Genomic DNA, 72,089 nt, shown 5'->3' on the forward strand with positions numbered 1-72,089 from the left:
TATAGGAAACCAACATCAGGTAACAGCTTACTACATGCCAATAGCAGCCACCCATATGCGCTTGGTTATCCAGAAAGTGTTCCTTACTGGGCAAAATATGTGCTTAAGAGGATCTTGGTTAACCTAAGGAAGATTGTCTGTGTAAATAGTAATTTGTAGTTTGCATGATTCTACACCATTTAGTGCTTAATTTCATATCTGAAATCCTGTACTGGTTTTGTAGAGTAATTAGAACAGCTGGAGGTTTGATGATGTCAGCAGTGAAACTCCTCAGAGCATCTGTGTACTATAGAAATCTGATTCATCATCATAATCAGCAATGTCATTGGTTGTGACATTGATGATATCCATTTGAGATTTCATTATTAATGTCATCAATAATGTAATTGATGTCACATTAGTGATGTGATATGGGAGGTCATAACCAGGACATGGCAGTGCACATTAGTTACCTCAGTAAACTATAAATGGTGACCTTACATTTTTTATTTGCTTTTAAAACATGATGGCATTTTTATCTAACTACAAAATCTTTTTTTTTTTTTTCAGTGAATTCTAGGTTTTTCTTTAACATAAAGTTAGATAATATTACTATACCTGACTATACCATAACTTTAAACTCTCTTTTGAATGTATTTCTGGTTTTGGTTTTCATTTATAGTAACATCTTATTACCATACCTAACTATAACATTATTTAACCTTTGTTTTGAGCAAATAATGCATGTTTTAACCTAAAGTTACACCTTAGTACCATACCCAACGTATGTAGACAGCCAATCGAGTCAGGGTGGTCAACAAACCACAAATTATAGGCATGGTGTGGGAGCTTGCAAGTTGTCAAGCCAGTGGGAGTGGCCAACCACCAATGGCTCCCCCAAATTCTTTCTTTTTTACATTTTTTCTTCAGTGCAGCAGGAGCATTCAGGTTGCTCTGTGGTCTCATGGAGGGCCACAAAAGCAGCCGTGCTAGGTCTCAGGGACCCCTACAGGAGCTGTCAAAATCTCCTGTGAAAGGTCATGTCGATTGGCAGGCTGAAACAAATATTAATATGTTGGCCCAAAGAGCCAATAAGTGTCAGGGTGCCTCTCCTCCTCCTTACTAGCTTATCCCCAAGTTCTATAATAGCAGGCTCAACATTTTCTTTCATATTGCAGCCAGCCAGTGAGATCTCTCGGTTCTGGAGACCGCTGGATCCAGTAGAATCGAACTGGTAGATGGGGGAAAAAAACCTCAAAACCATTCAAAATGCTCTATTTTTTTATTTGCTGTCTCACAGGACCACCCATCTTAATCTACCCACAATGGCTATTTACACCAAATCACAAAAGCACATTTTCTGGGTAAAGGTTTTGCTTTCTGCCAAATTTGGTGTAACTCTGTTCCACCTTTTCATTCTTTAGTGCTGATCAAAATTCCCAATCAAAATTGCACGGGACAATTATAGTTTTAGGACGCCCCTCTTTTTCTGGGACCCGCTTGACAGCTCAACCTGCAACTTTCCAAGTAGGGCCTTTTTTTGATAGTTTTGTGAAGATTTGACAAATGGCACCAAAATTATTAGCAAAATAAAAAAAGATTTTCCAATAGAAGTTCTGATCTAAAAATAACTAACTAGTGGCTTCAACCACTTTTTTAAAATAAGTCCCTTCCGCAGTCTTATTTAGGCTGTGGGATCCCCATCCCCTGGGGCTAAATGTTTTTTTGGAGCAGGGGGCTTGTGGTCTCACCCCCCTAGCCTCGTAGAGGCCCCAGGAACCCCTTCTTCTGAGCCAGAATTTACATTTTGGAGAAGGGGCATGCTGCACCCCACCTGAGGCATAGAGTGGCTCAGAGTATCCCATTCCCAACATCTGACAAGTGCAGTGTTGTGGGAACCTCATCTTCAGGAACACTGCTTTGAGCTGGTGGCCTGTGGCAGGAACCTCTGTCTTTGGGGCCATGGTTTGAATGGGTTAGCAGCCCTTAGAATAAGCAGAACTCTTAGCAGATTACTCTGTTGTCAATGTCAGCTAATTTGGAGATTTCTCTTCCCTTCAGTATTCTCTCTGCTGTGATGTCTTGTGCAGCTGCAGTCAATATTTATGGAAAAAGTAAAAATATGCACAAACATGCCATGGACATCTTCTATCTCTCTTCCTAGAAAATGGCTTTTAAAAGTTGAATCAAAAAATTGAAACACACATCAGCTAATTAAAATGGTGATAGATACTAGCTCATTCACTACAGGGCAAAGGGGGAGGCATGGAAAACAAAGACAAAATAGCTACCTCACACATTCACTGGCTACACAAAATGGTGGTCGCCACATGGCCAGCAAACAAGGAGAACAAAGAAAAAATATTAGCCTATAACAAACATACACTGGCTGTACAAAATGGCCACCACTGCATTACCAGCAAGGAAGGAGAAATAGAACAAAAAATTGAGCCCTATCTTGCGTGGTGCACCTTACCCCCCCATTCCCAAAACAATCTTTCAGCATTGTATCGAATGAGTTGCTCAGATGTAGGTTATTCTCTACAACATTCTCAGAAATACACAAGAAATGGAGAAAATGCAACTAACACCACCAGGCCTCCATAGGCCAAAAAATTGCAAACGTTATTCCTTAAAAATATAGGGGCATATTTATACTCCGTTTGCGCCGGAATTGTGTTGTTTTTTTTGACGCAATTTCGACGCAAAACTAACTCCATATTTATACTTTGGCGTTAGACGCGTCTAGCGCCAAAGTCCATGGAGTTAGTGCCATTTTTTTGCGTGGACACCTACTTTGCGTTAATAATATGCAAGGTAGGCGTTCCTGTCTAAAAAATCGACTCCGAGGCTTGTCCGTCGGATTTATACTCCCGGGCAAAATTCACGCCCGGGAGTGGGCGGGTCAAAAAAAATGACGTACGGCCGCTTTTGCGCCGTTTTTTAGCACCTGCAAAAGGCAGGCGTTAAGGGACCTGTGGGCTCTGAAGGAGCCCAGAGGTGCCCTCCCATGCCCCCAGGGACACCCCCTGTCACCCTTGCCCACCCCAGGAGGACACCCAAGGCTGGAGGGACCCATCCCAGGGACATTAAGGTAAGTTCAGGTAACTGTTTTTTTTCATTTTTTTTTGTGGCATAGGGGGGCCTGATTTGTGCCCCCCTACATGCCACTATGCCCAATGACCATGCCCAGGGGACAGAAGTCCCCTGGGCATGGCCATTGGGCAAGGGGGCATGACTCCTGTCTTTGCTAATACAGGAGTTATTTCTATGGGGGTTGGGAGTGAAAAAAAATGGCGCAAATCGGGTTGAGGTGAAAAAATTGCCTCATCCTGACTTGCCCCATTTCTTGACGCCCAAGCCCCATATCCCCCTACGCCGGCGCTGCCTGGTGTACGTCGTTTTTTTTAACGCACACCAGACGGTGCCGGCGGCTAACGCCGGCTAACGTCATTCAATAAATACGGCGCCCGCATGGCGCTTCAGAACGGCGTTAGCCGGCGCTAATTTTTTTGACGCAAAACTGCGTTATCGCAGTTTTGCGTCAAAAAGTATAAATATGGGCCATAATCCCACAAGGGCCCACTATTCCTAACTCCAGACTACCAAACAACAAACAAAAAACAAATTAACAAAATTAGTGATGCCTGGCCACCTTAAAAAAAACGTTTTGTAAAGTACTGTGCTGAACTTGCTTGATTTTTCCCAAAAAATAAAACTTTCAAGGGTGTGGATGCAGCAGAGATTTACAAAGCAGAATGGAGAGTCTTCCGGACAAAAAGAGGTCATTCCTACTGTATGTTTAGAACCCTACATGTCTCTGTAGTATTTCTTCCTGTTAAAAAAAAAAAGAAAATGTGTTTTCATGCTCAGACAATTACCACATTTGCCTGTTTAGGTAAAAATTCATCTTGAAAATGTCATTTTGGGTTGATTTTTCTAAGTGCTGACATTCAGAGAAATTACGCGTATGTTCTAATTTGCAGCTTTGCACTCAAAAGTTATCCAAACGGTCCACTCGGGTAAAGAATCAACCCTAAATTTTTTGCTGATTCCCTACATCAAGGAATGTGTGGCTAGCACTAGAAAGATGCTGCTCGTGTTCGTGCCGATTGCGTTGTATTAATGCAACTTGCCTTACGATTTTACCCTGATCAGAAGTAATGGCAGAATCTCTGTAAATATGCATGTTTCGTGAACAAAATTACCAAAATTATGCCAAGCACTCCGGTGTAATTACAATTTTGCTCAGGCCCGCTTAAAATTAGGATTTACTCAAATGTGGATTTGTAGAGCACTTTTAATGAGGACATAGGTGCACTTTTGTTTGAGAGTGCTTCATTACACTGTATACTTGACAAGATTATCAGAGCACTGAATAATACTTTATAAAAAGAGCAAAATGTTGATGAACTTTTTCGTTTAAGAAAGTGAAGCAGCATATGCCTTGTGAAAAATCTTCTACTTAAGCCTGGCAAACATGCAAATAAACAAAGTAGATAAACAGATTTCAAAACGAAGTTGTACCTAATCCAGGGAACTTGAAAGAACCTCACTGACACATGATGTCTGATCATATAGTACTTTTCATCATTGCTTGACAACAATCTTCAAAAGGATAACTATGCAGATGTATGCAACTTCCATGATGTTTCCTGTTCGAAACGCACATGTTTTAGGAGCTTATTTGACGCATGCACTTCACATTACTAGAAAGTCATGACTTCCTAGAGCAGCGTGGAACTGAGAAACTACTTTGTGAGGCGGCAGATTAGAAATCGCTTCAAGAATAGAATAGAAGAATTAAGCACTGTCCTTGATGTTTAACAAAAGATTCGTGCACAATTTACTGCTGAAGAAAACATATTAGACCTCAAGGTTGGCCTATTCAGACTGACAACCTATTATGGGATGAACACTTCACGAATACAGCCAAGCTCACAATAAAGCAATGAAGGAAATCACTCGATGGATGAGATTTCTACTGAGTGATGTGAGGTGTACCGATGCTCAAGGGGGCCATTAGAAATAACAATAGAACAAAAGACCGAGGCACTTTTTGATAAATAGCCGTGAAATATATAAATTGAAATGACTTCCTTTTATAACACCAATGTAGATGCCAGGCTGGTGTTATCTATATAAATGGAAGCAATTGTTTTTTGTTGGTGGCTACAAATGGGTTAATATGACGTCGAGGCAATATTTACATAAGTACCATAACATAGAGCAAACTTTTCTTAGTTCACAGAAGATAGTAAACGTTTATAAGCGGCTGGCAGGATTTACCATGAATGGTACCACCTGGACAGCATTATAGGCTCGAGGTGTGGTGGGATGGAAGTAAAAAAGTATGCCTCTGCCCAACTAGAGGGGACGGTGTGGAGGTTATTTTTTACCGTCTCCACATGGTATGGAATGGTGATGATCACAACTGATACTGCAATTCACCTGCCGTCTCCAAGACCTTAGACAGTAACTAAAATGATGCAGGCTCTGTACAGCATTTCAAGACAAAGTAACAGTAGATTTCAGTGTTGTTCTGTAAAAACATATACGTGGATGTGTTTAAAGACAATTATAAATGGCCCTTATGCGTCATAGTTTAAAACGTATTTATTTGGCACACTTCAATGGCATCTCCTCACTGTGAGGTGCATATATAGTGCTACCCACCCTGTAACATCTTTGTTTTAATCCAATAATGATCCTAGCTACCCTCAAAATCAATGCCACTACTCCTCAATGCTGGCACGAACACGTACTTGGATATATGGATAGGCATACACCGTGACACAGGAACAGACACAAATACACAACATGTACATACCTAGTTTCAGAAACATTGGGCTAAATTCATTGTTTTGCAGATGTATATGGACTGTCATAGAGGTCTGTCCATCCGATTTAGAGGATGGCAGATAAACGGACAAAACTCTGTCAAACATCTGCGGACTTCACCACCTTTTTCTTTCTTTATTAATGGAGTTATATTCCAAACAAGACTGTGTAACCCAAGCCATATCTTTTCTGCTTTCGCTTTCCATTGACATAATCATAAAATTGAACCACCACACCTGTGCTGCGGGAAAAAGTATAAATAACCAAATCCTGGCCAAAGTGGCTATTAGAGCAAATCAAACAAGTCCCTTCTCTAAGATGAGGGTCGCTATCTGACACTGCTCCAAAAAGAGCTATGGAATCCCCATAAAATCGAAGGTATTTTTTTGTTTAACTACACCAAAGTTTAATGTCAGTGCTAATAATGCTTATCGGGCCACATGCTTCATATTACGTACCCATACCAAATACTTACCTATGTTCATTGTTACAGCTCACCAAGGGCCAGATGTATCAAAGGTTTTTGCATTCGCAAACAGTGCGAATCGCAAAATTCCTCTGTTTGCGAATGCAAAATCACCTTTCATGATTTATGAAAGAAATTTGCAGTGCAATTTTAAGGAATCGTAAAAATAGCGATTCCTTGAAATTGCGACTCCTATTAGGGAATCACAATTTATGATTCCCTAAATAGGTAATTGCAAATAGGGAATACCTATTTGCGATTACCTATTCACATGTATCATGCATTTCCTAAATGCGAATTTGGCATTTAGGAAATGCAATTACAACAAATTCAAGTTTGGTGGTAAGCATGTGCAATTTATAAAAATGCATTACAAATGCATTTTTTAAAAAGACATGTGGCGCACACATACCACTTTGGCATGTGTGCTCCTTACATGTCCACACCCTGTGGTTTGCATTACCTAATTTGCTTATTACTAACAGGAATTCGCAAATTAGGTAATGCAAAAACATTCGCACCTATGGGCCTACAGGGATGAATGGAGTCCCATTCCCTAACTGCGATTCGGTAAAAACGATTGCGACTTTTAGGAAATCGCTATTACCGAATCGCAATTTTCATACATCCCTATTTGCACTTCTTAAATAGTGATTTCTTAAAAATCTCTATTTAGGAATACAAACGGGGATGATGATACATATGGCCCCATACCTTAAGTAAGTTTGCAAACTAAAATGTGCTTAAAACTCAATGTTCACCATTAAAAAAATGTGCATTTTAAGTATATTTTTACTTTGTGAATGTAGAAAGATGTGAAATATAAAATATTTAGGAATCTTTTGTGTTTAGCGTACAGACCAGAAACCCTGTACTTCAGACAATCTATATGATGTTTTCATGTCTAAACCGGAAAAAAACATAAAACCAAGAAATGCTACAAATGTGAAAGTTAAAAATCCTAAATCATTTTTATTTCTATATTAAAATGACATTAAAACACTGGAAATCCTTTAAGGGCAGCATCATGCATTTTTTCAATATTTTTTTTATTTAATTTAAATAGAGCAAAAAAGCACAAAGCACCACAATTTATGGAAGCGTTACATCTGCACCAGGGCTCCGTTTCAGGCCGACCGCGAAGGAGTCCTTGTCTCATACCCCAAGAGTCTCATTTATACTCAGCTGAACTGTGTAGGATCCAGGGAAAATATGAGGAAAGGTGTGTTCAGGCTGAAAACATTTACCTCATATTTAAACCTTGTATGCAGTTGATGAGAAAGGGTGGTCAAATCTGCCCATAAAATACAGGATTATACAGTGAACAATGAGGAAGAAGTGTTTTAAAAGTGTGTTTATTTATTCTGCATTCTTATCACACTTTTCCTATTACCTCCAATTTATGCTTGTGTGGAGCAGAATCAAGGTGGGGTGAGCCTTTAAAAAAGGCGAAGGTCAGAGAATGGTTTTAGAGATGGTGGCATTTTGAAAATTCTTTTTCCCTTCTCCAGAACTAGGCAGAGGCCTTCCACTTCACTCACCCCATATATTAAGACCGAAGTGAGCAGAAGTACCTAGATATAGACTCTCCACTTGTGGAGCTGGACACAGAAGTATCCATGCATGAGTACTGGCATGCATACTATACATAGCGTTGATTGTGGAGCATTTCTTCAATCTCAGAGCATCCATGTGCAGGACTTAAACCCTCCTGGATCCGGATCCTTTAAAAAATATGTAGGGGCCTATTTACCAAGGTTTTGCATATCGCGTGCACCATGCAAGGGGGTGCAAGGGCGATGCATAACCTAAGTGAGTTTTATCAAGCCACGCAAGGCCTCCTTGCATGGTCCTGTGCAGCTTGATAAATCTAGAGTAACACAAGGCAGCACAAATTGCTGCCTTGCATTACTTTGCAGCAAGGAGATGTTCCATGGGCGGAGCGTGGGTGTTTCCATGCATCTACCCATGGAATCTGGTGCATTTCCAGATTTACCATTAGAGGTAGATCTGGCATCAAAATGCTACACCTCCCTAGGTGAGGCATGAAGAGAAGAAATATTTTTATTTCTCCTTGTTTTCTTCTTTCTTCATTCTATGTATGCTGCTTTCTGCAGCAAACATAGAAAGAGGTAAATGTCTCTCAAGACTCCCTTCCTGCACAAAAACAATCCTGCCTACAACATAGGCATCCTTGCAACATGATGCAATGGTGCCTGCATTGGCACAAGGCTGCATAAAGTGTGCCAGCGCAAGGAAAGGACAGGAATGCACTGTATAATGTTAAATATGGCTGTTAGACCTTACAGCCTTAGGGTGGTCATCCCCAAACATTTACCTACCTCCCTCCACGTTTCTGACATTGTTTTTGCTGGTTTCCACTGCTAACCAGTGCTAAACTGCACTACTCATTCCCAGGGCTTGTAAATTGAATGCTACTAGTGGGCCTGTAGCACTGGTTGTGCCACCCACATAAGTAGCCCCTTAACCATGTCTTAGGCATGCCATTGCAAGGCCTATGTATTCAGTTTCACTGTCACTTTGACTTGGCATTTAAACATAATTGCCAAGCCTTAAACACCCCATTTTCTACATATAAGTCACCCCTAATGTAGGCGCTAGGTAACCCATAGGGCCGAGCTCTATGTAGGTAAAAGTCAGGACATTCCTGGTAGTGAAAAACCCCTAAATTCGTTTTCCAGTACTGTGAGGTCTGCTCCTTTCATAGTATAGCATTAGGGATACCCTCATATTTTGTTTGAGTAGTAGTCTCTGATCAGATAGGAGTAACCAGGTCATATTTAGTATGGCCAGATTGGTAATAGAAAATCCTGCCTATTGGTGAGGTTGGATTTTATATTACTGTTTTAGAAATGCCACTTTTAGAAAGTGAGCATTTCTCTGCACGTAAAATCCATCTGTGCCTTACAGCCTGTCTCCAATCCACATCTGGGCTGGGCTGGTTGACAGCTCCCTTGTGCATTTCACCCAGACAACTACAAACACAGGAAACTCAGTCACACCTGCACTCATCTACATACTGAATGGGTCTTCCTGGGCTGGGAGGGTGGAGGGCCTGACACTTACATTTCAAAGGCTAGTGGTCTGCCCTCACTTAATGGACTGCCAACCCCTCTACTGGGACCCTGGCAGACAGACCTGTACTGAAAGGGGACCTTGTGCACTTCCCCACATCAACAGCATTTTTTCGTATATAAACTGGGTCTCTGACCCCAACAAATCAGACACTTATGGACCTGAATCTTCAACCTGTCAAGATGAACTGCCTGGCTGCCCAAAGGACTTATCTGGACTGCTTTGCTGAGGAGGACTGCTGCCCTGCTGTTGCCCTGCTGCCTTCTGACTTTGCTGAGAAGTGCTCTTCAAGGGCTTGGAATGAGCTTGCCTCCTGTTTTCTGAAGTCTCAGAGTCAAAAAGACTTAATTTCTTCAAGAAACTTCTTGTGCGCCGAAAATCACTGCACAGCCTGCTGGAAACGATGCACAGCCTGCCTTGCGAAGAGAAAATCGCTACACAGCCGAACCGGAATGACACAGCCTGACTTCCCGAGTGAAGAATTGATGCAGCGCCTGCCTTGTGGCCTGAAATTCGACGCACAGCCTACCGGATCAACTCACAGCCGAGCCAGAACAAAGCAACCCAACTTTCCGAGTGAAGAATCGACGGAGCGCCTGCCATGTGACAGAAAATTCGGTGCATTGCCTACCAGATTGACGTAACACCTGTGACTTCGTCCCACACGCCTAGGATTTCCACGCATCATCCCTGGACATCAAAAAGATCCCCGCTTTGCAGTGAGGAACCAAGACTGCATGGCGGAAATCGACGAAAAGCCCCTTGCAGCGCTAAAAGAAACAACGCATCATCTGTGAATGCCGGAAATTCCGACGCACACCCTATTTTTCCATGCATCTCCTCCTCTGCGGTCTCTGTGTGTGTTATTTTTTATGCAAACCAGGCACTTTGAGAAACCGAGAGACAACTGTTGATTTCTAAGATTTAATACTCTTTTTAATCTTGCAGAAGTGATATCTCAATTGTGGGCCCTACTTGGACAAGGGTGTATACCTCTGCCAACTAGAGACCCCATTTCTAACAATGGCGCACTCCTGCTCTTTTCCACAGTGCATCAAGGTGGCTTGCTGCGTTGCACTGTGTGAAAGATTTATGAATATGCCCCTTAGTTGTCTTCAAATCTGGTGTCTGACCATTGTCTGCTCATGCAGAATTGTTAACTTGGCATGTGCAGACAATTGACGAAAAAAATGACAGCATATACAGACAAGAAAAAAATAAGGTTGCAAGAGGATGGGTCTGAGTGAAAGAGTGAAAGTTTAAAATGTGGAATTTTCAAGGTTTTTGGAGCAGCTCCTCTGGGCCACTTGTAATGCTCTTAGGACCTCATGGACAACTCTAATGCATGAGGACATACTCCGGCAGAGATCATCAGCAGGCCAGGTGTAGTTGCAACTGGTAAACTCTCCCTTCAGGAAAAACTATTTTTACTTGTTTTTATGGCCACACACAGGATGTCATTTAACTGACTCTTGGACTCCATTTTTTGTATCGTGGATACCAGAGGAAAAAGATCTATGCCTTCAGGGCTCTTCTAAAGTCATATATATAGCAGTTCCAGTCCTCTTCCGTTCTTTCTTCCTTTGGTCCAGAACATTTTCTGAGGAGATGACCTGGGGTTGCAAATTTCAGCCTGGTTGCAGCTAGCGGTTGAGGGTGACCCCAGTCTGTTCCATACCCAATAATGGAAAAGGTTCCAGGGTAAACCTACTCTCTTTTTAAGTTGTTGTTTGCTTTACCACAAACATTCACTAAATTCCACGTGCTGAGGCATTGCTAGGCCAGTGCCAAGATGGCCAATGTCCATACATGAGGGGTTATGCTAAAGGTGAGCTTTTTCTATACACCTCAGCAGGGATTCAACAATTTTGGCATTGCTCACTATTGGAATATTATTCCTATAATTGAATATTGGAATATTATTCCAATTGTGAGCAATGCCACTATTGTTGAAACCCTACCAAGGTGTACAGAAAAGCTCCCTATAGCGTAATCCCTCATATTGTGTATTTATCTTATGCCCAGGGTCACATAGGGTTAGAAGGACTTCCCCTTCTCTGGGTGAAGATACAATGCATCTTTCAGGCTTTACCCTAAAAATATTGAAGACAGATTCAAAGGCACTTTTTATAGTTGAGAGTCAATAATTCATGAAGATTGAGTTAAATTTCATGATGTTTATAACTTTTCAGAACTGAAGCTGGCAAGAGAATAACCAAAAAAATCTCAATATGAAATTTGTGCTCATTCTTTACGAATGAGTGCCTCTTGTCAGAAGATTACCCAGTAAATCAAACTTTCACAGGCGCAGATGCCTTTTACCTAACTCTCTCCAACAGATGCATGCTCAGACTTTAACTGGTCATCTGAGCCCTGCATCCGCTAGGGGGAAAGGGGAATGGGAATAGAAAAAGAGAGACCACCTCCAGATCCAGTTCTAGCCTTTGTTTACCACTTGAAGATAGGATATTCAGTGTGTGTCTCTGAAAACCTGCACCTTTCTTCTTATTGGGATTTCTTTAAAGGAAGGACCTGCAGTCGGGTGATAAAAGCATAGATAAGTACATTGCTACTGAGCATTCATTTGTTCAGCCATTCACATTCACCCAATTCTATTGTTCTCCTACCCTGGATCTTTTGAAAGACTGGCCTCTCTCTAAGAGAACAATATCAACTTAATATCATCTTTTCTCCAGGAGTCAGAGGTTTCCAAGGTTCTCTGGAGAACAGTTCAAAAGTTCACAAATATACAAACTACTTATGTCTTTTACAGGAAATGAAAACTCCTTCTCAAGGTTCAGTTTTCTCAATCACAGTCTCTAGGAATTAGTCTGAGCACTGAGGTTTGTCTCTAAGACTGACAAGTCTGCAAAGCAAAGAGTTCTTGTATATATATATATATTGGAAAGTCTGTAAATCATCCAAAAGGATTCCTTACTGCAGTTACTTGAAGTTCTGTTAAGCCAAAACAAATTCTCCTCAGAAAGCCGATAACCAGTTGTTGGAAGAAGGAAAAATTCAGCTTCTTCAAAAGGGAAGAAGTAGCTGGTGTGCCCACCGTAACAAGAAAAATAATTAATTACTCAAAACTGAAAGAAATTTCAGCACCTCAGGGACACTGCTCATTCTCCTCAGGATGACAGTTGAAGTGCAGGGCTCCCATAGAGAAACAGATGGAGGGAAGCTTCAGCACAAGACTAAGATAGAAACACTAGAGCGCTGACCTCACAAAGATTTGTGGCCACCATCTCGAGTGTCAGTTAAACCTGAAGAAGCTAGTTCTAAGAACAGCCTCCGCAAAAGCCACTGGGAGTGAGGACACTGCTGCAACCAACGTAGGTACAAGGAAAAGGAAAATAGTTTTTGCTGAGGGAAGAACTTAACTACGCTGGAAATAGTTTTCCTGACACCTCTCACCCGTAAAAAAAGCCTTTGAAACTGTCTTCAAAAGTTTATTTGGGTAAAATCTGTAAAGTGCAAATAACATTTTGAAGACAGATTCAAAGGCTTTTTTATGGGTGAGAGGTGTCAGGAAAACTATTGACAGCGTAGTTAAGTTCTTCCCTCAGCAAACATTTGGGTAAAATCTGTAAAGTGCGAAGATAAGATGCAGATTTTATGAAAATCTTATCAAAAGGCTGTATGGCGGACGCTGAGTGGATGACGGAGAACATGATGGGCGGCAGCATCGCTGCAGCGCGCTGAGTGCTGCGTCTCCTGGGTGAGGGCGAGAGCTCCTTGTCCACGCCGATGTGCCGGTGCGAATTCCAGGAAGTACTGAGGCCGCGTGAGCCGCGAGGTGGCTCGAGCAACGGATTCAGCACTCAGGGGGCTCTGTGGTGGAACAGAGCAGTCCTGGATCTTCGACGCTCTGGAGGGCTGTGGCACAGGCCCCCCTCCGTGGTGAAGCAGGCAGAGGCAGAGCCAGCACAAGTAAAGGCTGATTTAGCCCTGATCTGCTTAAGGCTTCGGCAAGAAGGTGTAAGACGGTGAGGAGGGAGAGTGGAGCACCAGAAGGTCCCAGAAAACTTTCAGGGAGCCAACAAGGACAGCCCCTGTTGTTGAACTCATGGAGTGGGGCTCAATCACAAGGTAGGAGTGTCTCAGACCCTTTATGTTTGGAGACAGCCGGTAATTTCTTTAACCCTGTCAGTTTAAGTGAGGGTGAAGGGCACTGGGGACTCAGGGGTGAAGCTGTTCCTACTTGTGCATTGGGTCATGCATTTAAAAAAACAGACTAGATGTTTGGGCAGTAAAAAAAATAGAAACATTATTCCTAAAATCACCCCCTCTGTGAGAATTTACTTTAAACTTAAACCTGGGGTGGAAGTCTTCCCATCCAAAAAATTGGAAACTTTACAGGAAAGGCATTCTCAAGGCACTGCGGATATGCATGAGCAGACTGACATAAGGGTCCCTGCATTAGGGGGCTCCCTCCAAGTAATGGAGATTCTTTTAAGGGCTGGTGAGGAGCCATCCCAGGGGGATAAAGGGGTCCCCTCTCCACAGGCAGCTGACGTTGAGGCTCCTCCTGCCGGAAACGTACTACAAAGGTCTTTGGGGGGTAGGGTCCCTTGTCAAGACCTGGTTGGTCAGTTGGACCCCTCTCGATGTGCCTTTGGTGATAACCCATCAGTAGAAACAATCCTACTTTCCCTCTCTAAGGATATCGGGAAAGGATTTTCCATATCTGAAAAAAATCAGGTGGAAATAAGAGAGGCCTGCGAGGCTTTGGAAAGGAAGCTTGATCTCTTGTCATTAAGAACTCAGGCTCTGGAAGATACGGTGGGAGCTATAAAAGAGGAAGTAGAAGTTCATAAAGTCGATTTTCAGGCTTTGAAAGACTTTGAACATTTGAACAGGCTCTCCAGAGTAAATTGGAACAATTGGAGGATAGCTCAAAGAGAAATAATTGGAGAGTTCTACGTGATCTGGAAGGAGCGGAAGGAGACGATCTGAAGGCATTTTTAGTATCACTCTTGAAGTCCGTGCTGCTTTTTAGAGGAGAGTAAAGAAGAAATTACGCAGGACATTCAAAGGATACATAGAGACCCTTTCAAGAAAAATCCAAAAGAACAGCAAGCCTCGAAAAATCCTGATTAATTTTCTAACGTACGGTCTGAAGGAAAAAATCTTGTAGAAGGCACTTAAGTTGAGAACCATAAAGGCGCAGGACTTTTCCTTTGAGATCAAATCAGACCTATCCAGGATCACCATCAATAGGCATTGGGAGTTGGGGCAACAGCTTGAGGAATTTAGAATGTTGGGGGCTTCTGCACAACTTAAGTTTCCCGCTACCCTTAGAGTCATGTTTAACAATAAGATGTATAATGTAAGGGATTGAAAGGGTGCAGATGAGCTGCTGGCAGCTTTCAAGTCTGGGGTCAGTGCTACTGGAAAGTAACACCTGTTGTCCTCGCCCGGGAATCACATGCGCTTTAACTGTGGACATACCTTGGTCCACTATTCGAAGGGGGTTCTCCAAGGGAGGGGTGGGAATGGGGATGGAATGGGCCACAGCGTGGGGAGCATGTGGGGGAAAAAATAAAAAAAAGGTTCCTCTTTCACCTCAGTTAATGTGGCACCCAGTGGATAATGGTTGGTGAGAGTAGTAAATGCCGGGACCCCAGGGGTAGTTCTTTCCAGATACTCTCTTGGAATGTTAATGGTCTAAGAACAAAGGGCAGGAGAGATAACATTTTACAATATTTAAAAGATTCCACAGCTCAAATCCTAATTCTAGAGGAGACTCATTTAACCAGAGAAGATGGGATGGAACTCTTTAAAAAGCAAAAATGGCTTCACTCCTATGCTTGTACGGAGCACAATTTTAATACCAGGGGAGTGGCTATTTTAGTCAAGCATGGGATTAAGGCAGGATTATGGGACATACGGTCTGATACAGTGGGTAGATAGATTATAGTTAAATTAGTAATTTATAACAAAAGGTTTACAGTGGCTGGGTTCTATGGCCCGAACTGCGACGATACAGGCCCTTTGGAAAAGTGTTTTTCACAGCTAGTAGATTTTCCCGATCTGGTTATAATCGCTGAAGACTTTAATGTTGTACTAGATAACAAACTAGATAGATCTGAGAAGTGCGGGTTGTTAGGGACTCCAAAATCCCAACGCTTTTTGAGAGGAATGATAAAAGAGTGGGGGTGAACGGGCTTATGGCGGCAGAGAAAGGGGGATCTAAGGGATTTCTCCTTCTATAATAAAAAATACAAGCATGCCTCTCGTATAGATTATTTTCTTATTGACATGAGGCTCAAGGGCGTGGTAGGCAATATTACCTATCTGCCGGCCCACCTCTAAGATCATGCAGCGGTGACACTAGATTTAAGGCTGGTTGGTGGGTCGGGTGGTAGTAGATGGACATTTGACCACACGCTACAACAAGATTTGGAGGTTTTGGATCAGTTACGAACAGAGACAGACATCTTTTTTAAAGCCAATTGGGGATTGGCTTCCTTAGCAATGGTATGGGATACTTTTAAAGCAGTTATGAGAGGCAAAATTATGAGCATAGCCATTTATAAGAATAAGCACTTTGGGGTTGGTACTTTTCAGTTGGAACAGGAAATGCTTAAAATAAGGAGTAATTTATTGGTGAGTACTAAGAAGGAGGAGGTTGAGGTTTTGGAGAATAAGTTAAAGGAGTTGAGATCTCAGTTTGAGGAGGTGTTACAAGCTAGGGTTGTTAAAAGAGTAAAGGCTAATAAGCTAGCTCACTTTGAATATGGTGAGAATGCAGGGAAATTACTAGCCTGGAAATGCAAGCGGGATTTAGTGAGGAAATACATCAAGGAAGTAGAGATAAATCAATTAGGCAAGAGATCATCAAGTAGCGAGGAAATAGAGGTTGCTTTTCAGTCTTTCTTCTTTGATTTATATAAAGAAGAGGTTGAGGTAAGAGAAGAGGATATAGGTAAATGGTTGGCGGATGATATACTCCCAACTATCTCACAAGAGGAGCAAGTTTTTTGAATACCCCGATCTCTGCTGGGGAAATTAGGAAGGTGTTGATTGGTAGTAAGGATGGCAAGGCACCTGGGCGAGATGGTATTCCTATGGAATTTTATAAGACAAAGGCTGAGTTAATAATTCCAGTTTTGGTAGAATTATTTGCGGCAAATTTTGAAGATAGGGCCCCTATTCCGGGTTCATGGAATGAGGTTACGATAGCACTCATTTTTAAATCGGGTAAGAGTCCGCTTAAGTGTGAGTCATATAGGCCTATCTCATTGCTCAATTGTGATTATAAAATATTTGCTAAAATTCTTGCTGACAGACTCAGCAGAGTGGTGGGTCGGTTAATTCATCCAGATCAGAAAGGGTTTATCAAGGGTAGATTTCTACATCAATTGAAGAATAATTTGGTGAGGGCCACAGACATGGCCTCATCTTTTGAAATGCCTCTGGCTGTAATTACCCTTGATGCAATGAAGGCCTTTGATAGAGTGAACTGGAAATATTTAGCTTACATTTTGAGATCAGTTGGTTTAGGAGAAAATCTATGTGGAACAATAGGTCTTATATATAAAGACCCTATTGCAAGAGTCTTAGTAAATGGCAATCTTACAGAGCCTTTGAAGATATCGAGGGGCACTAGGCAGGGATGCCCTCTTTCCCCGCTATTATTTGATTTGTATATAGAGCTATTGGCAAGGAAAATAAGGGGGAACTCAGTTATTGTACCCTTCAATTGTCATGGATGGGTGAAAAAGGTGGCCCTGTATGCTGATGACCTTTTAGTATATACGGAGGATTTAATATCCGCCTTGCCTACGTTGCTGACCTTAGCTGGAGACTTTGGCAAAGTGTTGGGGTATCAGGTGAATACTGAGAAAACGGAGGTTATGGCTTGGAATCATGAGTCGGTGAGACAAGTACAATTGAAGAGAGAAATTAGATATTTAGGGATTTCGTTTACACAAGAAATCGATCAGCTTGTAATGACAAATTTAAAACCAGTGGTAGAGAAAGGGTGCAGATCTCTACAGAGATGGATGTATCTCCCCCTGACATTAGTTGGGAGGGTTAATTTGGTAAAAATGATGATTTTGCCCAAAGTAAATTTTCTGTATAGTTCTATACCTCTATTAATGCGTAAGGAGTATTTGGTAAAGCTTCAACAGGCTATTACTTCCTTCATTTGGGCATCAGAAGGCCCTAGGCTCTCATGGAAAAAATTGAGGAGAAGGAAAGAAAAAGGGGGGTTAGCTCTCCCGGATTTAAATGATTATTCTTGGGCATTCCAACTGAACTCCGCCAAAATGTTGTTCTCTACTCTTGACTCCTCGGCCATTGAATTGATGTTTAAAGCTATGCTGGACACTGTCAATGGAGCCTCTAGGGGGGTATCTTTACAAATTTGGAGATCCAAAATTCTTCCATAAAATAAAATTGGGAGCCCTTTGCGTCCCTGCAGCAAGTGTTATCATTGTTATCATTTGCGGGTTGCGGTGGGAGTTAACTTTTACAGCCTCTATGCCCCGATTTGGGATTCTCCAGGTACTCCTGAATGCTTAAAGGACATCTTAGCACTGCCAATGAAGAAGGGAGGTATAATGACCTGGGGGGATGAATTTAGTGAAGAGGCTATAATCTCCCTGGAAGATCTTGAGGTTAAACTGGGGGGTGCCCTTTCTAGATTGAAATATGCCCAAATAAAGGCTGCTTATTGAAATCTCAAGTATCATTTGGGGCTGCAGACATTTTGGAGGAGCGTCTGTTAGCAGAGTCCCCCAGACTCAAGCGGTCTCAAGTTGGTATTGGGAGATATTAGAAGGATTGGATGGGGAATTTATACTGCTCATCTCCCTTTGGGGGAAGGACATGCCGCAAGGGTAGGTAGTGCAGTGGTGGGAATCATCTATGCTATCTCTGTTTAAGATAGTAAAGACAGCATCTCTGCAGGAGAACCATCTGTTCACTATTCATAGAGGCTATTTATCCCCAGGAAGACCCTCTAAAATAGATAATAACAAGGCAATCAATTGCCCTAAATATGACTTACAGTATGCCTCCGATATACATATGTTTTATGAGTGTCCAGTGGTGGAGCTTTTCGGGAAAGAACTGTGTAACCTCCTCTCTAGTATGTTGAGACAGGAAATTCTGGTAACCCTTCCTCTGATTATTTTCGGGCAGGTACAGGGGGTAGGTGGTGAAAGGCATAACTGACATAAAGCTCATTGAACTTGATTTTCTATTCCATTTTGGTGGCTAGGAGGGAAGTTTGTTGAAAATGGATTGTGAATGCCCCTCCTCTTCTTATGGATTGGCTGCAGGCCCTCTTCTATATTGAAAGAATGGATTTGGAGGTGGGAGGTCCAAGTAAGAGGAAAGAGGAAATGTGGGCTCCCTTGTTTAACTGGGGAAGAGGCCAAGTAAGGCTTCAGTGGAATAGGGAGGGTATAAATTGAGGTCTCACAGACCAATGTCTAATGATTATTTCTCCTCTTCCCCCTCTTTCGTTATACTGGCTGGTATGGTTATTTTATCTACCACTGGACGTCTATATGAGAGGAATGGGGGCTCCTTGGCATGATCAGCTTCACTCTGGAAAGGGTGCAAAGACCAACGATGGGGCTGATATAGGAGTTTTTGTGAGATGTATGAGGAAATAAAATCTGTAAAGTGCTTTGAAAACTCATCTGTTTGATGGCAGATCTATAATCTGGGTTTCCTTCAAGTCTTTTGTCGAGTTATAAATAGATTCCATCATCATATCAGCAAACAATAATAAAAAAAAAAATCTGTGGCAATTAGTGCTTCAAGCTATGTCCCTAAATTAATATGCTTCGATATACAGACTAACAAACATTTATAACACTTATTTTACTATTGTTTTGGATACTATGCACTTTGAATAGGGAGGATGGAGTATGCAAGATGCTTGAGATGGAGTGATCTTTGCCAAAACTCTACAGGTGCTAAATGTAAAGAAAGTTTATTGCTTACATGGATCGTGTTATAGCTCATTACACTTACTCCTTTGTTGTTTCTACATTGCCTTCAGCTCTCTATCCAAGTCAGGGTAGGCCACTACCGGAATACGCAGCATCACAGGGATCAGCAGCTCCCACGTCTGCTTCTTTTGGTTGGGATACTTTCGTAATTTTTTGAAGTGGCAGATCCATTGCTGAAAGTCCTCCCACTTTTTACAACACTGGTTGCTATGGTTCTTATGGACCCTCTGCTGCCTCATATGCTTGGTAATGGCCCTCCAGATCCTCTTCTGTAATGGGGTCCAACCTATAGAGAGTAAATGCAAATGCATATAATCCTCAGGACACAATAAATGAAACATATATTTATTTACAAATCACAAAGTGGCAGTAGTCATGCTGTAGTTATAGGTAGGATTCCCAGGTATGGGAATTCCTTGGAATTTTGTTCGCTAACATCTTTGCCCGATTTCCCAAAACCACATAAAACTTTCCAGACCTGTAGATTTTTCTACATTGGTGGAGGATGGAAAGCTGTGTGGAGACTAGTTCGGGGGGCAATTTTCCACCAATGCATTTTCCACAGACTTTTGTATCTCATATAGTCCAAAAACAACTGAACGGATTTACATTAAATTTGGCTGGATTATACATTATGGTGCACAGATAAGCCTTGTGTGTGCAGGTACGTAGGGTAAGTATTTTTTAATATATAAGGCATTTTGCCTTATTTATATCTGTTGTTTTGGCATGTTCAAGAAATTCCACAGTATTTCAAGGACCGTGGTGCATAGCAATGACAAGGCATTACATGATTGGATAATGACTGCCTCTACAAAAGGAAAAAGGCAGCTATGTTGTTTTTAGGTAAGATTTGGCTGTGTTCCACATTTTGCCTTAGATATAGGTAACTAATAGGTTTGTGTTTTTCCCCACCACAAAGTGGTAATAGGTAGGTGAAAATATTTATAAGTTTCTATATATTTAAAAAAATGTATGGAGCGCTGAGGTACTGCCTCAGTATAAATAAAATAAATAGAAAAATATTTAAAAAATTGAATTCCACTGAACAAAAGTATATTTTACAAATGTAGTGTACTATAGTGTATTTTCTATTTTTAGCATATTAAAATCCTCACAAAATAGTCTACTAAGTACTCTGCAGTAATACCTACAAATTACCATGCTACTTAAAAAACCTTTTAAAAAATGTGCAGTTCTCCCTAAACTGCTGTAAAAAAATACAGAAAATTATAAATACTTTTCTTCACCTACTAACACTTTACTAAGGTGCTAATAGGTAAGGAAGAACAATAAAACATACTACTTAGCTATATCTAAGACCGTAACCCAGAAGACAGCAAAATGCAGAACACAGCCAAACTGTGTTGAAAATGACATGGCTACCTTTTCTGTTTGGTGAACTCATCCATTAGCCAATTACATACTGCTTTAACATGAGCATGTATCATTGTATACTGCAAACGTCTGCAGTATACCACTGACAGAGTATATAACTTAGGGCCTTTTCAGATGCTGGCACCATCAACTTTTTGACTGTAAACCCACGGCTGCAATGGTACACCTGTCGTATTTAGATGTTGGTGGTCCCACAGACAAAAGGCAGCATTAAAATTGCCGTCTACGCCAAGAAACATCAGCCGCATCAACAGCGGGAAAGGGAAAATGGAAGGCCGGCGGGATGGTGGCCAATTTTCCCGCTCGGCAGATTTAGATGTGCCTTACAACCAAGGAAAGAGTGGCGGTCCGACCACCACTCTTTAGTTGCTGGATTGGGTGGAAAGTGGGTGAAAACTCACCTTATTACAACTCCCCCATCTTCAACTGGCCACAACTGGACAACACCTATCCTCTCTGCTGCCACCAACCCACAGAGAAATCATGACCCCCCTGTTGATGGACTACAAGGTTGCGAGGCCTCATTGCCAGGGTATATCGGGTGGGCACTGCGCGGGAGGTGGGGACCACTGGAGACACATTCATGTCACAGTAATTTGTTTAATTGCTGTGACATGCATATGTCGGGAACACAAGTGGGTCAGACATGGGTGAGGACACACGGGTACACAACACATATCGCACACATAGACAACTGTCATTATGGTGCCTGTATTCATTGGCAAATGAATGCTGGCACCACAATGATAGTGCATTCACATCTGTCAACCATGTCCAAGTGTTCACTTTGCCAGGTAACCTGTAAGTGTCATGATGTACTGTGAGTTGCGTGTGTGAGTCAGTACATGTTTGTGTGTATGTGATGCAATTGACAAGGTGAGATGCAGGTGTTTGTGAGTCTGTTTGTGTAGATGAGTGTGTAGTTGTATTATTTGTTGTGGTTGTATGGTGTGTGGGTGCAATGTCTAGTGTGTATATGTTTTATCATGGATGTGTGTCAACATATGTTTTCGGCATGTACCAGTTGTCTTGTGTCAGACTGGCAAAGGGTAAATTTGTATATGTGTTGAGTTGTGTAGTGTGTACTATGGGGGTACATATATGGCTCAGGGAGTGTGTGTGTGTGTCACTTACCTCCCTTCCATAGCTGCTGCCATTGTATGAAGTCCATTGAGGCATGCCACTGCCTTCCACGATCAGTGAACCACAGCCAGTACACTACCTGCAGGACTGTAGCAACTTAATACTGCAGACAGAACACCGCCACCTTGACAGTCTTCTCGAGCCCATTGCCGATGTGGCTTGACGGTAACACCTCCAACATCTATATAAGGGCCCTAAGTATATTAAAACTTATAGCTATCACTACTTACACTATTCACACATACTACCAAAAATTACTATTTACACCCAATATTATATTTTCCAGCCACATTACCTCTACATCCGTCAACACGCTTTCACGCTACATCTGTTTCAATTACCACAATCTACTCTCAGCCACTGTGCTCTGTGCCCCTCCACTCCAATCCACTCTGTGCCACTGTACTCTACACTATTACACTCTATGTCACCCAGCTCTACCTCAATTCACTATATGCCACTCCACTCTAACCCACTCCACTATATGCTACTCTGCTCCACTGTACGCAATTACTCTCTAGGCCACTCCCTTTTATGATATTTCAGTCTATGCCAATACACTGCACATCCCCACTGTACGCTACTCTACTGTATACTGTTCCACTGTACGCAACCCTACTTTACAAAACTACACTGTTCCATTCTACGCCACGCCACTGTATGCCACTTCTGTGTACACAACTGCACTGTATGCTATTAAACGGGACACAACTCCACTCTACCTCACTCCACTATACTCCACTCTACAACTATCCCCCGTATGCTTTTATACTGTACATCACTCCGTTATATGGGACTCCACTTCACGTCACTCCACTCTACACCAATCCACTCTATCATACTACAGTTTATGCTATTCCACTGTGCTAGACTCCACTCTACGCCACTCCATTCTATGCCATTTCACCTATATGCCACTCTAGTCTATGTCACAACATTATATTCTAGTGAGACTCAACATTATTCCACTCAGCACCACTCCACTGTATGTTACTCTACTCCATACCACTCACTCTATGCCACAACACTACAGTATTCCACTACATACCACTCAGCTCAATTTCCTTCCCCTTTATGCCACTCTACTGTAAGCTATTCCACTCTACATCACTCCACTCTATCCCACTTCACTTTATGCCACTCCACTCTACGACACTCCATTCTATGGTACTCCCCTGTACACCACTCCACTTTATGCTATTCCACTATATTCCACTCCACTCTACAGCACATCACTGTATGCTATTCCACTGTACGCCACTAACTCTACACTACTGCAGTCAACACCACTCCACTGTATGTCACCCCACTCTACAACACTGTATTTTACGTTATAGCACTATACATAACTCCACTCTACCCCATTCTACTCTATGCTATTCCACTCTGTGAACAACACCATACTCCACTCAGCAACAGTCTACACCCCCCCCCCCCACTTTACCAAACTATACTCCACTTTGTGGCAGTACACTGTACAGCAATGTACTCCCCTCAAAGTCATTACTCCTTGGCACTTTGCAACACTTTTCTCCACTGTACGACACTCTATGCAACTCCCTCTATGCACATTTATCCCAGTTAATATACTATATCCTATGAGAAACTACTCCACTGTATTCCACTACTGCACTTTATGTCATGACAATGCATGCTACTCTATGCCACACAACTGAACAACAGTCTATTTCAATCCACTCTACCATACTGTTCTGCAGTTTACTCCACACCACTACATTGTATAATATTTAAATCCACTCTGTAACACTTTACTGTACTCCACCTACAACACTTTCTGACATTCTTCAATACAGCAGTCCATTCTACTATACCACACATTACTCCACTCTACAACCCTTTGCTTCACTGTATACTATTCCACTCCACTCTACTCTAGAACACACTATGCCACTCCACTTGACAGCACTATACTTTACTCCACTGCACAACACTGTACCTCACTGTATGGCACTGTACAACACTCCACTACATACCACCCCACTCTACGGCACTTTAATCCACTCTATGCAACTCCATCCTAAAAGACTCCACAAGACACAGAAGGTCAGGCCATTGAAAAAGAAAACATTCCCAACACCATCGCTGGTGTGCATTCTCCAAGAGGTGAATATAATATCTTGGACATGATACAAGCATTTAAAAAATGAATTAATTGACTGTGCTGGACATCCCTCACTTTCTGACCTTGTTACAGTCAATCAATATGGGGTCTCTTTGAGATCCCCTTCCACTGACTAAGCTCAACCCTGGACCCTGATGTGATACAGCTTATAGTAAGACTCTTCAAATCTTTGTTACAAGAGGGACATACTTTTCAGGCATGGAAGAATGCCATGATCCTGCCCCTTTTGAAAAAGCCTGAATTGGATTCCACTGAGTTGGCCAACTTTAGGCTAATTTCAGTGTTATCCATCTTCTCCAAAATCTTGGAGAAACATGTGAACTAGTAGCTACCACCTTTGTGGAAGCTCAAAACTTCCTGCATTCCTCAAATCAGGCTTAACGGCAGAAAACATTACTGAATCTGCCCTTCTAGGAGTCACGGAACAACTGAGACAACTCTGGATGAGGATGTAACGACTGCCCGGATTATGTTCAATTTTAGCGCAATCTTCAATACTGTAGTTCATTCCACTCTCCTGGAAAGACTGGCAATTCTGGTCTCTAGGGGACACTTTATCCTGGTTGACCTCTTTCTTGAAATATCACAATTTCCACATTTTCTCAGATAGCGCCATGTCAGAGCCATGTGCCCTCATGTCTGGAATACCCCAGGGCCCAGCCCTAAGCCAATGCTGTTTAATGTCTCCGTCTGCCCAATCACGGTTGTGGTGAAAAATTGTAGCCTAACCTTGTTCTCTTAGGCAGAGGACACCCAAATCATCTTTTCTTTGGGACACAGATCTGAGGCCCTGAACTCCTGTTTGGATCAGATTGCCACCTGGATGAATGGCAATTTTCTAAAACTTAATGACGATAAAACAAAGGTCATGGTCTTGGGCAAGAATCCTCAGCTCTGGGGTCCACAGCATTGCCTGAGACTCTCGAGGCTCTCCCAAAATTGGATGCCAAAGTAAAGAACCTAGGCTTCTGGCTGGATCATCATCTGTCAATGAAAGCTCAGGTTGCTAAGGTGGCCTTCACCTGCTTTGCAGTGCTGAAGTTGTTAAAAACATATTTGGAAGATTATGCTTTCAGCCCAAAGAACGGTGTTCCAGGCCTTTATACTCTCAAGACTGGACTATGGAAACATACTGTATCTAGGATCAGACAAGGCCTATGTCTCAAGTCTATATATAGTCCAGTACTCTGCGGATATGCTCTTATATCGACTACATAAATAGCCTCCTTATCAAACCTCCTCCATGAACTTCACTAGCTAGCTGTGGAAAAACAAATACTGTTCAAAGCCTTTTGTTACTGCATAAGGCTAGGTCAAGCACAGATCCGCAATATTTACAAGAATTGGTGGTTCCTTAAGTAGGAGGCTGGCCTGGCTTATAGTGGGTACCAATGGTACTTACACCTTGTGCCAGGTCCAGTTATCCCTTATTGGTAGAGTGTAGTAGTGTTCTAGCAGCTTAGGCTGATAGATGTAGCTATAGCAGAGCAGCCAAGGCTGAACTAGGAGACATGCAAAGCTCATGCAATGCCATTTATATCCTATAGGTACTATATCATAAGAAAGACAATACCCATAGTTACTAACATTTTAGTGACAATGTGCCAAAAATATCTCAGAGGATATACTCCCTTAGGAGGTAAGTAACATTCACATAATATATACAACAAACCAAATCAGGTAAGTAAAACAGTCAGAATGTAGTGCAAACACTGTAGAATACTATAGGATGCAATAGGCCTAGGGGCAACACAAACCATATACTAAGAAAGTGGAATGCGAACCACAAATGGACCCCTAGCCTAGTGTAGTGTGTAGAGGATCGCTGGGAGTGTAAGAAAACACCAAGGGTGTGAAAGATACCCGACCCCAAGACCCTGGAAAGTAGGAGTAAAGTACTACTATTTCCCAAGAAACACACTAAAGTCGTGATAAGGGGTTTTGCAAGGACCACAACGGACTGCAAAGCACTGAAGATGGATTCCTGGACCAGAAGACTTGCAAAGGAAGGAGACCAAGTCCAAGAGTCGCTAAAGTGTCCATGGGGCTCAGGAGCCCACTAAACCCCTGATGAAGGTGCAATATGGCTGCCTCCGGTTGGAAGAAGCTGCAGGCTTTGAAACAACAGAAGTGGGTAGGAAGTTCTTCTTCATGCAGAAGATATCCCACGGTGTGCTGGAGGATGCAGAGTTATTTTCTTGGCAAAATACCACAAACAAGCCTTGATAGCTGCAAGAGTCACTTGGAAGAAAAAGGGTGCTGCCTGGGCCCAGGAAGGACCAGGATGTTGCCACTTGGGAGAAGAGACAGAGGAGGCCCTCAGCAACGTATAGAGCCCTCGGACAGGAAGGAAGCACCCACAGAAGTCCTTGTACACAGTTTCAAAAAGTCTGAACAAAGCAGGCATCTCAACACTGCAAAGAGAGGTCCCACGACACCGGAGATCAACTAAAGGAGCTGAGCATCGCAGGATGGAATGCTGGGGACCTAGGCTCAGCTGTGCATGCAGGATTTCTTTGAAATGTGCACAGAAGCCCTTGTAGCTGCATATCACATGGTGCAAAGGATTACTGTGTGGGGAGGGGAGGCAATGACTTACCTCCTCCAAATTTGGACAGTTGGACCACTGAACAGTCTTGGTCACTTGGGTCCACCACATGTGTTTCAGGGGCCACACTTGTCAGGATGAGAGGGGACCCAGAGTACCGGTGAAGCTGACGTTTGGTGCCTGCTGGAGGAGGGGGAAAATTCCTTCGGCCCACTGGAGATTTCACCAGTGCAGGGTGAAGGCAGCCAGCCCCTTGAGCATGCACCACCAGGAAACAGTTGAGAAAGCCAGCAGGATTAGGTGCTACAATGTCGCTGGTAGTCTTCTGGCTACTTTGTCGCAGTTTTGCAGGCGTCCTGGAGTAGTCAGCGGTCGATCCTCGGCAGAAGTCAAAGAAAGAAGTGCAGAGGAGTCCTGCTGGATTCTTGCAAGTCATTATCTGAGGAAAAGCCCACTGGAGAGACCCTAAATAGCCCTCAGAGGAGGATTGGCTACCTCGTCAGGTATGCACCTATCAGGAGGGGTCTCTGACGTCACCTGTTGGCGCTGGCCACTCAGAGCCCTCCAGAGTGCCCTCACTCCTCTGGAAACAAGATGGAAGAGGTCTGGGACACACTGGAGGAGCTCTGGGCACCACCCCTGGGGTGGTGATGGACAGGGGAGTGGTCACTCCCCTTTCCTTTGTCCAGTTTTCCGTCAGAGCAGGGACTGGGGGTTCCCTAAATCGGTGTAGACTGGCTTATGCAAGGAGGGCACCATCTATGCCCTTCAAAGCATTTCCAGAGGCTGGGAGAGGCTACCCCTCCCCAGCCTTTAACACCTAATTCCAAAGAGAGAGGGTGTAACACCCTGCTCTCAGAGGAACTGCTTTGTTCTGCCTTCCTGGGACTGGGCTGCCCAGACCCCAGGAGGGCAGAACCCTGTCTGTGGGGTGGCAGCAGCAGTAGCTGCAGAGAAAACCCCAGAGAACTGGTTTGGCAGCACTGGGTGTCCAAAGTGGAGCCCCTGGGATGCATGGAATTGGCTCCCCAATACCGGATTCGGAATGGAGGGACAATGCCATGATCTTAGACATGTTACATGGCCATATTCGGAGCTACCATTGTGAAGCTACATATAGGTATTGACCTATATGTAGTGCACACGTGTAATGGTGTCCCCACACTCACAAAGTCTGGGGAAATGGTCCTGAACTATGTGGGGGCACCTTTGCCAGTGCAAGGGTGCCCTCACACTTAGTAACTTTGCACCTAACCTTCAGCAATGGAAGGTTAGACATATAGGTGACTTATAAGTTACTTAAGTGCAGTGAAAATGGCTGTGAAATAACGTGTGCGTCATTTCACTCAGGCTGCAATGGCAGTCCTGTGCAAAGGTTTGTCTGAGCTCCCTATGGGTGCAAAAGACATGCTGCAGCCCATAGGGATCTCCTGGAACCCCAATACCCTGGGTACCTAGGTACCATATACTAGGGAATGATAAGGGTGTTCCAGTATGCCAATTGAAATTGGTAAAAGTGGTCACTAGCCTATAGTGACAAATGTAAAGGCAGAGAGAGCGTGAGCACTGAGGTTCTGATTAGCAGAGCCTCAGTGACACAGTTAGGTACTACACAGGTATACACATTCAGGCCACAAACTATGAGCACTGGGGTCCAGGCTAGCAGGATCCCAGTGAGACAGGCAAAAACATACTGACATACATGTAAAATTGGGGGTAACATGCCAAGAAAGATGGTACTTTCCTACACCTTACCTGCCAGCTTGGACGCTCTGACCGCTCAACTTGTCCCTGTGCACGGATCCTATAGTCAGACTGGTTTGTACTGGAGGACAATACTTTGCATATTGGGGCTCTACGTTGTGGAATGCCCTACCTGAGGTTCTGAGAACCTGCACCTCACTGTTAGTCTTTTGCAAGAACCTGAAGATATGGATATTCTAAGTCTGGCAGCCCAGTCTGTCCCTCCCTCTGCCAGGAAACCCTATTTGGGTAAGTGAGCTCTTTACAAGACTTTTGTAATAGTAATGAAGGCTGCCATGGGTTAATAGGGCCTTTAGGGTTAAGGTTCTGATTGGTTAGGTGTAGGTCTATGGTTCCCATTGGCTAAAGATCTCCTGACCTTGGGTTATTTAACCTTATGTCCCAAGGCGTCTCAGCCCAGGCATTGAGGCTAAGACTGGAGAGGACAAAGGGCAGTTGTCTGTTTGGTCCTGTTCGGGACTAGGGCCAGAAATGCTGCCCTTTTTGCAATTTCCCAGCCATCACCTTAACTCATCAAGACCTTCAAACATAATAACTCACTCTCAGGAAATGCACTCAACTCATTTACTACAAACAAACCCTATGCATTTTTCAATGTCTCAAAAACCACTACAATACCCCACAAACAACACCTATATTCCCTTCTATTCTAAGTAGCACGCAATGGCACCTTCACTCTCACACAAAACACCACTCTGTCCTATACCACTAACAAATCCATACATCGCCAACACAAAGCAAAGCCACATTATACATAACTTTAATATATACAGACAGACACTCCTTGTTGATTCAAAACACCAACTCTACCCTCTACTTGATCATAACAGACCCTTTCTGTCACCACCAAACCTATATTCAGTCCCCCATCATATCATCCACCAACACCCTCCTCTTCCCTTTACCAAAACTAAACAACCAACCAATCCTTACACTCTTATCCACCACACATATGACCTCTTCCAGCTACCAAATCAAACACACTCATAACTCTTGTACATCCCCTCTCAAACACCACATACACTCTTTTCCAAAGCACATCACCATTCTCTTTACCATTTAACTTCTACTCACAAAGATCTCCTGTCAATACACACACAAACAAAACATAACACACACTACAGCACTTCAAAATCTCTCTCTCTCTCTCATACACACACAATTTCATAATATATTCTACAACGATTAGAAACATATACACACTCTTATCCCCCTGACTACACTAATAACACAGATCATAAACCATCTTCTCTCCCTAATTTTCTCTCTTTACCAACATCTAAAACAAGTACGCCAACACAACAACTCTTATTCACCCGCACTCGTCAATTGCACAATTTAGAGCCTTAAAACTTGATCCACATGCTCCAACACGACCCCTAACCCATACTCCTTCCACCCTAAACAGACAAAACAAAATAAACAAAATACCACTCTTCACAACTTCACATCAAAATGTCTCTTACAAAATAAGGCTACTCTACAAAAACAACACAGCTCACCAGCTTAATTTCAACCACCATCTCCACCACTTACACACACAGACCCATCAAAATACCTTCTAAGCCTCCTGGATGAGGAATATGATATAGAAAAACATTATTGCTATCCTCACACAGCTAATACCAGCACTAATGACACATCTGCTACAAGTTCAAAAATATTGCTCACTCTTCTACAAAAAAAGTCAGACTACACCCAAAACATAACCTCTAAACTAAATACTAATAAATGCTTATTTACTCTTTAAAAACAAGCATCACATCTACGACCTACTCATTGACATACAACCTGACTTACTCTTCATAACTGAATCATGGTTGGGAGATGACATGGCAAAACTACTGCATGAAACCGTTTTGCCAGGTATCCAAACTATAACACAAAATGGTATAGGCAAAAGAGGAGGTGGACTAGCTGTTATATTCAAGCAAACAATAAATCTCACCAAAACAACATTTCCATATAAGGTTGTGAGGCCTTCATCACCAGATGTAACCCTACACCAACTTACTCCTGTAATTTCCTTCTCCTTTAAAGAACACTACCTAGCAATGGAATATTCCCAGATACATTTCTAGACACAGTTTCAAACCTTATAAACACTCCAAGCTATGCATTGTTAGTGACCAAAACATTTGCTTTGACAAGCTCAATATGCCCCAGTAAAAACCTATGGGGCAGATTTATGAAAAGTGGCACTGCATGTAGTGCAACATCACTTTTCTTGCGCCCCTTAGTGCCCCTCAACGGCACCATGTGTGCACCATATTTAAAATACGGCTCACCATGGTGGTAGTCAGGGGTACTAGCTTCATAATTTTTCACGCTTGTCCGGCGCTTTGCTGAATTAGCGTCAAAAATGTTGACGCTAATCCTGCAAAACACCCAGAGGCCCATTGAAAACAATGAAAGCCTGCTTTTAATGCCTGCTCTGAGCAGGCATTACAAGTGCATGCATTGCACCACTATGTAAATATGGCATCGCGTTTTTGGCCTCACTGGGCCACATTTGTGTAAAAAAATGACCCAAATGTGGCACAAGGAAGTGTTAGGGTCTCTTAAATATTTCCCTATCATCACTGGCCTAATCAAAATGAATCTACATCAGATCCTACACAAACCCACACACATTGCTGGACACATCCTACATGTAATTTTTGGAAATCCAGAACAAGTTACCTTTGAAAGGATTACTCCAGTCACGTGGTCAGAACAGCATTTGCTTGCTTTCAACCATAAAACACCACATATCAACACACCTACGACCACCTTACATGCATCCACCTAATGACGGTGGAAAAACTAATAACACTAAGAACAACAAAATAGGACAAAAGAAAACAAGCACCCCGGAGAAATACAGAACTAAAAAAGATAAAAGAACAAACTAGAAAGCTGCAATGCTCCTTGCACAAAACAGACAGCAATCAAGACAAATTTCAGCTACAGAAACTTAATAGAGTACACAAGTCAACAATTCAGACAAAATTCAAAATGCTAAATGTGCAAATGAAGAATTTTATGAATTCTCACTGAATTTCCTAAAATGAAATGCACAGAAGGAACTCATCCCATTACTCAAGAATTTGCAATGCTGTTCCTACTCAAATAATATGACTGCTTGTTTAGGATGGCAGAGCAGTAAAATGTGAGCAGCTGAGTCCATCCACATCATAAGTATCTGTCGACCTACCTTCTGTCTAGCTCACAGTGCCTCACTCAGACCCCTGAATCTACAGAGGTATAAGGTGATTACGACAACCTGAACTTGACACTCTGAACTTGCAATGCATGCATTCCGCCACTTTGTAACACTTTGCGCTTCATCATGCCTACGCCAGACATGATGTATGCAAAAGGGGCATTCCCTTTCCGTCATTTTTTTCAGCACTTTTGACGCCTGCTCAGAGCACACCATATTTTTGATGCTAGTCCTGCAAATCTCTGAACTATTGTCAAAAATGTTGACGCTAGTTCCCCTAACTACCGCCATGGTGTGCACATGGTGGTGTTAGCGGGACACTAAGAGGTGCAAGGAAAGTAGTGCTGCAATGGGAGCAGTACCGCATTCCTTAAATAAGGCCCTCTGACTCTCCAGGGAAGACATAGAAATAGATCTTACTTTTGTATTATTACTCATGCCTGCCAAGGTAGACACAAATGATGAGAGATGAGTTTTCAATACATTTATTGAAGTGATTGCAATCTGACATATAAAGTGTGAGCTGCAATAATTAGGCAGATGAAACAAAGCAAGGTAATGCTCATTACAAACATGATGAAACAATCTAACCATGGTGTATGTAGTTTTAGATGATCGAGAGGCACATACCTAACACTATACCTACGCTCAGAACATAGCATGTGTACCCTTCTACCTGGTCTGACCTAAGGGATTAGCCACAATCCCATACCTGGAAACAGTCTCAGGAACTGGTCTGTGATGTAAAAGCAATCCTCTCCAGAAGCTGGTAGATCAGCCCCACCCAAGCCGCACGTCACACAGCATGCGTCCCAGTAAAGTCATGGCCAGAATGCCCTCTGCCCACTCTGGGTCAGTGCACCATTTATATAACAAACCATACTGTGTTGGAAGTATAGTTCCTATGCAATGCTCTTTCTAGGTGTTAGAAGATATCTCCTCAATGAGCAACACAACTAGCATATCGTCTACAGTGTTCTTTAGCCTTGGACAGAAAGTACTGATCACATGTTGTGCAAAGGCTAATTAAACAAGCAGCTTGTTTCTCATTTTCGTGCAAAAAAAGCCAGCTGATAAAAATATGTAAAAATCATTTTTAAAAGAAGCCTTACTAAAATGAATGACAAACAAACTATAAACAAAGCTAAAACAGCGGTGGCCAACTTGGGTTGTAAAGCTGCCAAATCATTACACAACCAAAGCAGACATGTTTGACTCCTATTTACAACAAAGGAGCAGCAATCCATTAAAAAAAACTCCTCTTCCCAAGTAGGCTAACCCAGCCTCTGCATTCCTTGAAAGTAGTATCAGAGAGTGAATTTATGGATCTGGTCAAAGCAAGCAGGCCAGCCGACTGCCCTTCTGACACTTGTCCAACACAGATCTTTAAGAACATTCTTCTAACTACCTCTGCTGCCACACCAATTAGAAGAATCATTCATAATTATTTAGCAAAGGGAAGACCTAAGGAAGGCATAGATATGCCCATTATAAAAGAAAACAAATCTGGACCCGCATGACCACAACAACTACATACTGATTACAATGGACCTTTCCTGGAAAAACTGATAGAAAGAGCAGCATTCACCCAAATGTCACAGTTCAGTGAAGATAACTCCATACGTTCAGACTACCAAACAGTATTCTGTACAGGAAGATGCACAGAATCTGCCCTCATCGCCATATGGGATGACCTTAAAACACAGTAGAGCATAACAGGTCACTGAATTATTTCTCTTGGTCCTCTCAGCTGCCTTTGACACAGTTGACCATGTTACTCACATACAAAGACTCTACGAAGACGCCATAGAGAGGACAGCTCTCAACTGGATCACATCCTACCTTCAAAACAGAAAAAATGTCATATATGCATCCCTTTTCACATCCAAACTATACTTCACAAAAACAGTGATCCCTCAAGGCCCTCTGCCATCTCACCCCTGCTTTTCCACATCTACATGAAGTCATTACCAACAATGATCAAAACTTTTTAGCTCACATACTGTAACTATGGACATTACACACCACTACTCCTTAAACTAGAAAGCCCCAAATACATTGAAAACTCAAAAATCTTCAGTTGCCTCAGATCAGTTCATTAGTAGATGACATGGAGTCATCTCAAATGTGAAATACTCACATTTGGCAAATGGAAATATTATGACCCACTCTCTACCTGCCTGGTGATCTGGGACCACCTCCTAAAGTATCTAAGAAAGTAAGAAACCTTGGATTTGCCACGAACTTCAAGTTATCAATGCATGTCTAAGTGAACAAATTAGCAAGATCCAGGGTCATTACTGTGAAACTCTGAAATGCATCTTCCCCCACCAGGGATTATCACAGAAGGACAAAGCTACTATCCCTCTTGTACTGCCTAAACATGATTACGCCATTGGCCTCTACCACTGATCATCTTAGTAAACTATGAATAGACTACAACAGATACAAAACCCTGCTGCCAGACTACTCCTACATGTAAAGCCACAACCCCAAGCCTCTCCTGCCCGAGGGCCCTAATTTGGTTACCAGTTGACAGAAGATCCACCTTCAAGTTGCTTTGTATCACCCACAAAGCAATAAATGACACAGGACCACTTTTCATTAGGAATAAAATCATCAAATACATTCAACAAATGAATCTGCAGTTTAGTTTTGTACCTCACCTCAGAAACCCACTTTACAAAAAAAAAACATAGGTAGTACATCTTTCTGTGTTCAAACAGTCAAAGTATGGAATTCTTTACCCCAACACAAAAGATCCACAGATCCCCATGTTATCTTCAGAAGGCTACTCAAAAGTTGGCTCTTTCCAACATGACCACCATAATCAAACAATAATGTACAGCAGATCCCTGTGTATATAAACATTTATAATTTGATTAAATGTATGCATCTATACATGTGTGTTTCTTTGTACAAATATGGATGATGATTATTGTTTTTAAATTATATAGCTATTCTTTAGGTCTGTGTAACAAATGTACATATTAGAGATATATGTATATACATTAAAAAAACAAAGGTTGCATATATGTTATTGTTACGAAATACAACTTAAAAAACCTTAGAACTTCACTGAAAAAAAACAAAGATTACAGGGATGTTATAGTTAGACTCACATTTCACACATACAAAACCAGAGAAATTTAGAAGTTATAGTTAGTTGACATAACTTTCACTTATGCCCCTCATTGCACTGCTTATGACCTCAATCATTACCTTACTCATGACACAGCAGTGACATCACTGATTTTTTAACCTTTTTTTTCCTAACTATAAGGTCCATGTAACCTTTATTTTTTTCAGTGAATCTCTAAGGTTTTTAAATTCTATTTCCTAACTATAACATGACTGTAATCTTTGTTTTTCAGTGAGTTTATAAGGCTTTTTGATTTGTATTTCCTAACTGTTATGTCACTGCAACTTTTTTTTATGCGTATTTTTAAGATTGTGTTTTCAAAGTTATTACAGTGGCTGTGTGAGTGCCTGTGTAGGTAGGTGAGTGGTTGTGTGAGCAGTAGTATGGGTCTGTCAGTTGGCGTGTAATTGTCCATCTGGAATTTTGTGTGAGAACATGAGAGTGTGACTGAGTCTGTCAGTGAGTGTGTAAGTGTTTTAGTGAGTGTACTAATAGACCTATGTGTGTCATTTAGGTTTGTGAACGGTTTGAGTGTCTGAGTCGGTGAATGACTGGGTGTATGAGTATGTACATGGGTCTGTGAGTGGTTGTATGAGTGAGTGAGAGTGTGAATTGTTTAATGGTGAATAGGTGACTCTATCAGAGTTAGCCAATGGCTATACAGAAGTGAGCGAGTGTATCACTAAATGACATACTGTGTAAAATAATAGTCATTTCCCAAGGAGCAGGATGAATGTGCACATGGTTGATTTACTTCATGTGAATGTAAATAACAGTAGCAGAAATGTTAAGAAAGCAGACACACCTCTATCTGACCCTCCAATACTCAGTTGTGTGAGAAGTAGTTATAGATCCTATAATCTTCTAGAAAATTCTAATTTATGTTACTTTAACAGATGAGAGTTTTTAATTTTTAGGCGTGTACCTTTTTTAATTCATCTGGTATAATTTCTTTACAAAAAAATTGCAAAGCACTCTTCACGATTAATCGCAAATTTGGTCTGTTTCTTAAAGTTCAAAGTATTTATAAACATGTTTCCTACCTAATCTTTACATAAGTATTTCATGGTTTTGCTGTAGAAACAATTAATTCTATGAATAATTCAATTGTGAATATCTTTTTTTGGTTTCTTTTTGTTTAATCATGATGTAATCATTCATAGCATTCCTCACGATAAATCCGAGTTTGGCGTATTTTCTGAAAGCTGGAACTTCATGTAAACATATTTCCTACTTAACCTTTCACCTCAGTACTTTATTGTTGTGGTGTAGAAACTAATATTTGTGTGAGCAATTCAATTGAAAAGTTATTGTTTGTTTTCGTTTCATTTAATGAAGATCTTGTTGTTCATAGCGATCATTGCAATTAATCACGATTTACGTGTGTTTTAGAAAGTTGGAACTACATATGAACAGATTTTGTCCCTAACCTTTCACTTCTGTCACGATCTACACATCTCTTACCACTGTAGACTGAAGAGCTTGAAGCAACACCCAGGTGTTTGCTGGTTCTGGACTGGCCAAGATAGGGACAACTCATTAGTAGCCACGGTGCTGCTGACTGCAAAACACATCAAAGAAGACTGTACCCTCCAGAAGGAGTCCCAGAGGAAAAAACCCCAAAATTGGGAAAAAACTTCTACCAAGCAACTCCTGAAAAAGAGGAAAAAAACAATAAAAAAAAGGAAAAAATATAATGTAATCTTTCAGGTAGAACCAGGAACAAGGAAGAGAGGAACTGCAGTGCTTTTATACCAGGAAACAGGAAGTGGCACAACAGGAAGAAAGTATGACACCATCTTGGATTGGGAAAGACCATATAGAAATGAATAAGAAAAAAGACTAAGTAGAAAAGGAAAAAGGCATGCTAGGAAGAAGAACACCAAAGAAGAAGACAATATGGAGACCAAGAAGAAAGAAGAAACGAAGATAGAAAAAAGAGAAAGAAAAAGGAAGAAAGAAGAAGAAAGACCGAAGGAGGTAAGTAGAGAAAAAATCAGGGGGGCTGTCAGAGGCTGCTGCGCAACCCAGAGCACGAAATGTGTCTCCTGGGCTGCACAGCAGCAAAACGAACACAGAAAAACGTGGTCCGAGAGAGAAACGCCATGTTAGTTTACGGTGTCACAACTTCAGTATTTCATTGTTGTGGTGTAGAAACGATAAATTGTGTGAGTAATTCAATTGTAAAGATGTTATTTGGTTTCTTTTCGTTTAATCACGACGTCGCTGTTCGTCACGATTACGTCGTTGTTCTCGACTGTCACATGATCTTGAAATAAAGGGATTTCATTAGACAAGAAACAATTCACTTATATTGTAGGGAAGACCACACACAGTCTTCCCATTTGGTCTCAACCTGCAATGGGAGAGGAAGCTGTCTTTGGCTTTCCTGACTCTACTCCTGTTTTCAGTAAGTTTTGCTTTGGTTTTTTTGGTTAATAAATTGGCATCTAGTACCGCTCAGCCATTTGAGGAACACCTAGATGAACGATCTCCTTCAGATGAAGAACCTTCTTCAGATGAAGAACCTTCCCAGAAGAAGCAGTCAATTGCTTGGAAATCTTTTGTAATCCCTTCAGGAGAGAAGAAGACAGTGGCCAAACTTGTGAAATGTACACTTTGTGAAAAATACTTTCAGGGGATCAAGCAAAAATTACTCATACCCAGCAACAAGCCTGCTATACCACGTGAAGGCGTACCACAGCAAGCAGTATGTAACAGCTTTGAGGGAGCAAAGAGCTGGAGAAACATCACCTTCCAGTTGACCAAGACCAACTGTAGGAGAAGTTGTGCCACCAGAGTTAGATACTTAGGGGCATATTTATACTCCGTTTGCGCCAGAATTGCGTCGTTTTTTTTGACGCAATTTCGACACAAAACTAACTCCATATTTATACTTTGGCGTTAGACGCGTCTAGCGCCAATGTCCATGGAGTTAGCGTCATTTTTTAGCGTGGACACCTACTTTGCGTTAATTATATGCAAGGTAGGCGTTCCCGTCTAAAAAATCGACTCCGAGGCATGTGCGTCGGATTTATACTCCTGGGCAAAATTCACGCCCGGGAGTGGGCGGGTCAAAAAAAATGACGTACGGCCGCTTTTGCGCCGTTTTTTAGCGCCTGCAAAAGGCAGGCGTTAAGGGACCTGTGGGCTCTGAAGGAGCCCAGAGGTGCCCTCCCATGCCCCCAGGGACACCCCCTGTCACCCTTGCCCACCCCAGGAGGACACCCAAGGCTGGAGGGACCCATCCCAGGGACATTAAGGTAAGTTCAGGTAAGTGTTTTTTTTCATATTTTTTTTGTGGCATAGGGGGGCCTGATTTGTGCCCCCTACATGCCACTATGCCCAATGACCATGCCCAGGGGACAGAAGTCCCCTGGGCATGGCCATTGGGCAAGGGGGCATGACTCCTGTCTTTGCTAAGGCAGGAGTTATTTCTATGGGGGTTGGGAGTGAAAGAAAATGGCGCAAATCGGGTTGAGGCGAAAAAATTGCCTCAACCTGACTTGCCCCATTTCTTGACGCCCATGCCCCATATCCCCCTACGCCGGCGCTGCGTGGTGTACGTCGTTTTTTTTAACGCACACCAGACGGCGCCGGCGGCTAACTCCGGCTAACGTCATTCAATAAATACGGCGCCCGCATGGCGCTTCAGAATGGCGTTAGCCGGCGCTAATTTTTTTGACGCAAAACTGCGTTAGCGCAGTTTTGCGTCAAAAAGTATAAATATGGGCCTTAGCTTGCAGAAATTGCTCCAGAATTTAGTGGGGAGTTTCGGCCTTGATTGTAAAAAATGCTAACTATAGGTGAGTAGTTGGTCACTCTGATGAAGAATGCTGCAAAAAATCAGACATGCAAATTTTTCTTTTTTTTGGTATCTTCATTTTGATTTACAGTTTTTGGAAGTCTTAAAGATCTTGCTATGGTCTAGTTGCCATTTTAGGTAAAACAAATACCAAAAAATTTACAAACGTTTTTGAAAATCACAATTTGAAAAAAAAGTTCCAGAAACAAAACAAAAAAACAGTTCTCTTTAAAACCACCATTCTTGGCTAAAGAAAGATGAGCTATATGTATGTATGTGTGTGTGTGTATGACAAAATGATTCTATGAATGTAAAATAGCATTAGTTATTAGGTGTTTAATTGAGTATATGACATACAAAGTGACTGAGTGCCTATGTAAGTGTATGTATGGATAATTGAGTAAGTGCATGGGTGCATGCATGAGTGAGTAAGTGATTTTGTCAGTGGTGTATGGCTGATTGACTGAGTGCATAAGTACATTCATGGGTAAGTGAGTGCATTAATGGGTGAGTGAGTGGGTGCATGAATGGCTCTATAGTTAACAGAGTGAATGCATGAGTACAAGTATGGGTGAGTAAGTGAGTGGGTGGGTGGTGCATGGGTGACTCAAGTAGTGTCTGAGTGTGTGAAAGCATGAGTGACTGAGTGCATGAATGGATGTATTGGAGAGTGAGTGCATTAGTTGTGTATGTGTGACTGACTGAGTGTATAAGTATTGTGTGGGTGATTGCCTGAGTATATGAATGCATGTAGGTGTGACTGAATGAGTTCATATATGGGTGAGTAAGTGGGTGCTTAAATGGCTTGATAGGTAAGTCTGTGAGTACATGAGTGCATGTACAGTATTGATGAGTGAGTGAGTGCCTGAGTGGTGTATGAGTGATTGACTAAGTGTATGAGTGCATGTATGGGTGAGTAAATGAATGTTTGTGTGGTGTATCGGTGATTGTGTGAGTGCATGAATCTATATATGAGTAAGTGAGTGAGTGCATGAGTGCATGTATGGGTAATTGACTGGGTGCATAAGTGCATGTATAGGTCAGTTAGTGAGTGCATGAGTTCATGTATGGGTTAGTGTAGGTGTGCGTGAATGGCTGAATAGCTGAGTGAGTGGGTCCATGAGTGGCAGTATGATGGGATGAGGGAGAGTGTGGGTGGTGCTAGGGTGACTTAAAGAGTGTCTGAGTGTGTGTATTTGTATAGGGGAGTTACTGAGTGCAAAAGTGCATGTATGAGTAAGTGAGTGTATCAGTAGTGTGTGGGTGAGTTAATTGCTGTGTGACAGTTTCTTTGAGCTATTAGTTAAATAATTCATTAAAGTGTTGTGTACTTACCTGAAAGATGCTTGAATTAAACTCGATGTTTTAGTATGTAATGGGCAAAAAAAACAGAAAGCTATAGCGTGATCATGTGTATGCTTAAAAACAGTCGCCAAGATATCTGTCAGCAATATGTATGTCCTTCAAAACTCTTTTCAAACATAATGTTCAACTGCAAAAACTATTAGGAAAAAACAAAAGTTAAACATATGTTAGAATTTAATTTCCACAGTTACACAAATACTATAATGCTGACTACATTAATGTTCTCAAGTTTTATACTTCTTCACAGTATAACAGTGGTTTGTATAAAACATCATCTTCGAACAGTGGGGACAAAAAACAATCAATGGAATATATATAAAAAAAAACTAATCTGCAGAGTACATCACTGCAAAAAAGTGACACTATCCATTACACTCACTTTATTTCTTTAATTCATGGCTTTCTGTCTAGTTACTAAAGTAATATAAGCAAACAGATTGTAATATCTTTTCTTGAACAATTATATCTGGTATAATATCAGAAATAAAAGTGAAGTAGTTTTGTATTTTAGAAGTGTTTCTGGAAAACATCATCTTTGGTAGGCCAAATGATGTCTAAGGTGTTCATAATCCATAGATACAAAACATCACTCCACAGCTTTTTTTCCCTCTATTAGGATGTAGGAGATTCATTGGAGAAACAAAAGGGGACTTTTTCAGTTTTGAAGAAATTTTATTGTTTCAAGTTCGAGCTGCTGTAATTGGAGTATGTTCTTACATTTTTACAGTTTAATTAGGGAGCTTTCCTTAGATTTGATATATTACCTCCGTCATAGAATATTAAAAAGACTCTTGACCATTACCCTTAATAAGCCAAATAATGTATAAATAGATGAATCGTGAAGAGGAAACACTGTGAGATACTTTTTTAACCATAATTTCACTTTCAAAATTTGTTTGAAGAAAAAGAGGATTTGTGTTTGGTAGTTTGAAACAAGTTTTTGTTTTTATTTTAGGATGAGGTCATTGAATGCTGTCCATTCACTTTTAGTTTTTAAATATACAGTGTAGTGTCCAGAAGGTGTAGTAACTCCTGCATGAAAAATGATAGCTAAAGTAGTAAAAGTTCTTCCCGAAAGTGATATTTGTTCAGCTTTGAAGTTTGTAATTTGAGTTTTTAATTTGGAACCATCTGGTCTGCAGCATTGTAGCATTACTATAATGTATTTTCCTATTCTTTGCAGAAACAGTGTTAGGAGAAGATCAGATCTGCAGTTTGGGCATGTCATACTTTGATTAGCATTTCTATACAATTTGTCAAAGGTACACTTTTACTTTCTGGTAATGTTAAGTAGAGAAATCATTCAGAGTGAATTTCAGTTCTAGATGTAAAAGAGCAGTCTTCGAAGTCATGGATCCAGGCGTAACTGGGTCAAAAAATATCATAAAAACTTAGGGCCTCATTACGAACACGGCGGGAATTCCCACCATCTTCAGGCTGGCAGTCTTTCCATCGACCGCCAGCCTCCTGGAAAACCTGCTGGCTGTAAAATGAACTCCCCAGCAGGCCGGCGGGCGGAGACAGTGTCTCCGCCCGCCGGCCTGGCGGGGCACACGGCCACAACATTGAGGGCGGTTCCATAAGGAGCCGCCGCCAATGTTGTTGTGCGGTGGGTGCAGCAGCACTCGTCGCGCATGTCACTGCCCGTAAATCGGGCAGTGATATGCACGACGGGTGCCTGCACTGGGGCCCCTGCGCTGCCCATGCAAAGAGCAGGGGCACCCCCTCCGGCAGCCTTTTCCTGGTGGGATATCCCGCCAGGAAAAGGCTGGCGGCATTGGCAACATTAGCTGCAGGGTAGTGCAGCCTGAGGGCGGGAGCATGGCAGTGGGTGACGGCTGCCGCTGACGGCTGTCACCATGTTCTTTCTATGGCGGTTCGGCCTGCCATGCCGGCTGTCAGCTTTAGCCGCCACTGCCGGCATGGCGGGCCACACCGCCAAGTTCCAAATGAGGACCTTAATTCTTCTAAGACTCCAAACATGATCATAAGGGATTCCTTTGCATCTTGTTGAGTGTTGAGTGATCATTATCGATCCAGTACATATATCTAAAACATAGCAGATGCCTGAAGCAGAAGGTATTACAGTTCTGTCATTCATTAAAAGTTGCAGCAAAATATTTAGTGCCGAAGGCATTCTCTTATCTAACTTTTGTTCAATTTGGTTCTCTACATGAGGTTAATGGAATAGTACGCTGAGAATGAAATTTGCATAGCAATTGCCACCTGTACTGTTCTCCAACTGGTAACCTACAATTTCATTATCTTTTCCAGTTTTCTCATCTTAGCACTCAGTGTTGTCCTTCTGTCCTTTCTTTTCTTGGGGCTCTTTAGATTGGTATGTAATCTTCCACTTTGGGCAGAGTATCCATTTCTCATAAACAGGGTACTGGCCTAAATGAGGAGCGTATAGGCTTCTAATTCAAATATACTCCCGTACACAGTTCATGTTAGAAGTAACTTTCCTCTCATCAAAGTCAATTAAAAACAAGTCAAACAAAGTTCTAATTCATGACCGTGCTACATATCACATTCCTTCTTTGAATACAGAACTTTCAAACATTTGATTTGTGGATGTTCCTGCATATGCTAAGGAGACAGGAAACTGTTGTCGTTGGATGGGTGTCTTTTACAAGCAAAGACCATAAACACACTGGGCAATCTTTTTGACATCATCTAACCAAACATATTTTATAGCCAAATACTCTATTCTCTATTTAGAACACTAATATAATCTATAACTTTACCCCATGCACCATTTACTAAGCTTTCCTTAACATTTAAATTACATTGTAAAATAACAACAGTTTTTGAAGACACGTAAATGCTCTTCTAATCATGCTGTTTTTGATAACGATTTCTCCAAAGAATCGATTTTTGTTTGAAGTTTATCTTTCAGTAATATTGGGACTCCTTCATGTTCCATTTTATCAATAGCTGTAATTTCTACAGTGTCTTCTTTCTCTATTTGTAGTAATTTTTCATTAAAGTTTGAGCACTCTTGAAGTGCTGGCAATAAACAAACTATAGATTTCTCTTTGTAGATTAAATTGAACATTATTTATGTTGCTGTTATGTCAGATGGGAATAGACTTGTGATTAGGCAACTTTGCAAAGCATGTTTCCCCGCTTTTTGCAAAAACTCCTATTCTAATATCTTTCAGTATCTCTCCAGATTTCCGAGGGAAATCCTTGCTTCATTATGCAGAAGAGTTTTTAAAATCAGTTGTAATTTTACAGGGGTAAGTTGGAGTAGATCACCAAAGGCAATTAAATGTTTTCTTCCAAATAGTACATCATGGCTTGTTCTTAAAACTTGCTGCACCTTAAGTGTATGGAAGCAAGCATTATATTTGATACCATGCTTACTTCATCAATGGTGAGAAGAGTCATCTTTTTCAGTACTCTGGATACTGCCTGCCTAGCATCACCAGATAACCTCTGGTACTCCAGTTTATTGGCATGTTCAACAGGTAGCATTGGTAGTCGATGCATAGCAATTTATTTAATGTTATGAGCAGTTAATCCTGTTGGTGCTATCACACATGAAACATTTGAATCAGTAGTAATTTGTTGGTAACTAGTGAGAACTTTTATTTATGAAGCTTTTGACAGTACCAGCCTGTCCACTGATATACAATAATATTGGTTTACATGTAGGGCATGCACATATTTTATTGTCATGTAGAAACCAGTGTTCTATTTTACTTTTAACTTCATTGTAAATGTCTCTGTGTTCATTGTTCAGATGCTCCACTAACTGTTAGAAATCCACGGTTTCCTCTCATTAGTAGATCAGCTTCATTTTGAATTACTCGTTCTCGAAGAGGATCTTGACTGGCTAGTTCAGAACTTTTGCTAGTTTGTAAACTCACCCTGGCTATTTCAGCAGCAATAGACTCTTCTTGTTGAACCTCATCTTTCAACATCTGTAATTATGTTGGAAAGACAGAACACTGAATGTGTCTTTTGCAGCATTGAATGAATCTTCATAACAGTTACAGTGTCCAAGTAGATCTGATTCAGTTTGTCATGGTTTGAACTGTTGCAAAAGGGCCATGTAAAAAAAAATCTCTTCTGTCTGGAATTTGGCAGCTAAGTTTCCTGTGAATAATTATATTCCCTTTGTTGTGTCTTCCCAAACAACCATCACATCCAGTAGCTGCAAATCTTCCTTCTTCAATGTTTTCAGTGACATTAGTACTAACTGTGTAATGCTGACGTACTTCATACATACACATGTTTTCAAGATAGCCACTTCTTCTTGGGCAGTATATATTCAGCATGTTAGCCTTTAGAATATCTGTACTCTCTGGATCAACTTCTGCAAGATAAAGACATTTCACAACTGTTTGCATGGGCTAAGCTTATCCACACAATTCCTCTAGACTTGGAGAATAAACTTGCAGAGCACAACCTATCTGCACATTCATACGATCCAATTTCCCTGAGCGAAAGCATTTTCCAGTTAAACTGTACAATTGTTTCGTGAGATTCTTTTCTGCTGAAATTTCTTCCCACATCTCTTTCATTTCTGTCTTGTCTGTGTTTGTCAGGTAAGAAGTGGAGTAGAAAGCTACAGCAATAGCATTGTCTGCAACAAATTGTATATCCATATTTGACTTCCACATCTTTAGAATAACAGGGTTGCAATCATTGATTTATTTTGAAGCTTCTGTTCTTCTGGGGTTACACATGTTTTGGGGTGATCTGTGTCAGCGTGCATCTCACTGCAGACAAAAAGCTATTTACTCTTCCTTCTGAGATAACAGGACGTGGAAATCCAAAACAACATTGTTTTTATTAAATATTGCTTTTGATCTATATTTTTTATGACAGTATTTACCACACCTGTGAGTTTGAAATCACAGCACTTATTTCAGTCCCTTCTCAGAAGTTTCTTTTGGGATGGCACATGTTACATACTGTTCTATAAAAGACAAGACAGACCCATCACTACTTGTTCCAAACTTTGGTGCATCTTTTACCCATAATTGCATGTGAATATATGGAGCACCTCTAGATTGGCACTCTTTCCGCCAAAAGAAATCAGTGACTTCACCAAGAGGTGGATTTATGTGGTTACAGATTAAAGCCATTGTTGCTTGAAATTGGTGGTTAAACTATCTGTAAACATTTGTAGGATCCAATGAGCAAGGGTGTTTTCAGATTGATATCTTTTATATTGGAGTTTGCTTCTCATAAGAAATCAAGGAGATCATCCCATTCATACTCAGCACAAATGAGTCTCACAAACCAAGCAGCAGATCCTAGGTTCCTCAACATGAATTTCAGTTCACATTGACGACAATACTAATATTTGTTTACATCACGTTGACATGCTATTAAATTGATTAAGTTGTATTCAAGGTGTTCATCTTTTCCATGAACTTTATCAACAAATTCCCTTGTTGTCAAGTTCTGAAGATTTACTCCTGCTTTTAGAAGGTAATTTACTGCATAGGACAACATAGACAAGCCACTCTCAAATAGTAGATGACAAATATAAGGAATACAATGTCAAAATGTAGGGTCCTTTGAATATAGTCTAGTATATCTGCTGCTGGTATTTATACAGGCTGGTCATCATACCTACCACCTACTCCAGTAGGAAAAAGATGTGGGAAACAATGAGCTTCTAAGCTTTTCTCCCACACACTTAATGGAGCTGATCTTCCTTCTTTTATTTAAAACAGTGTAGGAAAGTACCCTCTTTCTTGGCATGGTTACCCTTTTTCCACCTGATGTCAGTGTGGTTGACTATGTTCACTGGGATCCTGCTAACCAGGACTGCAGTGATTATTCTCTCTCTCCCAAAACTCTGTTTTTCACCCACAATTGGCACACTGGTGCCCCATTATAAGTCCCTGGCATATGGTAACTAGCTACCCAGGGCATTGGAGTCCCAGGGCATCCCTATGGGCTGCAGCATATATTTGCCACCCACAGGGAGACTATGCAAAGGCTTCTGCAGGACTGCCATTGCAGCCTGTGTGAACAGGTGCAATCACCCTTTAACCGCCATGCCATTTTGCACTACACCAGATCACTTATAAGTCACCCCTATGTCAGGCCTTCTAGCCTAGAGAGCAGGGGGCAGTGTACCTGTGTGTGAAGGCACCCCTGCACTAGCAGAGGTGCCCCCACAAAATCAAGGCCCATTTTCCTCAGCTTCGTGAGTTTGGGGACTCCATTTTAGCATGTACTGGACATAGGTCACTACTTACGTCCAGCTACCTAATGGTAACTCCGAATATAGGCATGTTTGGTATCAAACATGTTGGAATCATCATTGTAAGCATTGGTTGTATGATTCCATGCACTTTGGGGGCTCCTTTGAGGACACCAGTATTGCCATTTCAGCCTTCTGAGGGTTTCCAGGCAGTCCAAGCTGCTGCCACCTCCCAGACAGGTTTCTGCCCTCCTGTTGCTTGAAAAGCTCGAGTCCAGGAAGGCAGAACAAAGGATTTCCTTTCGGAGAGTGGTGTTACACCCTCTCCCTTTGGAAATAGGTGTTACAGGCTTGGGAGAGGTAGCCTCCCCAAGCATCTCTCAATGCTTTGAAGGGCACATTTGGTGCACCTCCTTGCATAAACCAGTCTACACCAGTTCAGGGACCCCCAGTCTCTGCTCTAACACAAAACTGGACAAAGGAAAGGGGAGTGACCACTCCCCTGTCCATCATCACCCCAGGGGTGGTACTCAGAGCTCCTCTAGCGGGTCCATGGGTTTTGCCATCTTGGATTCAAGGTTTGCAGGGATCTCTGGGAGCATCTGAGTGGCCAGAGCCAGCAGGTGACGTTAAAGCCCCTCATGATAGGTGATCACCCAGCTAGGTGACCAATCCCTGTTTCAGGGCTATTTAGGGTCTCTCTCTTGGGTGGTTCCTTGGTTCCTCAGATTCAGACTGCAAGACTCCAGCAGGAATCCTCTGCAACCTCCAATTTGACATCTGACCAAAGAAACTGCATCTGGACTCTTCAGGACATTACAAGCTGCAACAAAGAAGCAAGGCGTCTTCTGCAACATTGTATCTCTGGCTCCTTCCAGCAACTGCAACATTTCCCCAGTCATGCATCTTCTGAGGACAGCCTGTCTTCAGCCTGCATCAGAAGGAAGAAGGAATCTCCCTTGGGGTGAAGGAGTCACTTCCCTGCTTCCTCAGGCACCGACTGCGATGACAACCGGCTGCGTGGATCCCCTCTCCTGCTGAGCTGCATGGATTCTACATCCTGGGTAGTAGACTGAAGTGGTCCTGATGGTCCTCTCTTCCAATTGTCCAACTTGGATGAAGGTAAGCCCTTGCCTGCCCACGCAGGACAGTACCCCGTGCACCAGATCACTTGCAGCTGCCAAGGCTTGTTGGCATCTTTCCTCCAAGATCTTTGTGTATCTTGCATGCTCCAGGAACCTGACTTTGTCTTCTTGGGTGCAGTGCTGACTCTTCTTCACCAGTGGTTTACTTCTTGCACCTTCATCCTGGTGGGTAGGGGCTCCTGCCCTTCCTGGGCTCTGCTGTGCTTCTTGTACTTGGTCCCCTTTTTCCACACGTCTTCTTGTCCAGGAATCCACTGTTGGTGTCTTGCAGTCTCTTCTGGGCTTTGCATAATTCTTCTTCTCTTCTCTGTGTGTGATCAGGGAAATTTACAGTGATTTGCTCTTTCTTTCCTGGTCGCTGGGGGGGGGGATGTGGTACTTACCTTTGGGCTTTCATAGTACTCCCAGCTCCCCTCTACACATTACACTTACCTAGGTGGGGGACCAACTTTCGCATTCCACTTTCTTAGTATATAGTATGTGCTCCCCCTAGGCCTATTTCTAACTATTGTGATTTTCACTTATTACACTGTTTTCTAACAGTTGTTATGCCTATTTCTGCATACTAGTGTATATAATTTGTATATTACTTACCTCCTAAGGGAGTATAGTGTCTATGGTATATTTGGTATTTCTGTCACCAAAATAAAGTACCTTTATTTTTGTAACACTGAGGCCCTCATTACAACCCTGGCTGTAAATCCTGCTTTCCGCTACAGGTATTACGACCCACATCTTGGAATCCTCCACAATACAGACACCCACACAAGTTCGCCACACCAAAGGTCAGTGATAAACTGGCGATACCAAAACCTACACCGTCACGCCAACAAGAATCCGCCCACACTATCATGACCCACAAACCAATGCAGCGGTCTTACAACTGCGGTAATCCATTGGCGGTACACACCGCCGAGCTCAAAATACACACACATTTACAAAACACAACCACATTGGACAATTCAAAATACACACACCTGATACACATACACACACCACACCCACACACCACTATAAAACACACACCTACATTACCCACAAACCCTTCAATTACATTTTTTTAAAAAGCTGAGAGAGAGAGAATAGCAATCACAACACCAGCATCCACAAGCACACAACACCATCACTCATACAACATCCACGCACCTCAAACAACACACACCAACACAACAAATCACACAGCACAATAAAGAGCACCTCACACATCACCCACACAACATTATGGCACCTCAAAGACACCCCAGGTTTTTAGAGAAGGAGCTCAGGGTCATGGTGGAGGAAATCATTCGGGTAGAGCCACAGCTTTTCAGATCACAGGTGCAGCACACCTCCATTGCTAGGAAGATGGAGCTATGGCGGAGAATCATCGACAGGGTCAACGCAGTGGGACAGCATCCAGGAACACGGGATGACATCAGGAAGAGGTGGAATGACCTACGGGGGAAGGTAGGTTCAGTGGTATCCAGACACCAGAGTGCTGTACAGAGGACTGGCGGTGGACCCCCACCTCCTCCCCCACAACTAACAACATGGGAGGAGCAAGACTTGGCAATACTGCATCCTGAGGGCCTCACAGGAGTAGCGGGAGGACTGGACTCTGATAAGTCATATCTTATTTACCATACCCCCCACCCCACCTGCATGCCATCACATACCCCCACCCTCACCCCATCACTCCAACACCTCACATATGCCCCACTATCACAACCCACACATCCCAATACCAAGGCCCTGCATGCAACACCTATGCATGGACCTCCATCACCAAAGCATGACCAGTACCGATACCCACACAGACCCCAAACCAACTATCACAAAAGTGCAAACACAATAATGCAAGCACAGGAGTAGAGGGTACCACACCCAATGCACAAGATGGCACACACAGATACTAAAACTATGCATTTATGCCCCAACAGGACCCATACCCAACGTCACCGGACAGGAAGTGCCAGACATATCCATTACCCCCACAGAAGAGGCCCACAGTGATGACATCAGTTCTGCACGCCTGCATCAAGATTACCAGCCCGGCCCATCAGGGACCTCTGGACAGTCGGTACCCCTGCCACTGTCACAAGCCACCACAGACCCTCCCCCCTCAGGAAACAGCACCCACCCAGCGGGCCCATCCCTCTGTCCCCAGGACACGTCAATCAGCAGTGTGTCTACCACTACAGGGACCCCAGGCAAACCCACCAACCCAAGACAATCAGGGACCTGGGGCCAGTGGCAGTGGGCACACGGTTCAGGGGACAGAGGCACAGGATAACAGGGAAGCTGGGAGGACTGCTGTGCGACAGGGGGAGGACTGGCCCAGGGAACTGACCCTCCATGAGGCACTCTCCAACATCATGGGAGCATACCACCATTCCCAGGAGACCATGGGCACAGTACTGGCCAAGTTTCAGGAGACTCAGAGGCTGCAGGAGGAACACTACCTTGGCATCAGGGAGGACTTGAAGTCCATTAACACCACCCTGGTCACGAATGCAGAGGTGCTGGCAGACCTTGTCAACACCATGAGGGACACAGTGGCACACAAACAGGCCCCTGACACTATCCTGGATGATGAACAGCCCTCCACCTCCGCCGGCGCTAGTGGACAGGAGGCACTGCCACATGAACAACAGGCCACCAGCACCCCACCCCCTGCAGAAGGAGAACCACCCCGCAAATGGTCCCTGAGATCCAGGAACAAGACAGAGAACATTGCCAAGACCCCCGCCAGGAAATAAGACCCTCCTGAATGTCACCCTTCTGTCCCACTTTGTCACCCTGTCCACCTTAAACTGCCATTGCTCCACTTCCTATGCCCCACTGGACAATGCACCTGTGAGACCAAGAGACTGGACTCAACCATGGACATTCCTCCACCATCACCCCAGCCCCTTGCCCTGTGCTTTCACAAATGTGTAATTGCAACCTCTCTGAAATATAGCAATGTCAATGTACTTGTTCACATACCAATGTTACATAGTTGTTGGCCAGCAGTAAACACAGCAAAGGGCACAAAGTGGGACCCAGATCTGTGAAATGGAAAGCCAAAGTGACAAGTCAGGGTCCATACACAGAGGTAAATAGGCAGATTTTTGCTAGGTCCTACAATAGTTTGAGATGTAGGAAACAGTGCAATCCTCTTACCTTAGCCACCAAATCATCCAGCACAGTGGTCTCAGCAAGTCCGGTCACATCGCGGGCGGCACCAATCAGGGCTGCCAGTGTGCCACCTAGCGAGGCCAGGAGCAGGCCATTCCGCCACCTGCCAAGATGAAGAAGGTGCCCACATGCCGGAGGGAGAAGCCGCACCGACCACCAAGCAAGGACACCTCCAAGTCAAAAGGCGCCAGTGCCAAGGGATCAGCAGCGACATCAAAGGTGGGGAAGGGACACAAGGTGAAGAGCAAGTCAGGACAGGGCACGGAGGCTCCGGCTGAGGGACCAGAGTCACCCCTTCTGTCAATCAGAACATCCACCTGTACGGAGGTGGACACCGCCACCTGCACCGCCACCTGCAAGTCTGCTGCCTCAGCAACAGTCCCCAGCATCATCCCCAGTGGGCAGCCGTCCGAGGCTGCAGGAGTCATCCTGCTGTGACCCTCCACAGGTGCTTACACATGCACCACTGCCAGCACCTCTGCCACAGACACCGCCGCAACCACTGCCAACAGCCCCGCAACGTGCACAGACAGTGCCACTACAGCTGACATGGCTGTCATCCCCAGTGGGCAGCCGTCTGAGGCTGCAGGAGACGTCCTGGATCCTGCACAGCGTACATGAGGCACGACACCCAGCACTGTTTGTACCTGCATGTGGTAGGCGAAGTCACAGCAGGGTTGAGTGTGTCTCTGCATCGATGGAGTATCATGCTACCTGTTCCCAGGCAATTTTGTGGCACACACACCCAGGTGAGGGAATGGGACCTGCCACACTGCATGTGAAGCACTCTGGGCACAATGCCCCCTCCAGAACCAGTGGAGAATCACATCCTCCACTTCTGTCCTTGGCAGGATGAAGCACTCTGGGCACAATGCCCCCTCTTGAACCAGTGGAGAATCACATCCACTCACCTAATCCTTGCAGGATGAAGCACTCTGGGCACAATGCCCCCTCCAGAACCACCAGTGGAGAATCACATCGACTACCTCTGTCCTTGGCAGGATGAAGCACTCTGGGCACAATGCCCCCTCCAGAACCAGTGGAGAATCACATCCACTCACCTACTCCTTGGCAGGATGAAGCACTCTGGGCACAATGCCCCCTCCTGAACCAGTGGAGAATCACATCCACTCACCTAATCCTTGGCAGGATGAAGCACTCTGGGCACAATGCCCCCTCCAGAACCACCAGTGGAGAATGACATCCACTACCTCTGTCCTTGGCAGGATGAAGCACTCTGGGCACAATGCCCCCTCCAGAACCAGTGGAGAATCACATCCACTCACCTACTCCTTGGCAGGATGAAGCACTCTGGGCACAATGCCCCCTCCAGAACCAGTGGAGAATCACATCCACTCACCTAATCCTTGGCAGGATGAAGCACTCTGGGTACAATGCCCACTCCAGAACCAGTGGAGAATCACATCCACTTGAGAGACTGTGGCTTTGCACTCGCCAGGATAAAGCAGTGGGCAAACCACCCACTGGAGAGACTTGAGAGACTGTGGCTTTGCACTCCCCCGGACCAAACTGTGGGCATGGAGCCCCCTCGTGGAGCAGTGGCATCGTCCATTCATCCGGCTGAGGTGCCCCACCTCCCCCTCCCCCTTAGGTGCCTGTTTCTTTTCCATCTGATGCCCCTGGAGTGTTCTCTCCATTTCGAGTCAGATATCTTGTGTGGGCTTCGCCCATGCATTTTGGGACACTGATCCACGGACAATGATGTCATTCATATCTGGACTTGTGTAGTTTGTGTACATATTTGTATATACTGATATTTTAATTTGGCCTATCTGATTTTTCAATGATTACACTTGTTACAATCATTTCCTTTTGTCCTTGCATTCTTCCAGAGGGTGACGGGGTGTATATGTAATGTTGCTGCAAGTATTTGTGTGTATGGTGTTTTGGTGAGGGTGGGGGTGTTGCATGTTGTGTGTGTGTGTCACTCTCTTTTCCCTCCCCCCTCCCCGTGTGCTAGGTGCAGGACTCACCATGGTCGTCGCCGGCGTCTTTTGCTCCTGATACAAGAGGAGGTAAAGCAACATGGGCAAGACCTGTAACTCGGGCTCCATGGCATCCTGGGTCCTCGTTGGGTGTTGAAAGGTGAGTGCTTTCCGTTCCACAGACTGTTGCCGCTGTGCTTTTGATGTCGTTGATACCGCCCCGGAAAAGGTGGCGGATAGGCCTCTTGTAATACAGTGGGCGGAACCTTGTCTTCCACCTGTCTGTTGGTGGTTACCGCCGCAGTGTTTGTTTCTACCGCTGTGGCGGTCGGAGTGTTAAAGTGGCTGTCTATGTTGGTGGTTTCCGCCATGGTCGTGATCTCATTTTTTTTTACCGCCGGCCTGTTGGCGGTATTACCGCCGCTTTAACACCAACCGCCAGGGTTATAATGAGGGCCTGAGTGTTTTCTTCCATGTGTGTAAGTACTAAGTGTAACTATAGTGGTGTTGCATGAGCTTTGCATGTCTCCTAGATAAGCCTTGGCTGCTAATCCACTCCTACCTCTAGAGAGCCTGGAATCTAGACAGTGACTACACTACATGGACCTGGTATAACGTGTAAGTACCATGGGTACCCACCACACACCAGGCCTGCCTCATACAAACAGCTCAAAAACATCACCAATAATCTCTTTATATGTAGAGGATGAATACTGTAGTGTTCATACATTTCTCCCATTCTCGTTTGATCCACCTTTTCAACATGGCCTATTGATGGTAGTGTATCATCATCATCTATATGTGAAATATCTTGAAGAGAATCTACATTTACATACTAAATGTTATTTTTTACCAGATATATTGTTGCTTTCTTAACTTAACATCTACTAACTCTTGCCATATCTTTTTACTCTTTGTAGGTGCACCATTGACTAGAATGACAAGTCCTCCTTGCAATTTTCTTTCAACACCTACAGTTTCAACATTCTGCTAAAAGTCTAATGTCAAATAAACAACTCTTCCTTTTAGATCCTTCTGGAGCTCAGTTGGAGGTAACTTTTCTGACTTTCGTTCCATACAGACAATTGCTTAAAATGGATGTATACATTGTATGAGTACAGACCCATAAACATTCAAATATTGCAGTTCTTGTGGAATAGAAACTAGTTCTAACTTGTTACACACTGCTCTAGCTAGCATTTTATTATCCTCCAATTTATTATAACAGTACTCACATATGACTTGTCATTTGCCAAAATCAAACCGTTCCTCTACAAATAAATAAGCTGCAAATTCTAGCCACTGTTCTCTTTTGTCTTCTTCAGTTTTTTTGAAGACACAATAACATAACGAGTTTGAGTTTTGTAGTGAGTGCATCGATAAGAAATACAAATACAGTCTGGTTTTCTGAACAGCCTGTTTTAAACTTTCTAATGTCTTCATGAAAATTATCAACAGTAATAGAGATCTCCTGTTCTGCTACACCAGCACACTCCATGTTTCCATTTTGTCTACATTCCTTTTCAGGTCCAAAGAGATGGAACTGCACATCAATACACGCCTTTTCTAACTCTGCCACTGTTCCATGAATAAGAACTCTATTGATTTCCTCTAAACATATTGCAGGACTCTTCATATGGTAAAGCCTCCTGTCTAGAGTTTGCATTGATGAGTGGTATACATCGAATATTCTAACCTGATGAAAGGTGCTTTGGCACACTTTCTTTGATAAACATGCTAGTGAATGTCCCAGTGGATTTGTATATTTTCTTACTTCTCATGGATCTAGTCTTTGTAATAATACAATTTTCTGTTTAAGACTTTTGCATGGAAACGTACATAAAAACAAATCTGAGCGTGTCAATTGATTCCTGCCGAACATTACAAATACTACTATAATTCCACTTATATACAGAGACCTGGGTATGCCTTCCCTGTACATCTTCAACTATGACTTCCTCTATATTTCTCAATAGAAGAACCATCTCTTACTTCATAACATCGTCCAGATTAATCAAATGAATGTACTAGGCATTTCTCTTGCAAGTAGCTTTCTTAATTAAATAAAGGCTCAGTACTAGAAGTATGTCTCCATTCACCACTAAATCATTCGAAAAGTTAGGTCTGTTTGTAACTCTTTTCTTTTGTCCTTTTCTACTTACACTCAGCACTATTTTATCTAGTGTTTTCATTCGGTTTAAAATCAAAATAAATAACTTTCTCTTCAGAGCTAAGGCCTTATCAACTATACCCTCAACATGTCCTTTTGTCTAACAGATTTTCTCCTTCTTTTATATTTCTTCTTCGTAGTTCTCATTAGATTCTAGATTACTCTGCTATGGAGCATTCAAAATCCCAATTCCTTGAACTGGTGTTGCCTTCTAGTTAAACTCAGGGGCATATTTATACTCCGTTTGCGCCGATTGTGCGTAAAAAAATGTGACGCACAATCAGCGCAAACGTTGCCCCATATTTAAACTCTGACGCCCGAGCCCACGGACGACCGAATTCCCTCTGTGTGCGTCATTTCTTGGATGCGGCAACCCGCCCTGCGTTAATGATATGCAGGGTAGGATGTTCCCGTCCAAAAAACGATGCAAACGGCCGTGCGTCGTATTTATGGTTCCGGGCAAAAATGACTCTCTGCCGGGAGGTGGAGCAAAAAAATGACACACAGCCCGAGGTGCATCAAAATTTAATGCCTGGGTCAGGGCAGGCGTTAAAATGGGGCAAACACACCTGTATTTAATCAGAACACACAGAACAAACAGCAGAGCAGCAGAGCAGCAGAGCAGCAACAGGGAGACATGGAGGTGATTCTTATCCAGCGTGCACGTAGATGCAGAGCCCAGCAGCAACAACAGCAGCTACAACAACACCAGCAGGGACCCCAAAGGCAGCGCAGAAGGCAGGAGAGGATATTCCGCCCAAGAACAACCCTTCAGGGCCTCAGGGAACATGACATCATCCAGAGGTACAGGTTGAACTGGCAGGCCATCCAGCAGCAGCTGCTGCGCAACATTGAACAGCAGTTGGCCCCCACTTTGGTGACACCCCGCACCATACCAACAGAAACAAAGCTGCTTGCCGTACTTCACCTGCTGGCAAGTGGCTCATTTCAAACAACTGGTGCCCTGGTTGGCGGAATTTCACAACCATCATTCTCCGCATTTCTGCCAAAAGTACTGGATGTCATCATTCAACTGACACCCCGCCACATGTGCTTCCCTAACACACTGCAGAAGCAGCAGGAAACTAAAAAGGAGTTCTACGCAATCAGTGGCTTCCCACGCGTCCTTGGTGCAATCGACTGCACACATGTACGCCTTGTGCCACCTGCTGCGACTGAACACCTCTACCGCAACAGGAAGCACACACATTCAATCAACGTGCAGGCCATAGTCGATCACCAGGGATTGATCACCAACATCGTGGCTAAATATCCTGGGAGTGTCCATGACTCATCTTCCGTCACTCTACCATCAACCAACACTTCCAGGATGGACGATATGGCAATGGACTACTTGTTGGTAAGTACAAAAACCTACTTATATACACACTGCACAGCAACCCTCTAGGACACACAACACATACACCACAACAGCAACATCTAGACAGGAACACACTGAGGTCCTGACATCACTAGCCATGTTTCTTAACTCACCATTGAACCTGTCACACATCGGAAATTACTGTACAGCCTAATGTGAAGACATTAATGAGTGTGGTTGCCTACATGTCACCTTGCAAATTGTAAGTGTCCCAATGACCTTTACATTAATACATTGCATAAGTTTCAAGGTATGGGATGTCCAGGGCACTTTGATATGAACGTGTTAACAACACTTTCAATTTTAACTGTGCATGGAACTATCATCTCACCCTCAGTGAAGACACACGGACACCTGTATCACAAGTCACAATGCTAGGGAGGGCACACTGTACTGAAAATCCCAAAACATACTGCTGACAAACGGTTAGCAGACAGACACTTGCTCAGCCAAGGAAACAACACAATGCAGATGGTATAGCCTACAAGTATAGGATGTCACATTAAGACACAAAAGAGTCACAGACAACACAAGACAACTACAGCCATTAAAGGTCTTTTCAATAGTGCCAGCTACATCAACATGATCCCATTCTGTGCCCATAAGAGGACACGCAGCATTGTCGAGCGGACCTTTGGGATCCTCAAGTCAAGGTTCCGCTGCCTTGACATCACTGGCGATAGCCTACTATATTCCCCCGAGATGGTCTGTAGGATCATACTCACATGTGCAATATTGCACAACATTTGTGTAAAAAGGAACATTCCCCTCCTCGAACCAGACCCATACATGCCTGAAGACGAAGAAGAGGAGGATGCTGGCCTGCAACAGGAGGGGGAACAACCAAATACGCCTGCTGGAGTGCGTAGGTGCCAACACATTGTAAATAATTTCTTTGCATAATTATCACCATCACCACTTAATGCACTATTGTAAATAAACACTGATAACAAACACCACATTATGTTTTGGACTATTTATTTCTGCCCACCTTTAGCTTGAAATATCTGAAGAAGAATGTCGTCTCATTGAGCAATAATGATATAACAATCATGACACAAAAAATTACACCACAAATGTAATGGCCACCATACAATGGTCACATACACACACAATGTAAATGACAGACATCCTGTACAGTTCACCTTTGAAGGGCAATAGCTGAGGACCACACATATGACACACATACATGTAGTAAACATGGATCATCGCAGCAGATGGCACACAACTAAAACACCATCACTCAACTAGGGGAAAACAGGCCTCATACATCAGGCAGTTCACATGCTAATGCTTTAGGAACAGGAATGTAGTACTAGACTCTTGCCAACAGTAATTCCAACTACTTACTATCTTTGCAATGACTATCTGTCACTAGAGTTACACATAAGCAGAACATACACAGCACAAGTGCTACACCTATGACAAGCATCCAGCACATCACATCCCATCTACTTGTCAGCCCTTTTCTAAAAACATTACACACACTTGCAGCTGGTCACACCCCACCTGTCTGAAGAGGTCCCTGGAATGCTGATTTGTGTACACTGAGATTCCCTCATCTACACACACACACTCATAAGAGTCATCCAGTGTGCCACACCCTTTCCTATTCCTACCATTGTCATAGTACCATCTCACTGCATGGAACTCAGCTCATATAATACACTGGCTTGGAGTTTTTAAGGCCTGGAATCACCTGTAGATTGATTCTTCTGTGAAAGGTACTGTAGGCTAATTTTCAGCAAATCCCATCTGACTAGTGAGCCACTGATGGAGGCCACACCAGTGATCTCCTCCATGCACACCACCCAAATGTACATGCCCCGTCCCTGCTGATGCCTCCTACTGCATACATGATGGAATTTGAGCTATTACATCATTAAGCATTGCTACTAATGTTGCTGTTGAACACTTTATCAGGGTTCATGTGTCACCTTCAAAACAACACAGGACATACACAGTGTGACATGTCAACTGTTTACTGCTCCGTCTGACCAGTCCTAATCAGAACACTGATCATGTAATTACTGAAAGAACTTGCTCCTGATTGACCCAGCATCCTGTCAGCCTGACTGGCACCTGTCCGTGGGTCACTCTAAAGATACTTGGGGTCCACCTATGGACCACACATGCTGTCCAAAACCTCTTGTACCTCAGACACTAATTTGTCATTAGCCTCATCAATGTATACTCAAATACATAGTATTGCATCATCTGACTGTTATTTGTATCAGATTTGTGACAGTGCCCTTGAATAGCTAAATCTTGGCCCTTCCGTTGTCTGACCCTCATTAATGCCTAAACTACAAAGTGTGACAGTGGACCTGGACCATAGCGTATGATGGTGTAAGTGGCCTCCATCCAAACCAGCAACCTCAGATAATGTCCATGAAAAGTCAACACATGTGAGGACCCTGACTGTTCAAACGCTGAGTAACATTGTTCAAATAATAAAGATGAGTCGTGTGTGTTGAATACCAGCCATTTACTTCTGCACAGAGGCTATGATGTTTCCTGATACATTACCATCCACAGAGGCCAACTTGAGTACAAATGTTGCAATGACACATGCCGGATCCAGACACCTGAGACATTCTCTCACTCAGCACACCAAGGTTGCCCAGTTGAAAGTCTCATTACACGTTTTCAGTGACAGGGTGGGACCATCCATGTGTAGGTGACCATGTCCTCAATGGCTTTTCTCAAATTTTGCTACAAACGATACCCAATAGAAACACGATTAGCTGCCACTAACTCATGAGGAGACCTGGATGTTACAGTGACAACATACACCCTGACAGTAGATACTGGATCAATATTGGACCACACACATGTACATGTACCATCCAATCAACAAAATGTTTGCAAGCAGCCAATCACAGTAGTGTCCCAGTTGTAACCTAGCAGGAAGAATTAAACATGCCACCAAACCAGGTAATGCATAAAGGGCCACATACATCAACAACCTATTTGCTATCATGACATGAGGAACGTTGAGATTTTGCAAAAAAATCAATGCAAAATGGTATGTCAGAATTCTCCAAAGAATCAATAGGGCAAACGTAAAATGGGCAAATGGGATTACAGAATAGCAAAGAGTGAATCATACCCTATTTGCTTCCATGGGCCTGCTGCTGAAGGTTTAGCATTACTGAATTTGGGAAACCCTTGGATAAATTTGCAAGTCTGGAAGAGCAAACCCTAGGGTCCTGGGGGCCTAAGTCCACCTCTGCTGCCCCCCAAATATACATTATTTATGCACATGTGAAGCACACACATGCATAAGGCGCATGTGTGCCCTACATGTCAAAAGTAAAACACATTTTAGATACATTAACTCGTAACTAGGACATGGTTACCCCCTAAAAAAGTTTAGGCGACAATTGCACTACCTATTTGGCCTTTATATAATTTTGATTACCTTGATAAATATGGACACATTTTTGCTGAGGAATACATCCTGGTATCCCATTCATATTTTGAAAATAGACATCAGCAATTACCTACATATGTGTACAATTATGAGTAATATCCATTCTGGCCAATCATTACCATTGCACTGTGAATACCTTCTATACATCCTATAAGGGACATTTGCCATAGCTAACCCCAAATGTGTATCACTTAGCACCGTTTGGTCATGACAAAATTAATTTCTCAATTTGACAAATGAAAGACATATTTGTCATAATGCGTCATATTTCCACGCATACAGCTTGTGCGTCATAATTTTTTACGCACAGGAGTGCAGATAATGCAGAGTCAAAAATAAATTTCAAAAATAGATATCATAAAATCCTGCATAACATGGCCTCCATTTTTTTCCATTATGCGTCATATTTCCACGCATATAGCTTGTGCGTCATAATTTTTGACGCACAGGAGTGCAGATAATGCAGAGTCAAAAATATTTTTCATATTTAGATATCATATTTTCCAGCGGGTTAATTTTCAACTCTAGAACTGTAAAATATGCCTCAAACAAATATATTCGACCAATGAAGATTTTTTTTTTTACTCTGCATTATTTGCACTCCTATGCGTCAAACAATATGATGCACAATCTGTATGCGTGAAAAAATGACGCATAGCGGGAAAAAAAACAGCGGCCATTTTATGCAGGATGTGATGTAATAGGATATCCTGTTTACAGAATCTGTACAGTGGGTGTACTTTCACTTTCACTTTGCAGTCTCAGATTATTCTAGACTGTGTGGCTGTGTGCAAAGTGTTGTCCTGTGTATTAGTGCTTTTGTGTCCAGTGTACCATCTCAATTGTGCTTTTGTCATCATTGTCTTGTTGTTGAATACTGTCTGAGTCTGCGTTGTATTATTTTGTCAAGTCTAGTGTTTTATTTATTGTCTGTGGGAGTCTGTTGTGGGAACTGTAATATAGGGGATAGTTGGGCTCTTCTTCTTAAGTTTTCTTTGTATTTCACCACTCTACCTTTCCCCATTTCCCCCTTTTCCTTTTTCTACAACTTTTTCCCCTTTGTCAGTCCTGACATGTCTGGTAGGCTTTCCAGGATGGGTGAGGAGGAATTGGGGGGGTTTATATGGCTTGTTTGCCATTTCCTCCCACTCATGCTGGAGGCTGGGGCTAGGGGTATCACACGGAGGCCCGTAAAGTCCAGTGGGGGAAGGTGCGCCATCACTTGGTCCGTCTATATGGTAGCCAAAGGAATGACCATCAATTGAAGCACCGCTGGGCTGATCTGATATCCAGGGAGCAAGATCTGCTGGACCACCTGGTAATCAGGATTGGTGGCCATGTTGGTGAGTACAGATCAATTACATGTGCACAATTTAAAGCTGTGTGGTGACATGTGATGATTGTTACCCAATCTGCCAGATAAGTAGCTGACTGTGTGTAATGCTAGGGAAACCTACTGGGTAATTGATGCACATTGTGATGGAAGACAAATGCTAGCAGTCAGGTAGCTCATGTTTTCTACACATACCAGTTGCCTGTAGCAGAATGTAATGTAGTGCTGCCTTTGAGTCAGACAAGCGACACATTAATGACGCAATTAGGACTCTACAGGTCACAATAGCCAGTGAAAAATGGATGTTGAAACATCATACCTACATATGTAGACGCCATAGCTAGACTGACATTTGTAAACCCTACATGATGCTGAAAATGAGTGCTGCCTTCACGTCAATTGAAGTTAGCAATGTTGTCCACACATATGTCACATGTGTGTCTGGTTGGTGTGTATGGAAAATGTTCTTGGAAGTGCCATGCCTTGTCGTGATAAATGTGCTCCTTCACATCTAATTGTTACATGCCTGATCTGAGCATGAACCATATTTGTTAAGGACTCAGGTGCCCTCAGCTAACATTTTAGACTGGTATTTATTGACACTTGTGCCCAAATCAGAATAGGGATTGCAGTCCAAAGGTATGGACTAAGGTACAAACATCTATGTTTGGTGCCAATCACTATTGTTAGGACACATCAATGTATGAAACTGTAACAACATGAGGTATTGCCAAAGTACCTGGCCCTCTGTACCATGTACCTATCAGTCACATATGTGTCATGACCACATAGGCTGTTTGAGTTTGAGAGGTCAGGCAGTCCTCAAGTAACCAGCTTTTGGATGTCTCTCTTGGATGCACATGATGAGATGAATGCACCCCTATATTGTTGCAGCATACTAATGGAGGTGCATCTTTGCCACCACATGACTGTCCAGGCCATTGCATGTGTGTAGTAGGGTGTGTAACTGTAGCAGGAGACTCATCCGATGTAAATGTTGCACATGAATAATTCCATGCAGTATGAGCATGTGTGAAAGGGTTTCATTACTCATGTCATATTCTCACGTTGTCTTTGTAATTGCAATTGTTCGTCAGTGCACGGATTCTGAGTATATTCTTCCTTCCATGCTTTACAGGTGGACCTGCACCGTACACAGTGGGAGAGGTGGCTCATTTTGAGGACCCCGACACCTACAGTGAGTGTTGCATGTGTGGTATTTTTAATGTTTGCTGGTGATGCATGATGGACTACTGTGTGTTCAACAGATTTCAAGGTTTGATGCGCTGCCCATTCATTAGTATTGTTCCATTATTGGGATTTCAGTTATCACTTCATTTTGAGTTGACCTATGCTTATCCATTTCTCTGATTTTGGGTCTGTAGGCCATTCCTGTAGGGCTCGCTATGGGGAATGGGGTGAGTCATGTGGAATACACTAGTTAATGTAAGAGTTGCTCTGGGACTTGTCTCGGACTGAGTCTGCATTTCAGACTGACATTCTCCCAGATAGCTTCTGCAAATGGCTTGTCTGAAATCTGCTGCTTCCCTAGTTAACGATGGACTGAGTACACTGTAGGTTGGATCTTCCGGGGGCATGTACTTCCACAAGTTGTACTAGAAGTTTGTGGGACTACAGTGCAACGGCCTAGGTGTACATGCTACTCATGATCATGGGTGTTCTTGCTCCTCTGTGTCTGTAGAAAAATATGCCTCACTGGTAGTATGTGATGTTGGCCTAAGTCAGTACATTTTGACATGTGTGGACCTTGGATAGGACAAGGTTTAGCTGACTCCGATTTGTTGCTAGCCCTTCACTGGTGGTGTGTGTGTGGAAGCAAAAACATGTTGAGCTTTCTATATACTCCTGGGTGTGCATTGATTATGGGATTGTTGGATGTTCTTCCCAACCCCCCCTGAAAGTCAGCCATGTGTTTGGGAATAGGGTACCTAGGACTGTAGCAACCAGTATGTTACACATACTTGTGACCATTTGAAACTTTGTTTTGAACCTAGTGTACACACTCGGTTATGGCACATGAGTTCTATACTAGCAAATCCAATTACAAATTGCAGATATTGAGGGTTGTGATTGTTATCACATACACTGACATATGTAGTCCAGGCAATAGGCGGAGGAGGTGCAGCCATAATGTCAGCTGCATTAGTAATTTTTATGATGAGAAGTTTAGGCTGATGTCACCCATCATGTAGATAATTGAATATGCTATGTATGAGATGCCCTTTGTATGCAGGCTTCCCATGTACTTCCTCTGAGACTTTCAATGATCTATATGGTGATATGAGCTGTTACAACTACAGTAAAAGTAATTTCCAATTGACCCATTGTGCTATTCCACCCAATGCATTTCCTATGGTAAATAGTTGCCCTTTCTCTTCACAGCTGCAAACATGAGTGCTGCACAGAGGCATGAATTTGAGAGGCGGGCCATGAGGTACCGACACATCCTGCAGGTGCAGTCGGGGTTCCGACGGATGGCCCAAAAATACCAGGCGGATCGGGTCTCCGGAGCATGGTGGGCCTCACCACAGGGTGGCCCAACGTTGCCCACTACAGCCACCACCACCACCACAACCACCAGTTCTCCCCAAGTGGCCCCAGCAACAGCGGGGACAGTTGTCCCTGCCTCTGCAGCACGACCAGGACCCAGCAATATAAGAGCTGCAGGATAGTCCAGTGGGCTACAATCAACTCCCACACAGAGCACCTCTGCCAGCACACAGACAGCAGCAGCACCTCCAATTGACCCTGCGGCATTCCAGGCTTTAGACCGCAAAATGGACAAGTTCATTAGGAAGGTGGACAAGCTGAGCCAGGATGTGGCGTACATAAAGAAGCGGGCCAGGTCCATCAGGCGGACCCTACAAAGGGCCAACCTCTAGGACTTATATGGTCAATTTTAATGTATCCCTCCCCTCCCTCCTCTTTCCTTTTTATCAATATAGGTGGGTTTTGGGGATTAGTGTAAGGTTAGTATAGGTTGTTAGCTTAGTTAGTGTTAGGGAGGAGGGTGGGAGGTCCTTATTCTTTCTATTTTTCATTATTGAGTGTGTGAGTGGGTGGGTGGGGGTCAATGTTGGGGTTCCTGTCTGTTTAGAAAAAAAGAAAAAAGAAGAAAAAAAAAGAATATTTAAAAAAAAAATACAAAAAAATATATGATTGTTTAGGATAGTATAGTATGTGTGTAGGTTAGTATGTGTTGTCCTGCATGTGTCCTGTCTCATAATGGTGGGTGGGGTGTTGATGTTTAGATCGATTTGTTATATGTGTAGAGTAAGTTTAGCTTAGGTTAGTTAGGGACAGTTGTGGGTTAGGAGTAGTCAGGTTAGATTAGTGTAGGTATGACTTTTCCCTTAGTTGCCTCTGGTGTGAATACTTATGAATAAATATATAGTTAACCCTTTGCATTATGTGTTAACTGCTACTTGATCATGGCCTTGCCATTAGTGTAGTGATTGTTGTTCTATGACATTTGTGTCCTATGCTACAAACCAAAGAAATAAGAGGTTTAAAATGGCGCCTACCCCTGTGCTAACTTGGTAAGTACCACCATTAGGAGTTTACATGGATCACAAAGGATTTGTGTTGATGAGTATGTTTTCAACATCACTTAGGGCCTCATTCTGAGGCCGGCGGGCGGCGGGAACCGCCATATGGCCGCTCCGCGGTCAAAAGACCGCGGAGGCCATTCTGGCTTTCCCGCTGGGCTGGCGGGCGGCCGCCAGAAGGCCGTCCGCCAGCCCAGCGGGAAACCCCTTCCCACGAGGAAGCCGGAGCCGAATGGAGCCGGCGGAGTGGGAAGGGTGCGACGGGTGCAGTAGCACCCGTTGCGAATTTCAGTGTCTGCTAAGCAGACACTGAAATTCAAAGTGGGGCCCTCTTACGGGGGCCCCTGCAGTGCCCATGCCATTGGCATGGGCACTGCAGGGGCCCCCAGGGGCCCCACGACACACCTCACTGCCATCCTGTTCCTGGCGGTCAGAACCGCCAGGAACAGGATGGCGGTGAGGGAGTCGGAATCCCCCATGGCGGCGCAGCAAGCTGCGCCGCCATGGGGGATTCCTCAGGGCAGCGGAAAACCGGCAGGACACTGCCGGTTTTCCTGTTCTGACCGCGGCCATACCGCCGCGGTCAGAATGCCCTGCGGAGCACCGCCAGCCTGTTGGCGGTGCTCCCGCCGACCCCGGCCTTTAGTGTGCTTCCAGACTTGGTATTGTGGGGAATTTTTTAGGTCGGACTGCAGTGTGATGTTCATGGACATCTTTGTAGATGAGGTGTTGTTAACACTCTTGTCTTCTTGTCTTCATTACTGACATAGATCATGTGTGCAACAATTCAGCATGACTTCCCTTCTTGGAAGTTTACTCAGAAAGGGTGATTGATGCTGTGTTTAGTTGTGTTTCTTAGATTAGACTGCATAATTTAATGTTTTAGTATTGCATGGTGCCCACATTTATCAGCCACCATTAGTTGACTTTGATTGCTATTGATGGAGCATTATTCTGTCCAACACAGCATGATTGTGTGTGGTTTCTCCCTTCATCAGTTATTCTCCTCAGGATGGTCAGGCTATGATGCAATCCTGGCCACTGCACAGATGTATCTGACTACATGATGTCAGGACAGTTGTATTGACAAGCTACATGGTTGTCACACAGGCACTTTTGAGTTATCTACTGCACAGTTGATGTGTCAAATTACACAGAGACATATTAGGTGTGCAAGTGCTATTTATTGATAGGTGCTGTAGTGCCAAATGTACACTGTCCATGTTTGCTGAGTCCGTTCTAGTGCAATCTTACATGGTGATCCTACAGAAGGGGTGTGGATGATGCTCCTGACATGCTGGGGTGATGTTACCAACAGTGCAGAGGGACAGGATTTGCCAATTAGTAGGAGAGAGACATTCACTGGCAATGCTGACAAGTCATACAGCGGTTAGCAGAACAGTCATTGAGTATAGTTGTAGTGAGACTGGCAATTGACAAAACGTAGGACCTTGGTCAAAGTAGGCCATGGTGCAGGGACTAGTGCTTCCGGGTACTCTTCCATGTGAATGTGATCTGTTCCATGTCTTCTTCTTCTGATGTGTGTGTTGCCTGCTTTGTCCTTGTTGTTGTTGGTTGTGAAGGGGCAACACACACCTCAGTGTTAGAAGACGTGGAGTCAGACATCCCGGTGACTGCTCCCTGTGAAGTTCTTAAGGGCAGTACTGCAGCAAGGAGGGCCTGCTGGTTTTTGAGAATAGCAGCTACATCACGATGGTAGGCAGCCAGGTCGGCTCTGAGGGAGTCATGATTGTATTCGTGCATGCAGTGGAAAGTTTGGGGTGCGAGGTGTTGTGGCAACTCCCTTACTGCAGTGGTGAATTCCTTTACAGTTTCTTGTAGTCCTTGCAGTATGGATGTTAGGGCTTGCATAGCTGCTGCCTGATCTGCAGATGACATCATGCACGAGCGCACCCCCTCAAGGCTGGCTGCCATAGTTTGCATCCCCACCCACACCTCCTTGGCCAGCTCCCGCTGTACTCCAACTACGGTTCTTTCAAAGCTGGTGCCAGTGTTGTCAGAGTCCTCAGCTGTGTAGGAGCTGGCAGGTCTTGCAATTGGGGTGGTGGGTGGTTCTTCTGTGATGGTTGCTTGTTCTGTGCTCCTCCTTGTGTCTGAAGGTAGGGTCTGGAGGGTTTCAAGGACCTTTTGGATGGTCTCCAAAGGGAATGTTTATGGGCTCGTCATCCATGTCATCAGGGAAATCAGGGACAGGCATATCGGCAGGAGATCCATGTTCCTCTGCAATGAAACAGGGTACAATTAGTGTGTCTGTGTTATGACAATTTTTACGTAACATGCCAGCCTTTTGATGAATTTACTTTGTGATCTTGTTTGGTATTGGTATCTGCTGTCCTTCATATGGGCATTGTTATAGGCCTATGGCCCACGTGTGTGTCACATGTATGATATTGACTTATCAGACTTGTCTGCCTAATCGCCTCTAGGTGTTGCTTTGTACCAAATAGGGAATAGCCATCTTTTTGTCCTACTCAACCCTCCGTGTATATCCATTCTTATGGTGAGACCTTTCACTGGCTGTGGGTGTTCTGATTGCCCTTGCAGCACACTTGCCTCTCAGGACCTGCCCCAATCCCTGATTGTTCACATTGACTTTAATGTAATTGACGTGTGGCATATCCTATGCATGGCAATGTTATGATGTGATATGGATGTAGACATTGTTAATGTGTCCTGCTGATGTTGGGTAATGTGTGTTACATTGGATTGCCCTGATTATCGTATCAATGTCCTATTTGGTCCTCTGACTGTGCAGGTGTATTTACGTGACCAGTTGCATGTGTCCCCTCCTCAATGCTGTTGTCTGAGCAGTATGACATTTGTGATGTTGCCTTGTTAGCCAGGCACAGGAAGGACCCTGACATATGCAGCATGTGTGTGTCCTTAGTGCTGTGTCGCTCCTATTGCTGTTTACTTTGGCTGATGTATGTGACAACTATGGGCATTGACATTTGAGTGTACTGGGGCCTTTGTCTTGTTTCAGGAGATTGTTGCAGATGTCATCCTCACCCCCTAATTTAGGTATGTATGTTCCATGGGGAGGTTACTGCCATTGGCTACTATAGCTGCACAGAGATCAGAGGTGGTAGTGTCAACTGTTGTTGCAGTTACATTGCAGTTGTTGTTTTGGCTAGAGGATTGCTGATAGGGCCCTAGTTAATGTAGGAGATATTTTGGCTGACGAGTGCCAGGATGTAAGTTTGACGTAGTGGCCTTCCCTCCTGTCGAGGCTTTCCCTTTGCTCCATTGTTGTCATGACAGGATGCTCCCATGGGACTGTTGTTGGTGTTGTGTTATGTTGTGCCCCAGCTTCTGTATGTGCAGGGCATGCCCCCCTGCCATACCCTTTTACCCATGCCACTCCATGTATATGATGACTTACATGCAATGTGTAGTAGGTATTTCCCCCCCTGCTTACAGTCAACATTATTGTATTTTAAATCCCCATGCAACTTACCCTGCATGTGCGTTGTCTCGTGGTAGTCTGCACTGTCCTGTCCTTGAATCCCTGTGACGATCTCCTCGGGGATGACGGCTGCGACCATCTCCTCCAAGTGGTCTAGGGCCTCCTGGTGTGCTGGACTCCCACCTCCTGTCTGCAGTGCTGCCTTCCTGTTCCTGGCCATTTTTTCCTTTGTCATACGTTTGCAGTCATGCCAGCATTTCTTACACTCGGTGACTGTTCTGCGTACTTCAGCCACACTGTTGATCTTGTCAACAATTTGTTGCCATTTGGCCTCTCTCCTACTGATTGGCAACTTAGAGGTGATGAACAGTTGGTGCTGGTGTTCCGTCACCTCTTTAACCAGAATTTCCTGCTCCTCTGCACTGAAGCGACACTTTCTTTTTTTATATATATGTCCTGGTTCTTGTATGGATCATCCTGGCTGGTTCCTGGTCTGCTGTCATCTTCCTGGGTTCTGTAGTGGCATCTGGGATCCATTTTGGCTCTCCTCTGCTGAAAGGGCAGTGTTCGCAGGTATTTTTGACGCTATTGCATAAAAAAAAACGGCGCATATCCGGGTTGCGTTGTCGTAAATCGACCCACAGTCATTTACGTCGCGTTAATGTCGTTTTCCTTTACGACTTGACACCGCGATTTGCGTAAAAAAAAATGACTCCACCTGTTGATTGCGCCGCCGTGCGTCAAATTATAAATTTGACGCCCGCACGGCGCATCGAAATGGCGTTAGCCGGGGGTAACATTTTTGACGCAAAACTGCGGCGGCGCAGTTTTGTGTCAAAAAGTAGAAATATGGCCCTCAGTGCTTCTTTGTAGGATTGTTCACTTCTGATATCACTTACTTTTACTCCCTTCTTAGTTGATGCCAAACTTTGTCTCTTTGCATTTCATTTTGCTGTCTTTCAAGTTGACCACTGTTAGAAATGGGGACTCTAGTTGGCATAGGTATACACCTTTATCCAAATAGGGACCACAATCCTAGTCAGGGTAAGTCACAACACAATCCAAATTATCCTGTGCCCACCCACTGGTAGCTTGGTACTGAGCTTAACTTAGAAGGCAATGTTTAAAGTATTTGTGCAATAACTCATACAGTAACACAATGAAGACACCACAAAGATACACCACACAGGTTTACAAAAATAGATAATATTTATCTGAATAAATAAGGTAAAAACGACAAAGATCCAATAAGCACAAGTTGAAATATCACTTTTAAAAAGGTTTAAAATAGTCTCAATCCTTAGAAATCAATAGTTGTTTCTTTAACACACAGTACCTGGGATTCATCAAAAATAACGATGCACGGGAACCGCAGAGGAGATAATGCATGGAAAAATAAGGTGTTATGTTTGATTCTCTGGTGCGGCACAGACGATGCGCAATTTCTTTCCATGCTGCAAGGGTTTGAGTCATTCTTCTGGTGTGCAGTCTTGGTTCCTCACTGCGATGCAGGGATATTTTGATGCCCAGGGACGATGCATTGAAAATCCTTGATGCGCTGGTAGAAGGAATAGACACTTTGTTGATCCGGTAGGTGATGCACCGAATTTGCCATCGCAAGGCAGCCGCTGCGTCAAATTTCTAGTCGGGAAGTCGGTTCTGCGACATTCTGATAAGCGGTGCAGCAATTTCTCAGTGGCAATGCAGGCTTTGCATCGATTTCTGCAGGCATTGGGTCAATTTTCAATGCACAACGAGTTTCCATGCTAATTGGATAGGAATTAATGTTACCATGTTTAGGGGGGGAGATCATATGCACTGGACAGCAGTGGTAAAGTGTGCAGAGTCCTAAGAACAGCAAAACTGTGTCAGGAAAATAGAGGGAGGCGGGCAAAAAGTTGGGGGATGACCACCCTAAGGCTGACAGGTCTAACAACCACATAATATTTTAAGAAATGGCTTTGTTCTCTTACCAGCAGCTCTTTTTTCTTTCACTACTTTTTCACCATTTTTCCTTTTTGATCTATTTTTGTCTTTCTCTCTTCCTCAGTCACTTTTTGATGGCATTACAGCTCCGTGTAGCTAAGTAGAATCTTCCACCTGAAAACAAATAAAAAAGGAACATTTATTTTCAAAGTATTTACTTCTAAATGAAATATTTTTAATATTAAAGTACAATATAAAGAATTGCTTTATTATGAGTCATACCATATATATAACATTTCACACAACTCACTTATTTTCAGTAAATCATAGCTTTACGACTTCAGAAAGTGGTTTTGCAGACCTATTTGAGTAGCCAGTGACACAACACACTCAGGTTCTGGAATTGTAGGCTTCGCCCATTATTAAAGCAGATTTAGGCCCTCATTCCAACCCTGGTGATCATGGGCCGCCAGGGTGGAAGGACACAGAAGCACCGCCAACAGGCTGGCGGTGCTTCCAGGGCCATTCTGACCGCGGCGGTAAAGCCGCGGTCAGAAAAGGGGATTCGGCGGTTTCCCGACGGTTTTGCCCTGGCCCTGTGAATCCTCCATGGCAGCGCTGCTTGCAGCGCCGCCATGGGTATTCCGACCCCCTTCCCGCAGATGGCGGGAACGGGTGTCGTGGGGCCCCTGGGGGCCCCTGCACTGCCCATGCCACTGGCATGGGCAGTGCAGGGGCCCCCTAACAGGGCCCCATAAAGATTTTCACTGTCTGCTTTGCAGACAGTGAAAATCGCGACGGGTGCAACTGCACCCGTCGCACCCCTGCAACTCCGCCGGCTCCATTCGGAGCCGGCTTCCTTGTTGCAGGGTCTTTCCCGCTGGGCTGGCGGGCGCCCTTTTGGCGGTCGCCCGCCGGCCCAGTGGGAAAGTTGTAATGACCCCCGCAGTCTTTTGACCGCGGAGCGGTCTTCCGACGGGGTTACTTTGGCGGGCGGCGTCCGCCGCCCGCCAAAGTCAGAATGACCCCCTTAGTCTGCATATATGAGAAGATTATGTCACTATTTGGCTCTTTATGCAAACACATCTAGATGTCCACCTGTAATAGTACCAAGACATGTTATAGTATATCTGCCAGTATGTTACTGTCATTTTACTATCTGTACAGTGCTGTATATGTGCATCTCAATGATTGAACAAATACCTCACTAACTTTGCATTTCTTAATGGTCCGAGTCAGTATTTCGGGCTGTTAAGAATTGCAAAATAGCTTTTTCTGATGTACAAAGGCGTTTAGGAAATCGCAAATAGGGCTTTCCTATTTGTGATTCCTATTCTGATGTGCAATTCATTTCCTAAATGCATCTGGGACATTTAGGAGACACAATTGCCACCAACTTGAAGTTGGTGGTAACTAGGTGCATTTTAAAAAAATCACCCCAGTGTGATTTTAAAACAATTGCAATAGAGCACACACATGTCCCTTAGGCGCACCACTATTTTTGGGGTGCACTGAGGGGGACCCTTTGCCCTTTGCCATCCCTGGTTTTGCATTTCCTAAATATTGATATCTTAATAAGAAATCGCTATTTAGGAAATGCAAAACTGTCCCATTGACTAAAATGAGATGGGATTTCTTATTACTGATTTCCTAATAGCGATTCCTACTTTGTAGGAAATCAGTATCTCTATACATTGCATTTTGCATTTCCTAATTAGCAATTTCTATGTGGTCGCTATTGAAGAAATGCAAAATTGCATTTTTGTACATTTGGCCCTATATCTCTTAGCTAATATGGGATTATACAAGTGTATGTATAATTAGTTTTAATATTGGTACATATGTAAATAGTTTGTGACTATTTCACTGGTTATAGAGTTATCTGTGTTATTTAATAACTGGCTGAGACAGAGGATCCATGCTTTTGAAAGATGTATGTCAGTTCCTTCATCAGTGCTATACTATATGTAATGCTTGAATTAGGGGGTCTGCAAGCGCATGAGTACGTTTCTAAAACTGTAAAGCAAAGTTCTTAATCACTTAAGCACAAAGCACCAGGCTTGATGGCATACCTACAGCATATCTCACAGATGAGTTATTTCTACTAGAATGTGGATTTAAGACTTGAAAAAGAGCTTTTAGAGATCAGCTTGAGTGGCCAGTAAAAGTTCAGTGTTAGGCTCTGCCCTACGAGGCCTCATCCATGATTAGAGCAGTATTTCTCTACATACATGACAAGATTTTGCCACTACCTAGCTTTATGTCTGAGTGAATGTACAAGTCCACCTGCAATAGTACCATGAGATGTTTTAGTACCTGTACCGGTAAGTCACTACCTTTTTTAGTACCTGCATGACTCTGTAAACATATGTGTAAGTGGCTGAACAAATATCTCAGTGCCTAACATAGGGAATATAGGAGTGTGTGAGTGTGTCTGAAACTCCCTTTGATTTCCTAATCACTTAAACACATTGCAGTATCCTTTTGTGTTGTTAAAGACGGCCTACATACAGCATGTCACAGAGATGAGACATTGGTACTAAAATGTGATTT

The sequence above is a fragment of the Pleurodeles waltl genome, chromosome 5 (assembly GCF_031143425.1).
Source record: "Pleurodeles waltl isolate 20211129_DDA chromosome 5, aPleWal1.hap1.20221129, whole genome shotgun sequence".
In the NCBI taxonomy this organism is placed as follows: domain Eukaryota; kingdom Metazoa; phylum Chordata; class Amphibia; order Caudata; family Salamandridae; genus Pleurodeles; species Pleurodeles waltl.